Below are 72089 nucleotides of genomic sequence, written 5' to 3'. Positions count from 1 at the left end.
ATTAGAAATCATTCCATAATACTGACGAGGGATAAGCGCAGAGATATCACCTATGGCTGCAAATATTGAGGCAGCTTATTCTAATGTGTAGGCCTACCTAATAATACACTAAATAAAGATTATACAGTAGACTATAATTAGTAAAATAGAAAGCAATTGAATGAACATTAAATGAATTTCAATATATAGGCCTGTGTAGCCTATACTGTTATCATCTTAATTTGAATCCTCTTTATCCTTCGCTTGTTTGTAGCAACTTTGTATATGAAGTCAACTTTGTTCTGAAGTTATCGGCTGTCAGAGAGAAAAACATCTTGATTCTGTGATCTTCTGTGTATAAACTGACACAGAAGGGCAAAAAAAAGCATTTAACAACGCACTTAACTATTCTACGAGTTGTCTGAGGCAGTCGGTAAATAACAAGCGTTTAAGAGCAACTTCAGTAACGATGGTTTTGGGAAACAGCTCAGATTTAACAATGCTCCTTCGAAGGTTCTAATGAACCAAGTCTTAAAATGCTTGTGGAAAACTAGGCCAGTACAATAATTTAGTAGACCCAGTACAATAATTTAGTATTGTTGATGGCTAAGGGCAAAATAATTACTAATGTAATTTGTTAAACAATAAATATATTGGCACTAACTGCCAAACTGGGGTTAAATTGGTATTAATGGAATATTAGAATGGCAAGTGTCTCAATGGCCAAAACTGCCTTCAGATAAGAGGTGCCTTGAGGTAAGAATGATCAAATCAAATTTTATTGGTCACATACACACATGGTTAGCAGATGTTAATGCGAGTGTAGCGAAATGCTTGTGCTTCTAGTTCCGACCATGCAGTAATATCTAACAAGTAATCTAACAATTTCACAACAACTACCTTATACACACACACACACACTTGTGTAAGGAATGAATAAGAATATGTACATATAAATATATGGATGAGCGACGGCCGAACGGCATAGGCAAGATGCAGTAGATGGCAGAGAGTACAGTATATACATATGAGATGAGTAATGTAGGGTATGAAAACATTATATAAAGTGGCATTGTTTAAATTGACTAGTGATACATTTATTACATCCAATTTTATTTATTAAAGTGGCTAGAGATTTAAGTTAGTATGTTGGCAGCCGCCACTCAATGTTAGTGACGGCTGTTTAACAGTCTGATGGCCTTGAGATAAACAGCTTCTATCAGTCTCTCGGTCCCAGCTTTGATGCACCTGTACTGACCTCGCCTTCTATATGATAGCGTAGTGAACAGGCAGTGGCTCGGGTGGTTGTTGTCCTTGATGATCTTTTTGGCCTTCTTGTGACATCGGGTGCTGTAGGTGTCCTGGAGGGCAGGTAGTTTGCCTCCAGTGATGCGTTGTGCAGACCTCACTACCCTCTGGAGAGCCTTGCGGTTGTGGGCGGAGCAGTTGCCGTACCAGGCGGTGATACAGCCCAACAGGATGCTCTCAATTGTGCATCTGTAAAAGTTTGTGAGTGTTTTTGGTGATAAGCCAAATTTCTTCAGCCTCCTGAGGTTGAAGAGGCGCTGTTGCGCCTTCACCACGCTGTCTGTGTGGGTGAACCATTTCAGTTTGTTCGTTATGTGTACGCCGAGGAACTTCAAACTTTCCACCCTCTCCACTACTGTCCCGTCAATGTAGATAGGGGGCTGCTCCCTCTGCTGTTTCCTGAAGTCCACGATCATCTCCTTTGTTATTTTCCTGACACCACACTCCGAGGGCCCTTGCCTCCTCCCTGTAGGCCGTCTCGTCGTTGTTGGTATTCAAGCCTACCACTGTAGTGTCGTTTGCAAACTTGATGATTGAGTTGGAGGCGTGCATGGCCACGCAGTCATGGGTGAACAGGGAGTACAGGAGAGGGCTGAGAACGCACCCTTGTGGGGCCCCAGTGTTGAGGATCAGCAGGGTGGAAATGTTGTTTCCTAAGCTCACCACCTGGGGGCATCCCATCAGAAAGTCCAGGACCCAGTTGCACAGGGTGGGGACGAGACCCAGGGTCTCGAGCTCAATGACGAGTTTGGAGGGTACTACGGTGTTAAATGCTGAGCTGTAATCAATGAACAGCATTCTTACATAGGTATTCCTCTTGTCCAGATGGGTTAGAGCAGTGTGCAGTGTGATTGCATCGTCTGTGGACCTATTGGGGCGGTAAGCAAATTGGAGTTGGTCTAGGGTGTCAGGTAGGGTGGAGGTGATATGATCTTTGACTAGTCTCTCAAAGCACTTCATGATGACGGAAGTGAGTGCTACGGGGCGATAGTCGTTTTGCTCAGTTACCTTAGCTTTCTTGGGAATGGGAACAGGAACAATGGTGGCCCTCATGAAGCATGTGGAAACAGCAGACTGGGATAGGGATTGATTGAATATGTCCGTAAACATACCAGCCAGCTGGTCTGCGCATGCTCTAAGGATGCGGCTAGGGATGCCGCCTGGGCCGGCAGCCTTGCGAGGGTTAACACGTATTTCTTTTTAACTTACGTTGGCTGCGGTGAAGGAGAGTCCGCAGGTTTTGGTAGCGGGCCGTGTCGGTGGCACTGTATTGTCCTCAAAGCGAGCAAAGGAGTCGTTTAGTTTGTCTGGGAGCAAGACGTCAGGGTCTGCGACGGGGCTGGTTTTCTTTTTGTAGTCCGTGATGGACTGTAGACCCTGCCACATTCCTCCCGTGTCTGAGCCGTTGAATTGCGACTCTGCTTTGTCTCTATACTGACGCTTAGCTTGTTTGATTGCCTTGGAGGGAATAGCTACACTGTTTGTATTCGGCCATGTTTCCGGTCACCTTGCCCTGATTAAAAGCAGGGGTTCGCGCTTTCAGTTTTGCGTGAATGCTGCCATCAATCCACGGTTTCTGGTTGGGGAAGGTTTTAATAGTCGCTGCTGGTACAACATCACCGATGCACTAGCTAATATACTAGCTCACCGAATCAGCGTATACATCAATGTTGTTGTTCGACGCTATCCGGAACATATCCCAGTCCACGTGATCGAAGCAATCTTGAAGCGTGGAATCAGATTGGTCGGATCAGCATTGAACAGACCTGAGCACGGGCATTTCCTGTTTTAGTTTCTGTCTATAGGCTGGGAGAAACAAAATGGAGTCGTGGTCAGATTTACCGAAAGGAGGGCGAGGGATGGCTTTGTATGCGTCGCGGAAGTTAGAGTAACAATGATCCAGAATTTTCCCAATCCCACTTTTTTCTCACGCTTTCGATATGTTGATAAAATTTAGGGAGCCTTGTTTTTAGATTAGCCTTGTTAAAATCCCCAGCTACAATAAATGCAGCCTCAGGATGTGGTTTCCAGTTTACATAGAGTCCAATGAAGTTCTTTCAGGGCCGTCGAGGTGTCTGCTTGGGGGGGGGGGGGGGGGGGGGAGTTCCTGTATGTTGTTATGATCACACAACGACTCAATCATAAGGCATACACCCCCGCACTTCTTCTTACCAGAGAGATGTTTTTTTTTCTGTCGGCACGATGCGTGAAGAAACCAGGTGGCTGTACCGACTCTGATAACGTATCCCGAGTGAGCCATGTTTCCGTGAAACAGAGAATGTTACATTCTCTGATGTCTTTCTGGAAGGCAACCCTTGCTCGGATTTCATCTACCTTGTTGTCAAGAGACTGGACGTTGGCTAGTAGTATACTCGGAGCGGTGGGCGATGTGCCCGTCTACGGAGCCTCACCAGAAGACCGCTCCGTCTGCCCCTTCTGCGGAGCGGGTGTTTTGGGTCGCCTGCTGGGATCCAATCCATTGTCCTGGGTGGTGAACCAAACAGAGGATCCGCTTCGGGAAAGTCGTATTCCTGGTCGTAATGTTGGTAAGTTGACGTTGCTCTTATATCCAATAGTTCCTCCCGGCTGTATGTAATGAGACTTAAGATTTCCTGGGGTAACAGTGTAAGAAATAATACAGACAAAATCTAAATACTGCATAGTTTCCTAAGAACGCGAAGCGAGGCGGCCATCTCTGTTGGTTGCCGAAACTTAGATAAGAGATCATCTGCTGATTCACAATGAGAGATTGGTTCAACCCAACTGGCTTTGTTCTGAAGCATAGGAAATACATGGATCAGAGGACATCTGGCCTGGTGAGGGCTTAATGTAGCTTTAGGTGTACAGGGAGACAGGACAGGATGGGTTGACTTATTACAGCATCTGCTTTACTTCACAATCCCTAATGGTTCAGCAATGAATGACTGGGAGTTAGTGTGTGACATTTTTCTTTAAATTATAAAAAGAAATAAAAAAAGTTAATGGTCCACTAGTCTGGTCCTGAGCAACTTTTTGGTGTGTGTCTAGCTCCTGTCCTACTATCACTACTGTAATGTCATCACTACATTTATTTTCTTGACAAATATAGCAGAATCCATCAATCCATTAAATACCAACATAGATGGATAGTCATGTCTTGAGATGAAACAAGGTCAAGTTAACTTTAGTGAAGCAAGTTATACATTCTTGGCCTATGATCAAATTCCTTGAAAAATCTAACTATTGTCGTTGACAACTGAAGTGTGAAGAGCTTTCCAACACTTGTTTCACACATAATGGCCACGTTTCAGGCAATTTCTTAGCAGTCACACTGTGCAGATAAACTGGAGCAGTTCTACTCAGGAATCAAATCAACATTTGACATTCAAGCCGTAGAACTGTGAGTGGCTGAAACTCTGCTATAAACCAAACCAAATAAGCACCCCACTGTGATGAAGATGCTGCTACTCCTCTGGCTTTGTAACTTCTCCCCCAGGACACCACCTCCAAGTACTACAATCAGTTTGGCAAATTCAGGGCCAAATAGTTACTCAGCAAATATCCTCTACTATTTCACTGATTGAAACACTACAGCAGGGGTAACATTGCGCTCTGGAGTGATGAATGTTTGGCAAGGAATATAGGCCTACTCAAAAATTAAAAGGAATTGGACTGCGCAACACTCCCCGTTTGGGTAAACATGTTCTGGTTTATCGAGGGGGAGTTCTATAATTGACAAATCACAATACAAGTCCATAGAGTGAATAACAGGCTTACACGCTGACCAAACCAGATGCGCGCATGTTGATTTTGTACCCCCACACCAGACACGATCAGGACACGCAGGATGAAATATCAAAACAAACAACCAATTATATTAATTTGATTATATTAATTTGGGGACAGTTCAACATTTATGGCAATTTAGCTAGCTAGCCTGCTGTTACTAGCTAATTTGTCCTGGGATATAAACATTGGGTTGTTATTTTACCTGAAATCCAATGGGTTTCATGCATGTTAAAATCAGAAGCCTCCTCCCTAAGTTTATTTTATTCACTGCTTTAGCACACTCCACCAACCCTGATGTCCTAGCCGTGTCTGAATCCTGGCTTAGGAAGGCCACCAAAATAATCTGAAATTTCCATCCCCAACTAAAACATTTTCCGCCAAGATAGAACTGCCAAAGGGGGTGGAGTTGCAATCTACTGCAGAGATAGGCGGCAGAGTTCTGTCATGCTATTCAGGTCTGTGCCCAAACAGTTCGAGCTTCTACTATTAAAAATCCACCATTCCAGAAATAAGTCTCTCACTGTTGCCGCTTGTTATAGACCCCCTCAGCCCCCAGCTGTGCCCTGGACACCATATGTGAATTAATTGCCCCCCCATTTATCTTCAGAGTTTGTACTGTTAGGTGACCTAAACTGGGATATGCTTAACACCCCGGCCTTCCTACAATCTAGGCTAGATGTACTCATTTTCTCACACAAATTATCAAGGAACCTACCAGGTACAACCCTAAATCCGTAAACACGGGCACCCTCATAGATATCATCCTGACCAATCTGCCCTCTAAATACACCTCTGCTGTCTTCAACCAGGATCTCAGCGATCACTGCCTCAATGTCTGTGTCCGTAATGGGTCCGCGGTCAAACGACCACCCATCACTGTCAAACCCTCCCTAAAAACACACTTCAGCAAGCAGGCCTTTCTAATCGACCTGGCCCAGGTATCCTGGAAGGATATTGACCTCATTCCGTCAGTAGCGGATGCCTGGTTATTCTTTAAAAGTGCTTTCGTCACCATCTTAAATAAGCATGCAAACAGATACAGCCATTGGTTCACTACAGACATGACTGCACTTGACCAGCACAAAAACATCCTGTGGTGTACTGCATTAGCATCGAATAGCCCCCATGATATGCAACTTTTCAGGGAAGTCAGGAACCGATATACACAGGCAGTTAGGAAAGCAAAGGCTAGCTTTTTCATACAGAAATTTGCATCCTGTAGCTCCAAAAAGTTCTGGGACTCTAAAGTCCATGGAGAATAAGAGCCTCCTCCCAGCTGCCCACTGCACTGAGGCTAGGAAACACTGTCACCACCGATGAATCTATGCTAATCGAGAATTTCAATAAGCATTTCTCTACGGCTGGCCATGCTCTACTGGCTACCCCTACCCCGGTCAACAGCTCTGCACCCGCCACAGCAACTTGCCCAAGCCTCCCCCCATTTCTCCTTCACCCAAATCCAGATAGCTCATGTTCTTGAAAGAGCTTCAAAATCTGGACCCCTACAAATCAGATGGACTAGATAATCTGGACCCTCTCTAAAATTATCCGCTGCAATTGTTGCAACCCTTATTACTAGCCTGTTCAACCTCTTTCCTATCGTCTGAGATCCCCAAAGACTGGAAAGCTGTCGCGGTCATCCCCCTCTTCAAACGGGGAGACACTCTAGACCCAAACTGTTACAGACCTATATCTATCCTACCATGCCTTTCTAAAGTCTTCGAAAGCCAAGTTAACAAACAGATCAACGACCATTTTGAATCCCACCGTACCTTCTCCGCTATACAATCTGGTTTCCGAGCTGGTCATGGGTGCACCTCAGCCACGCTCAAGGTCCTAAACGATATCATAACCGCCATCGATAAAAGACAGTACTGTGCAGCCGTCTTCATCGACCTGGCCAAGGCTTTCGACTGTCAGTCACCGCATTCTTATCGGCAGACTCAACAGCCGTGGTTTCTCAAATGACTGTCTCGCCTGGTTCACCAACTACTTCTCAGAGTTTAGTGTGTCAAATCGGAGGGCCTTTTGTCCGGACCTCTGGCAGTCCATGGGGGTGCCACAGGGTTCAATTCTCGGGCTGACTTTTTTCTCTGTATACATCAGTGATGTCACTCTTCCTGCTTGTGATTCTCTGATCCACCTCTACACAGACGACACCATTCTGTATACTTCTGGCCCTTCTTTGGACACCGTTAACAAACCTCTAGACGAGCTTCAATGCCATACAACTGCTATTAAATGCAAGTAAAACTAAATGTATGCTCTTCAACCAATCGCTGCCCGCACCCGCCCGCCTAGCATCACTACTCTGGACGGTTCTTACTTCGGTATGTAGTTGTCCACATATTCTAGGTGTCTGGTTAGACTTTAAACTCTCCTTCCAGACTCACATTAAGCATCTCCAATCCAAAATGAAATCTAGAATCGACTTCCTATTTCACAACAAAGCATCCTTCACTCATGTTGCCAAACATACCCTCGTAAAACTGACTATCCTACCGATCCTTGACTTCGGCGATGTCATTTACAAAATAGCCTCCAACACTCTACTCTGCAAATTGGATATAGCCTATCACAGTGCCATCCGTTTTGTCACCAGAGCCCCATATACAACCCACCACTGCAACCTTTATGCTCTCGTTGGCTGGCCCTTGCTTCATATTCGTCGCCAAACCCACTGGCTCCAGGTCATCTATAAGTCTTTGCTAGGTAAAGCCCCACCTTATTTCAGCTCACTGGTCACCATAGCAGCACGCGCTCCAGCAGGTATATTTCACTGGTCATCTCAAAGCCAACTCCACCTTTGGCCGCCTTTCTTTCCAGTTCTCTGCTGCCAATGACTGGAACGAATTGCAAAAATCACTGAAGCCTTATATCTCCCTCACTAACTTTAAGCATCAGCTGTCAGAGCAGCTTACCGATCATTGCACCTGTACACAGCCCATCTGTAAATAGCCCACCCAACTACCTCATCCCCATACTGTTATTTACTTTTTTTGCACCCAAGTATCTCTACTTGCACAGCTATCACTCCAGTGTTAATGCTAAATTGTAATTATTTCACCACTATGGCCTATTTATTGCCTTACTTCCCTAATCTTACTACATTTTCACACACTGTATATAGATTTTTCTATTGTGTTATTGACTGTACGTTTGTTTATCCCATGTGTAACTCTGTTGTTTGTGTCGCACTGCTTTGCTTTATCTTGGACAGGTCGCATTTATAAATGAAACTTGTTCTCAACTGGCCTACCTGGTTAAATAAAATAAAAATGTCCTCTACTCTGACAATTAATCCACAGATGAGAAAGGAATTTGGTTTACCATTTTGTCATCTCTCCTCCTTGGTCAGGCTTCTTTTTTACACCATTGGACTTTATATGGTGGTTGGCAACCAACTTTACGGTGCATTACTACAACTGACTGGAGTGTGGACGTCAGTTCATCCTTCAATCACCCACGTGGGTATATGCTCCTAAACACCAATGAGGAGATGGCACGTGGGTATATGCTCTTAAACCAATGAGGAGATGGGAGAGGCCGGACTTGCAGCTCGTTGAGAGTCACAAATAGAACCTATTTCTATTTTAGCACTGGGTCACGCAGACGCTTGCGAGCAATGATGGAATAACATGCATGTGTACATTTATTTTGTGACGCGAGCGGTGTGGTCAGCATGTTATGTAGGAGTAGAGCTCCCTGCCGCTTTGTCCAATGGAGGACCCTTGTGTACTTATGGTCTGCCTCATCTCTCACTGAATTGCACAAGAGCAAAACAAGAGCAGGCCAGAACCAATGCTAGCCACATACTAGGTCTGGAGTGGTTTTCAAACAAACTGTTGTGTAATTACCTGGAACACCGGTCTTGGCAATGGCTGAAGCGGCGTGGTCCTGGGTGGAGAAGATGTTACAGCTAGACCACTGGACCTATGAGACAAAGAGAGGAGAAATGGACACTGGTTGACAAGGACATTCTCAAAAATCAGTCCCACACTTAGTCCTTTTGTAATTCTCAGGACATTGCTTTCTGACTAAAATAACCAGTCCAGAGCAGTCCAATAAGTTTGCATACTTAGCTTTGATAAATCCAAGATAACCTTGAGGCAGTGAGTGGGGGAGGGGGGAAATTCCATGCGTCTAGGGAAAATACCGGGATGAATGAAAAGTGGACTAGAGGTTGGTCATGGGTCTTAACATTATTCCAATTCATGGAGGTTCTCTCGTTGTGCTTACCTTTACCACAGGCTAGATTTCAGTGTATATTTAGGCCTCGAAATGTTCATGCATGCGAGTCAATGACACTCCAGACAGTTGTATCAATAAAACGGTCTTGAAACCCATGATTATTGAATGTTCATCATCAAGCCCCTAACCACTGGAACCAGAGTGTTATCTAAAATTCACATTTATCGAGGTCAAATGAGCATTTGCTTAGGTGAATGAGTTGGACTTTTGCCTGACCAAATTAATTGAAAGTGTCATGGTGGGTGGCTACCACAGGGGGCAATCATCAATGAAGTGACTGTTACGGCCAACTGAGTGGCACAGCGGTCTAAGGCACTGCATCGCAGTGCTAAAGGCGTCACTACAGACCCGGGTTCGATCCTGGGTTGTCTCGCAGCCGACTGCGACCGGGAGTCCCATGAGGCGGTGCACAATTGTCCCAGAGTCATCCTGGTTAGGGGAGGGTTTGGCCGGCTGGGATGTCCTTGTCCCATCGCACTCTAGCAACTGTGGTGGGCTGGGCGCATGCACGCCGACTTCGGTCGCCAGCTGTACAATGTTTCCGCCGACACATTGGTGCAGCTGGCTTCCGGGTTAAGCAAGCAGTGTGTCAAGAAGCAGTGCGGCTCGGCGGGGTTTTGTTTGAGAACGCATGTCTTGACCTTTGCCTCCCGAGTCCGTACGGGAGTTGCAGCGATCGGACAAGACTAACTAATTAGATATCACGAAATAATGGGGTAAAAAGTAGAGGTCGACCGATTAATCGGAATGGCCGATTAATTAGGGCCGATTTCAAGTTTTCATAACAATCGGAAATCGGTATTTTTGGACACCGATTTGGCCGTTTCTTTTTTACGCCTTTATTTAACTAGGCAAGTCAGTTAAGAACACATTCTTATTTTCAATGACGGCCTAGGAACGGTGGGTTAACTGCCTTTTTCAGGTGCAGAACAACATATTTTTACCTTGTCAGCTCGGGGGATTCAATCTTGCAACCTTACAGTTAACTAGTCCAATGCTCTAACCACCTGATTACAATGCACTCCACGAGGAGCCTGCCTGTTACGCAAATGCAGTAGAAGCCAAGGTAAGTTGCTAGCTAGCATTAAATCTTATAAAAAATAATCAATCAATCATAATCACTAGTTAACTACACATGGTTGATGATATTACTAGTTTATCTAGCGTGTCCTGCGTTGCATATAATCGATGCGGTGCGTATCGTTGCTCCAATGTGTACCTAACCATAAACATCAATGCCATCTTAAAATCAATACACAGAAGTATATCTTTTTAAACCTGCATATTTAGCTAAAATAAATCCAGTTTAGCAGGCAATATTAACCAGGTGAAATTGTGTCACTTCTCATGCGTTCATTGCACGCAGAGTCAGTGTATATGCAACAGTTTGGGCCGCCTAATTTGCCAGAATTTTACGTAATTATGACATAACATTGAAGGTTGTGCAATGTAACAGGAATATTTAGACTTATGGATGCCACCCGTTAGATAAAATACGGAACTGTTCCGTATTTCAATGAAAGAATAAACGTCTTGTTTTCGAGATGATAGTTTACGGATTCGACCATATTAATGACCTAAGGCTCGTATTTCTGTGTGCTATTATGTTATAACTAAGTCTATGATTTGATAGAGCAGTCTGACTGAGCGGTGGTAGGCAGCAGCAGGCTCATAAGCATTCATTCAAACAGCACTTTCCTGCGTTTTGCCAGAAGCTATACTGTTACACTGGCAATAGTAAAGTGCCTATAAGAACATTAAATAGTCAAAGGTTAATGAAATACAAATGGTATAGAGAGAAATAGTCCTATAATTCCTATAATAACTACAACCTAAAACTTCTTACTTGGGAATATTGAAGACTCATGTTAAAAGGAACCACCAGCTTTCATATGTTCTCATGTTCTGAGCAAGGAACTTAAACATTAGCTTTCTTACATGGCACATATTGCACTTTTACTTTCTTCTCCAACACTTTGTTTTTACATTATTTAAACCAAATTGAACATGTTTCATTATTTATTTGAGGCTAAATTGATTCTATTGATGTATTATATTAAGTTAAAATAAGTGTTCATTCAGTATTGTTGTAATTGTCATTATTACAATTACATTATTTTTTAAAATCGGCATCTGCTTTTTTTAGGGTCCTCCAATAATCGGTATCGGTGTTGAAAAATCATAATCGGTCGACCTCTAGTAAAAAGTTAAGAAATTCAAAAAACGCTTATGGACTTCTCCATTCTCATGATGCCTCAGCTTGCTTTTGGTAAGATTTACCTTTGTTTCTTTGCCATAATGTCATTGTCCTTCTTGCAGTGGTTCTCCAATTTAGTTGCATATTGAGGTGACCCGCTTTCCAATTTAATATGACCCACGCTAATAATCTGTTTGACACAGAACTCTCAGAACCCCAGAAGGAACTAGTCATGACCCACCAGAGAGTTCTGACCTGATACAAGATGAGACGTTCCGACACACTGCTTGCTCAAAGCTTCACTTTCATATGAAATAGTATGTCCTTTGTCAGATCATGCAACCAAGGTCAACAGATCAGGATGTTAGCATTTCAAGTACAAAAGTGACACTATATACAACCATTGTCTAGGAACTTCGTCAAACGTTAATGGAGTCCTCCTATAAAAAAGGTTCACCGATTTTGAATGTTACCGTTTTGTGTATGTTCTAGCAAATCCCTTGGTCATTTCATGCGTATCTGAGTTATTGGTATTCAAGCAGGCAAACATGGCCAGTATGACGTAGCGCCGTGATAAAGTGGCTCTCACTACACTGGAAGTTAATAGGAATACGAATTTTAGATCGCGAAAATGTCTATTACACATGTCAGATTTCAATACTGGCTGATGTCATAACTGAGGAGGATGTCTTCTCTCGAATGAGCCATTGATCATATTCTTGTGAATATTCTCCTACCTCGAAATGTGTCTAGCACATTTTTCCTATTTGTCTACCTCTTTAGTCCAGGGTGCATTGTGCCGTTGCCAGAGATATAGACAGGAGATAGGCATCCAATGAATAAATTGAAGGAATGTATAACACCCCACCCAGCAGACTCATCCAAGAGCGTTCAAATTGTCATGATGTGTCACGCAGTTGCTAACCTAATCGTCACTCAATCGCAAAGTGTAGATTGAGAAACGTGCCTATTTCCCTCAAAAGTAAGTAAAGTCACAATTCCAAAGCTATATGGTACTACATATAGCAAACTAATTATCTCAGGAAAATATTTAATGTTGTACTTCTTGTTGACCCAATTCGTGCTAATGTTGGGTTTGAGTTGGCGCCCAATAGACTCCCATTCACTCCTTGAAGGAGAGCGCTTCTTGTCCCAGAATCCACCGCGCGGCCCATTGATGTAGCATGGGCAATGCCCCCCCCCCCCCCAAAAAAAAGTATATCTGCCATTGCTAATGTTAGACGCAACTCTTCAAGGCGTATCGATCCGCATGTTGAACGTGATGAGATTGTAAACCCCTGAATTGATAGCTGTAAAATCGCCTCAACTGCACTACATGCTGATATTGTCTTTGGTATTATTGTGTGTAGCTACATTTTCTAGATAGCTAGCCCATTGAGAGCATTGCATTGTGGATTTTGTAGTCAACTTGCACTGCAACAGATTTCCATGGTTCTACCAACCTTACTACAATGCCAAAATGAAACATTTGTTCAGTGTTATTTAACTGTAAATTAAAGGAGTGAGTGGTTTTGAGTGGATTTTTCCTTTAAGGTGGGAGAGGGTCTCACCTCAGCGCCGAGGACAGTGAGTGTCTCAATGAGCACAGCGGTCTGCAGGGTCATGTGGAGGCACCCTGCAATGCGGGCACCCTTCAGGGGCTTGGACTGCCCGTACATCTCCCTCATCTTCATCAGGCCGGGCATCTCGTTCTCAGCAATGTCGATAGCCTTGCGACCCCACGCCGCCAGGTTGATGTCAGCTAGGGAGAAAACAAAGGACGTTAAAGTATCAGTTTGTCTTATTTGAACATTTTAGACTGTGCATGTCTGCCCGTTTCATTCATATAATACACAAAGTCCATTTCTCATTCATTTTGGGTCCAAGTTACTCCAACTGTCCATGATCATTTCCTTCCCTTCATGATCATTGATTTGATCGATTTTGTCGTCATTTATCCAGAACTTTCATTGTGAGTGGTCATCTAATGATCAATTGGGATTGTGGTTTTGGAGAGGGCGGGCTGGCTGGCAGTGAGACTGTAGTTTGTATTCAAGTTAGACATTGGCTGTGGCCTTGCACTGGCTGAAATCGCCTGAGTGCCAATATCACAGTTGCAGCTTCCACTGACTACTGGCGCATAACATCTGCAAGCCAACGCCGCGCTCTTCAGAGGTCTCATAACTGAACCGTACTCCTTTGCTCCAGTCAGATGTGGTTAGCCAGAATTTGTGCAAACTGCAAACCCAGCCACACTGAACTGAAGCAGTCCTGCAGCCCAGTGGTTCACGGGGTCAAATAAATTGCATTAAGTACCCAAAATGTCCACACGCTGCAAAACTATTAAGACAGAGGCAAAACAGACTGCTCCAAAGAAGCCATAGATGTTATTCCAGGGTGTCAGATCTTAAAACAAAATGTGACATTAACAAATAGTTCACCCAAAATATTGAGTGAATGATACAACACTTCAAGTATCATTTGTTTGGACACCTCTGACCCAGAAAGTTGTGGAACAAAGTTTAAAACTACACTACTGTCAAGCCATTAAGTAACTAGCCCTCTACTATTCCTAAAAACACATGTGCCAGGGTGACAAGAAGACAGCTGGTAGAGTTATGTAACCAAGTAATACATGGGCTGGTAGAAAAGTAATTGTAGGCCTACAAACACACAGGCTACATAGTGTCACTCGAGTCGCTTCATGGAACCCTTTCAAAACAAGTGGTGATTTTTCACTTCATGAATAGGAACTTTCAAACAAGGTCATTTTTACTAGTCACAAGTTTAGTCAATAATTATTATTATAAATCACTTAGAGGTATTTTTATTTATGTCCTCTCTGGACTTCTGTAGATTGTGAATGTGGTGCATTAAATCCGTACTGTGCTTTGATGGTTTAACTTGAGGGAAATGGGCAAGTTGTCAAGATCACACTTATTCGTCGCATGATCATGAGTCGTTTTGCAGAGATCACAAGAAACTCCTAAATAAGACTGTCTGTGACTATCATTAAATGTGAAGACTTACTTTATCAAAACAATTCTCTATGCGTAATTATTATTATCATGTAAACTTTAATTAACTAGGAAGTCAGGGCAACACGGGAAAATGTTTAATCACGTAATCTAATTTGCCAGAATTTTACATAATTATGACATAACATTGCACAACCTTCAATGTAACAGCAATATTTAGACTAAGTCCCTGACTACACAGCTCGCGTCGCGTGTGTGAGCGTTACAAAATACATTTAGAAATATGTCATTCAATTATTGCACCCACACTGCTCACGCGCGCCAACGAGCGTCTGCGTTGCCAAGGGCTAAAATAGAAATCAGTTCCATTTGACGCAGATCGCGCTGCAAGTCCTGCCTCTCCCATATGCTCATTGGTTTATAGAAGCAGGTACCCACGTGCCATCTCCTCATTGGTTATACCCATGTGGGTGACTGAAAGACGAACGAGGTCAGTGGTGGTAATGCACCCAATTTATGAAAGTTGCCAATCGCAATATAAAGTCAAGAGAAGAAAAAGCTTGGAAGGAGGAGAGATGACTAGAAACGGTTGCCCGTTTTATGTGTGGATTAATTGGCAGAGTAGAGGACCTTGTGCATTTCAGGTAAAACAACAACTCAATGTTTAACGATATATCCCAGGACAAATTAGCTAGCAACAGCAAGCTAAATTGCCATACCTGTTTAATGCTTTTTGACCTGTCCCAAAATTAATGTGATTGGTTCAGAGTTTGTTTTGATATTTTAACCTGCGTGTCATGATCGCGTGACACGGGGGACAAAATAAATTTATAAAATAAATACATTTGATAAAATAAATACATTTATGCACGATGGCGCACGCGCACAGCCGGTTTGGGTTCCGTGTTAGGTTGGTGGCCGTTCGATAAAATACGGAACGGTTCCGTATTTCACTGAAAGAACAAACGTTTTGTTTTCTAAATGATAGTTTCCGGATTTTACCATATTAATGACCTTAGGCTCATATTTCTGTGTGTTTAAAATAATTAAGTCTATGATTTGATATTTGATATAGCAGTCTGACTGAGCGGTGGTAGGCAGCAGCATGCTCGTAAGCATTCATTCAATCTTTCCTGCGTTTTCCAGCAGCTCTTAGCAATGCTTGAATCACAGCGCTGTTTATGACTTCAAGCCGATCAACTCCCGAGATTAGGCTGGCAATACTAAAGTGCCTATTAGAACATCCAATGAGCAAGGAACTTAAACGTTAGCTTTTTTTTTTTTACATGGCACATATTGCACTTTTACTTTCTTCTCCAACACTGTATTTTTGCATTATTTAAACCAAATTGAACATGTTTAATTATTTATTTGAGACTAAATTGATTTCTATTGATGTATTAAGTTTACATAAAAGTGTTCATTCAGTATTGTTGTAATTGTCATTACTACAAAAATACACTGCTCAAAAAAATAAAGGGAACACTTAAACAACACAATGTAACTCCAAGTCAATCACACTTCGGTGAAATCAAACTGTCCACTTAGGAAGCAACACTGATTGACAATAAATTGCACATGCTGTTGTGCAAATGGAATAGACAAAAGATGGAAATTATAGGCAATTAGCAAGACACCCCCAATAAAGGAGTGATTCTGCAGGTGGTGAACACAGACCACTTCTCAGTTCCTATGCTTCCTGGCTGATGTTTTGGTCACTTTTGAATGCTGGCGGTGCTCTCACTCTAGTGGTAGCATGAGACGGAGTCTACAACCCACACAAGTGGCTCAGGTAGTGCAGCTCATCCAGGATGGCACATCAATGCGAGCTGTGGCAAGAAGGTTTGCTGTGTCTGTCAGCGTAGTGTCCAGAGCATGGAGGCGCTACCAGGAGACAGGCCAGTACATCAGGAGACGTGGAGGAGGCCATAGGAGGGCAACAACCCAGCAGCAGGACCGCTACCTCCGCCTTTGTGCAAGGAGTAGCACTGCCAGAGCCCTGCAAAATGGTCCCATGTACCATGAGCTGAAATCAAATATCCCAGAAATGTTCCATACGCACAAGAAGCTTATTTCTCATTTTGTGTAGCAATTGTTTACATCCCTGTTAGTGAGGATTTCTCCTTTGCTAACATAATCCATCCACCTGACAGGTGTGGCATGTAAAGAAGCCGATTAAACAGCATGATCATAACACAAGCGTACCTTGGATGTTTTAAGTTTTGAGAGACCATGCAATTGGCATGCTGACTGCAGGAATGTCTACCAGAGCTGTTGCCGGATAACAATGTTAATTTTTGTACAATAAGCCGCCTCCGTCGTTTTAGAGAATTTGGCAGTACGTCTAACCGGCCTCACAACTGCAGACCACGTGTAACGCCGCCAGCCCAGGACCTCCACATCAGACTTCTTCACCTGCTGGATCGTCTGAAACCAGACACACGAACAGCTGATGAAACTGTGGGTTTGTGCAGAAATTCTTCAGTTGTGCAAACTGTCATAAACAGTCTCAGGGAAGCTCGTCTTCCTCACTAAGGTCTTGGCCTGACTGCAGTTTGGCGTCGTAACCAACTTCTGTGGGCAAATGCTCACCTTCAATGGCCACTGGAGAAGTGTGCTCTTCACAGATGAGCCCCGGTCTCAACTGTACTGGGCAGATGTCAGAGTGCCCTATGGTGGCGGTGGGGTTATGGTATGGGCATCCACAAGCTAAAGACATCGAACACAATTGCATTTTATCGATGGCGATTTGAATGCACAGAGACACCGTGACGAGATCCTGAGACCCATTGTTGTGCCATTCATCCGCCGCCATCACCACTAGTTTCAGCATGAAGCATAAATCCCCTACCTTTAAGAATCAGTGACCAATAGATGCATATCTGTATTCCTAGTAGAGGTCGACCGATTAATTGGAATGGCCGATTTCAAGTTTTCATAACAATCTGTAATCTGCATTTTTGGACACCGATTATGGCCGATTACATTGTACTCCACGAGGAGACTGCGGGGCAGGCTGACTACCTGTTATGCGAGTGCAGCAAGGAGCAAAGGTAAGCTAGTATTAAACTTATCTTATAAAACACATTGTTGATGATATTACTAGTTTATCTAGCTTGTCCTGCGTTGCATATAATCGATGTGGTGCCTGTTAATTTATCATTGAATCACAGCCTACTTCGCCACACGGGTGATTTAACAAGCGCATTCGCGAAAAAAGCACTGTCGTTGCACCAATGTGTACCTAACCATAAACATCAATACACAAGTATATATATTTTAAACCTGCATATTTAGTTAATATTGCCTGCTAACATGAATTTCTTTTAACTAGGGAAATTGTGTCACTTCTCTTACGTTCTGTGCAAGTAGAGCCAGGGTATATGCAGCAGTTTGGGCTGCCTGGCTCGTTGCAAACTGTGTGAAGACCATTTCCTAACAAAGACCGTAATTAATTTGCCAGAATTGTACATAATTATGACATAACATTGAAGGCTGTGCAATGTAACAGCAATATTTAGACTTAGGGATGCCACCCGTTAGATAAAATACGGAACGGTTCCGTATTTCACTGAAAGAATAAACGTTTTGTTTTCGAAATTATAGTTTCCGGATTTGACCATATTAATGACCCACGGCTCGTATTTCTGTGTTTTATTATATTATAATTAAGTCTTAGGACGAAACTGAAAAAATAACTTGTGTTGAAAGTAAGCGATCGATGACAGAGTATGCTGCCCAACCATATGTTAAAGGAAAGAGGAGATTATCCTGATTAAAATGGTGTCCAACTAGATTTTTTTAAATATATTTTTTATTTTTTTAATATACACATTGCGAGATATTTGGCAAAATATACCAGCATGCCTCTCCATAGGAAAGCAATGGGGGGAGCTCAGCGTTCCAATGGCAAAAGGTATGTAGGGGCTAGCATTTGATGACAACGGAGTACGCTGCCCAGCCTTACATAATTAGAAAGAGGAGATTCTCAGGTTTAAAATGGTGTCCAATTTGAACAAAAAAAATCTAAATATACACATTGCAAGATAATGGCAAAATAGACAGACATACCTATATTTCCCTATCGGAAACAATGGGACGACCTCAGAGTTCCATGAGTCATTTTTCTGTTGTTTACATTTTAACTACCAGCAACGTGGGTAGGTCTAATTTCCAACAATAGCAAAGCAGACATTGTGACATAGAACAATAAACTGGGAATAGAACTTCGGAAGGCGAGTTGGTGGCACGGTGCTCAATAGGAGTTGGCATGGTGAAAATGCCCTAAAATAAGGCCTGTTTTTTCATGATTACTTCAAAGCTAAGGCAAGCAGCTGGGACATATGGTAATATTATGAAACGGGGCTCCACGACAAATGCAATTAACTCGTTTTTAATCAGTAAAAAACTTTATTAAAAATGTCATGTGTCCAGCACCGAGGTAAAGACAGTTTCAGGTTGGATATTCAACGGATATTCCACCAACAGCAGTTAGGGACCGTCAACAGTGACAAATAAAACATTTCAAATTTCAATAGCTATTTAACCATTACTCCTAAAACTTTCAAAACTGGTTCTAGCTAACCCGATGGCATAGACACACATTGCACACATTTATTTTTTGTTGATTTACATCTCGCACTATTTTAAATTATTTAATTTACATTTTCGAATTTCAATAGCTCATTGGTCATATGACCTACTGAACTCAACCTACTGAACCCTTCTATATTGCACACCTTTTAGTTTGTCCATTTTCATCTCACATGCTCTTACATTCATTTTTCAAAATGTCAATAGCTCCTTGGTCATGTGACCTACTGACCTCAAACAAGGTTCAGAATGTCCACTGACTATACCTTCATTTCGCACACTGATGTTTGTCTACTTTCATATCCTTCTATTAGACTTAAATCTGTAAGCTTAACAGGCCTTCATTTCACATGGGTGTTAAACATTTTCCAGCCTCGCAATAACTATCTTTCACATGGACACTGAAAAGATCCGCAAATGGCTGTATGTGGTGTGGATCAAGGACAGGAGAGGTGTTCAAACAGAGGTGCTTAAAGGAAGGCGCACAGGTAGGCCTCGTGAAAAACCATGTTTCATATGCTCTTTTTAATCACAGTAATAGGCAGGGGTTTGTCAGTCAGAGTGAGCTTGATAATGTGAAAGAATCCTCTTCATAGCATCACTTTCATATACTGTACATTAAGACAAATCCATCTACGTTGAGTGTTAGAACGTAGTTTCCATAACCTGATAATGACTTGATATTTGAGTGCATTCACAACAAGCCACCTGCAGACAACTTACAAAATGCAATATTGCATTTGAGGGTTCGTTTTTCTGATGAAAATAGTTATTTGATGCATGGTCTACTATTTCTAACTGGAAAAATAAAAATCCTTTTTCCAAAATTGATTTAGGTACATTTTTGTGAAGAGGTATGAGGGTTGTGATATGGATCATTTAATAGTAAAATCATTTAAGGGATCAATACATTTCTATATTGCTTCCCCAGTATCTGCATGAACCATCAGGCTAAGTGTTTTTGGTTGACCCTGCTGGACAGAAAGAGAAGGAGGAATCGGAACATGCTGCATTCATATTCAGGTCTTAGTTATTCCATTGTACTAGATCTAATACATATTATCATTTTACCTACATTCATAAGTGTAATAATTTATGACATACTGTGAAAAACTCTTGGCTGCTGGCTCTGTCACTTTCAGACACGCGCAGAGCAGGCTGAAAGGGGAAGGGTAGCTCTTGACTTGAACCACAGGGGTTCTCTGTAAAGAGAGAGTAATCCAAAAGGCAGACACACCCCTTGACTTTCAATTGGCAACGTTGACCTGTATGTATTCTCTCCTGATTGGCTCTGTGGTGCACAGTCTGGCAGTCTGACTAAAGTGCCAGAGGTATGAGGAGACATCCCCCTTTGTATTTATGGGAATAAATATTTCCTAACACTTTGGATCCTATTCTTAGACAGTTAGAAGACAATGCATCAATGCAAACAAATACTAATTACTAATTACTGTCCATTAGTAACCTCAACCTTGTGGGTGTTTGGGCCAATAAAGTGCCAACTCAATTCTACCAGTGACGAGTCTCTCATGCCCCTATGAACGGGGACACAGGGCAATAGTTTTTAATCTAAACCAGCCAGTTTTTACTGGAGTACACTAACCTCTAATTGGGGCTCTTTTCTTGACACATAGTAGCAGTTTACCAGATAAGAAGTCAAGAAGATCAAAAAGTAGATTGTTGTAAGGGTGTATTACGTCCTGTGCTGGCCACATTGTCATATCCATTCTGGATTCTGAGTGGTAAAATCATAGCTGAAAAATGCCTCTATGTATGTGTCTACATTTCCCCCCAAGACAGAACAGCCAAAGGGGGTGGAGTTGCAATCTACTACAGAGTTCTGTCATGTTATCCAGGTCTGTGCCCAAACAGTTCGAGCTTCTACTTTTAAAACTCCACCTTTCCAGAAATAAGTCTCTCACTATTGCCGCTTGTAACAGACCCCCCTCAGCCCCCAGCTGCACCTTGGACACCATATGTGAATTAATTGCCCCCCATTTATCTTCAGAGTTTGTACTGCACCCTCATAGATATCATCCTGACCAACCTGTCCTCTAAATACACCTCTGCTGTCTTCAACCAGGATCTCAGCGATCACTGCCTCATTGCCTGCGTCCGTAATGGGTCCGCAAACGACCACCCCTCATCACAGTCAAACGCTCCCTAAAACACTTCAGCGAGTAGGCCTTTCTAATCGACCTGACCCGGGTATCCTGGAAAGATATTGACCTCATTCCGTCAGTAGAGGATGCCTGGTTATTCTTTGAAAGTGCTTTCCTCACCATCTTAAATAAGCATTCCCCATTCAAAAAATGTAGAACTATTAGCATCGAATAGCCCCCGCGATATGCAACTTTTCAGGGAAGTTAGGAACTTATCGGCAGACTCAACAGCCTTGGTTTCTCAAATGACTGCCTCGCCTGGTTCACCAACTATTTCTCAGATAGAGTTCAGTGTGTCAAATCAGAGGGCCTGTTGTCCAGACCTCTGGCAGTCTCTATGGGGGTGCCACAGGGTTCAATTCTCGGGTCGACTCTTCTCTGTATACATCAATAATGTCACTCTTGTGGCTGGTGATTCTCTGATCCACCTCTACGCAGACGACACCATTCTATATACTTCTGGCCCTTCTTTGGACACTGTGTTAACTAACCATACAACTCTCCTTCCGTGGCCTCCAACTGCTCTTAAATGCAAGTAAAACTGAATGCATGCTCTTCAACCGATCGCTGCCCGCACCTGCCCGCCCGCCTAGCATCACTACACTGGACAGTTCTGACTTAGAATATGTGGACAACTACAAATACCTAGCTGTCTGGTTAAACTGTAAACTCTCCTTCCAGACTCATATTAAGCATCTCCAATCCAAAATTAAATATATAATCGGCTTCCTATTTCGCAACAAAGCATCCTTCAATCATGCTGCCAAACATACCCTCGTAAAACTGACTATCCTACCGATCCTTGACTTCGGCGATGTCATTTACAAAATAGCCTCCAACACTCTACTCAGCAAATTGGATGCAGTCTATCACAGTGTCTCGTCACCAAAGCCCCATATACTACCCACCACTGTGACCTGTATGCTCTCGTTGGCTGGCCCTCGCTTCATATTCGTCGCCAAACCCACTGGCTCAAGGGTCATCTATAAGTCCTTGCTAGGTAAAGCCCTGCCTTCTCAGCTCACTGGTCACCATAGCAGCACCCACCCATAGCACGCGCTCCAGCAGGTATATTTCACTGGTCACCCCCAAAGCCAAATGCTCCTTTGGCCACCTTTCCTTCCAGTTATCTGCTGCCAATGACTGGAACGAATTGCAAAAATCACTGAAGCTGGAGACTCATATCTCCCTCACTATCTTTAAGCATCAGCTATCAGAGCAGCTTACAGATCATTGCACCTGTACATAGCCCATCTGTAAATAGCCCATCCAACTACCTCATCCCCATATTGTTATTTTATATTGAAAAAAATTGCACCCCAGTATCTCTACTTGCACATTCATCTTCTGCACATCTATCACTCCAGTGTTTATTTGCAAAATTGTGATTATTTCGCCACTACGGCCTATTTATTGCCTTACCTCCCTAATCTTACTTCACACACTGTATATAGACTTTTCTATTGTGTTATTGACTGTACGTTTGTTTATTCCATATGTAACTCTGTGTTGTTGTTTGTGTCACACTGCTTTGCTTTATCTTGGCCAGGTCGCAGTTGTAAATGAGAACTTGTTCTCAACTGGCTTACCTGGTTGAATAAAGGTGAAATAAAAAATAAAATAAAATTTAAAAATACTGTATGTGGGAATGTCTTATGTCCGTTCTACATGTAGTGTTGGTACATGGAATATTCCTCAACTGCATATTGTAACGATTCTCTAGCTCTTCCTCCTCCTCGGACGAGGAAAGGAGAGACGGATCAGATGACCAATATGCAGCGTGGTAGTTTGACATGATTTATTTAAACAAGACAAAAAACGAACTATACTTGATACTAAACAAAATAACAAAACGAATGTAGACTGACCTGAACGTAAGAACTTACATGTAACGAAGAACGCACGAACAGGAAAAACAGACTACACAAAACGAACGAACGAACAAACAAACCGAAACAGTCCCGTGTGGCGCAACATACACAGACACAGGAGACAACCACCCACAACAAACAATGTGAAAACACCTACCTTAATATGGCTCTCAATCAGAGGAAATGAAAACCACCTGCCTCTAATTGAGAACCATATCAGGTCACCCTTTAACAAACATAGAAACACATAACATAGACTACCCACCCAAACTCACGCCCTGACCGTCAAACACATACAAAATAACAGAAAACCGGTCAGGAACGTGACATAACCCCCCCCTCAAGGTGCGTACTCCGAACGCACCACCAAAAGTCTAGGGGAGGGTCTGGGTGGGCGTCTGACCACGGTGGTGGCTCAGGCTCTGGGCGAGGTCCCCACCCCACCATAGTCAATCCCAGCTTACGTCTCCCCCTTAGAATGACCACCCTCATATTACACCCACTTAATTTAAATGGTAACCTTAAGATAAGGGGCAGCACCGGGACAAGGGGCAGCACCGGGATAAGGTAGCTCAGGACAGAGAGATAGCTCAGGACAGAGAGATAGCTCAGGACAGAGAGGTAGGTCAGGATAGAGAGGTAGCTCAGGATAGAGAGGTAGCTCAGGATAGAGGGGCAACTCAGGATAGAGGGGCAGCTCCGGACTGAAGGGCAGCTCCGGACAGAGAGACAGCTCTGGACTGAGGGGCAGTTCTGGATAAATGGCAGCTCTGGGCTGAGGGGCAGCTCATGACTGGCTGACGGCTCTGGACGCTCATGGCTGGCTGACGGCTCTGGACGCTCATGGCTGGCTGACGGCTCTGGACGCTCATGGCTGGCTGACGGCTCTGGACGCTCATGGCTGGCTGACGGCTCTGGACGCTCATGGCTCGCTGACGGCTCTGGCAGATCCTGTCTGGTTGGCGGCTCTGGCAGATCCTGTCTGGTTGGCGGCTCTGGCAGATCCTGTCTGGTTGGCGGCTCTGGCAGATCCTGTCTGGTTGGCGGCTCTGGCAGATCCTGTCTGGTTGGCGGCTCTGGCAGATCCTGACTGACGAATGGCTCTAGCGGCTCCTGACTGACTAACGGCTCTGACGGCTCGGGACAGACGGGCGGCTCTAATGGCTCGGGACAGACGGATGGCTCAGACGGCGCTGGGGAGACGGATGGCTCAGATGGCGCTGGGGAGACGGATGGCTCAGATGGCGCTGGGGAGACGGATGGCTCAGATGGCGCTGGGGAGACGGATGGCTCAGATGGCGCTGGGGAGACGGATGGCTCAGATGGCGCTGGGGAGACGGATGGCTCAGATGGCGCTGGGGAGACGGATGGCTCAGATGGCGCTGGGGAGACGGATGGCTCAGATGGCGCTGGGGAGACGGATGGCTCAGATGGCGCTGGGGAGACGGATGGCTCAGATGGCGCTGGGGAGACGGATGGCTCAGATGGCATTGGGCAGACGGATGGCTCAGATGGCATTGGGCAGACGGATGGCTCAGATGGCATTGGGCAGACGGATGGCTCAGATGGCATTGGGCAGACGGATGGCTCTGGCCGGATGAGGCGCACTGTAGGCCTGGTGCGTGGTGCCGGAACTGGAGGCACCGGGCTAAGGACACGCACCTTCAGGCTAGTGCGGGGAGCAGGGACAGGGCACACTGGACTCTCAAAACGCACTATGGACCTGGTGCGTGGTACCGGCACTGGTGGCACCGGGCTGAGGGCACACACATCAGGACGAGTACGGGGAGAAGGAACAGTGTGTACAGGGCTCTGGAGACGCACAGGTGGCTTAGTGCGTGGTGCCGGAACTGGAGGCACTGGGCTGGAGACACGCACCATAGGGAGAGTGCGTGGAGGAGGAACAGGGCTCTGGAAACGCACTGGAAGCCTGGTGCGTGGAGTAGGCACTGGTGGTACTGGGCTGGGGCGGGGAGGTGGCGCCGGAAATACCGGACCGTGCAGACGTACTGGCTGCCTTGAGCATTGAGCCTGCCCAACCTTACCTGGCTGAATGCTCCCCGTCGCCCGACCAGTGCGGGGAGGTGGAATAACCCGCACCGGGCTATGTAGGCGAACCGGGGACACCATGCGTAAGGCTGGTGCCATGTAAGCCGGCCCGAGGAGACGTACTGGTGGCCAGATATGTAGGGCCGGCTTCATGACATCCGGCTCAACGCTCAATCTAGCCCTACCAGTGCGGGGAGGTGGAATAACCCGCACCGGGCTATGAACACGTACAGGAGACACCGTGCGCTCTACTGCGTAACACAGTGTCTGCCCGTACTCCCGCTCTCCACGGTTAGCCTGAGAAGTGGGCGCAGGTCTCCTACCTGCCCTCGGCCCACTACCTCTTAGCCCGCCCCCAAGAAATTTTTGGGGTTTCTTCACGGGCTTCCGTGCTAGCCGCGTACCTTCATATCTTCGGTTCCTCTCTCCGGTCTCGTCTGCTCTCCTCACTGCCTCCAGCTGTTCCCATGGGAAGCGATCCCTTCCAGCCAGGATCTCCTCCCATGTGTAGCAACCCTTGCCGTTTAACACGTCCTCCCATGTCCATTCCTGTTTAGTATTCCACTGCTCGAACTCACGCTGCTTGGTCCTGGTTCGGTGGGTGGTTCTGTAACGATTCTCTAGCTCTTCCTCCTCCTCGGACGAGGAGAGGAGACGGATCAGATGACCAATATGCAGCGTGGTAGTTTGACATGATTTATTTAAACAAGACAAAAAAACGAACTATACTTGATACTAAACAAAATAACAAAACGAATGTAGACTGACCTGAACGTAAGAACTTACATGTAACGAAGAACGCACGAACAGGAAAAACAGACTACACAAAACGAACGAACGAACGAACGAACAAACAAACCGAAACAGTCCCGTGTGGCGCAACATACACAGACACAGGAGACAACCACCCACAACAAACAATGTGAAAACACCTACCTTAATATGGCTCTCAATCAGAGGAAATGAAAACCACCTGCCTCTAATTGAGAACCATATCAGGTCACCCTTTAACAAACATAGAAACACATAACATAGACTACCCACCCAAACTCACGCCCTGACCGTCAAACACATACAAAATAACAGAAAACCGGTCAGGAACGTGACACATATATCATAAATTGCTATTGAAAATAGAAGTATTATGTTCAACAACTGACGTTTTCAGATATTATTTTGACAAACACACTTTGGTGCTTACAATTCATTCTCTATTGTCATAGATTTGGTGGGCACTGTCATCTGTGATCTTTGTGATATGACTTTCTTTAAGCATGTACTGATGAAACTGTCACTTAATATTTTTTTCTTAAAGTCTACAAACTCTTGACATTTATTCACTCTGTGATAGGGCTGGATCCTATATGCTACTTTTATTATTGTCCTGTAAATGGTTCAGTGCCTATAATTTAGGCTGTGTGTAGAATGGGGCATAAAGTAAATTACCTCTACTACTAAATTACTACTTTGGCTTGTGTATTCATTTGCCTATAACTAATCAGAATTCCATTATGTTTACATAAAAAAGAGAATACTTCAAAATGAGAAGATCCTGCCATGGAAAAGATGACTGGGTGAACATAAAGTAGAAAGGAGGGGAAATAACTCACACCATGCAGCAGGTCACCTTCAGCTGCAGAGTCTTTGTAATGCAGGTTTGATAGTTATATTTTCAATAATGAATGGTTAGCTGTTATGTGACAATTAGGTCAAAAACTCTATTTTACTTTTTTGGTGAAGATGGCCAAGGAAGTTGCACAGAACTTCCCCAACATTCCCTCCCAAATTGATATGGAACCTTCAATAACACATGGAGCAACTGCAAAAAGAAATGGCTGAGGATATACTATAAATGTCTGGTATGTAATGACATTTAATTCAAAGTAAATGTAAATTCTTTATTTTTATGTAGTTGTGTCAGACAGCCATATGTTCAGTTCATGCCTTTGAATTCAGAGTTCAACAAAGCCAACAACTGCTTAATGTGTGCCACTGATAAAGAATCTGAATGTGGCCAAAAGACTGACTGGGTTAGTAACTTAATTTAACATGTTTATAATCTTCTGACAACAGTGACGGCATGTAAGACAATTTATGATATAACACAATGGATGGCTAATTCGTCATTCTGCATTGATATTTGATATTATTTATAACGTGTTACGCTTTGTTATGTTTTAGATTGAATGTTTTGCATACCAACGGTGAATCCATGTGCTGTAACTAGGAATGAAGACAAAATAGTTCAACAGAGTAAAGAACACAAACTGGAAGTGCAGTCTTTGTTGTTGAAAATGTATGCTATACCCCATCCACACTGAAGAGGCTCTGAAATGTACATCAACCAGGGATAAAGAGAAAGTTAACACTCAAATGTTTCATACTTATTTGAAGTTAAGTGTCTGTTGACATGTTGGAAAAGATTAAAGGTCTATAATTTCTGTTTAATTTGTCAATATTACATTTTTATTGATTGATTTACTGGCCACCATTACTGTGGTTACATGTATAATGGTCAATACAGTATATGTATATCAACATGGTCAATACAGTATATGTATTGACCAGCAAACCCACTGCAGCCTACCTCACTAGTTCTCTCTCCATCCCTGCTTTGGACAATTAATAGCATGACTCTCGTACTTTGCCCTTTTCCTTTATGGTTGATATTAACGACGAAAGGATATCTGTCTCTCTCCTATTGTGTACCGCTGTTAAATACTGTGGGGGGAACAGGGAAAATAAGTACTTAGAACTACATATTATTATAGCTAAATATTAAAGAAAAGGGCAAACACAACACTGGACTGAACCTCCTAATTGTCAAACTAATATTAATGTACAACAATATAGAAGAAACATAACTAGAGGTTATGCAATATGGGTGTATATCCACTGCACGCTTCTTAGGTGTGTAATTGACATGACCAAGGAGCTATTGAAATTTAAAACTATGAAAAATGTACGTTACACTGCGTGATTTTACAGTACACAAACAAGAGTGTGCAATATAGAAGGGTACATTCTGCACCATGTTTGAAGTCAGAAGGTCACATGATCAAGGAGCCATTGAAATGTTACATTTTGAGAAATTCATGTAAAACCTGTGCAATGTTGTGGGAAAATTCTCCAACATAATAACACTTATTTGGAGTCTGTGGCTCAAGTGGTTTGAAAGCGCGAATAGCCATTGAATATACAACTTCAAACTGTCTTTACCTCGGTGTGTCCAGCCTACCTTTGACAGCCTGCACATGCGCAGTTCGGCGCGAGACGAGCGTTATACTCGCTGACGTGTTTATGCGCATGAGTTTAGCTAGCCTACGTCGCCTACAAGCGTTATCCAGTGAAGAAGCACCTTCTACCCATCTTCATACTGTACTGTCTTTGGAAGATAGCACACTAATATTTCCCTTCATTGCCTGTGCCAGACTCCAGGGTGACATACTGCCCGTCAATCAAGGAAAACTGGCGGCGTCGCACACTGCAAAGACTTGCACATCATCATCTGCACATCTATCACTCCAGTGTTAATGCTAAATTGTAAATATTTCGCCACTATGGCCTATTTATTGCCTTACCTCCCAAATCTACTACATTTGCACACACTGTATATAGATTTTTCTATTGTGTTATTGACTGTACGTTTGTTTATCCCATGTGTAACTTGTTTTTGTCGCACTGCATCGCTTTATCTTGGCCAGGTCGCAGTTGTAAATGAGAACTTATTCACTACTGGCCTACCTGTTTAAATAAGGTGAAATGAAAAATAAAATAAATAAAACAACTTAGGTAATGCAGTTTTAATACAGAGCTCAGAAAACAAACGAAAGCACCATGCTCGACTAAATGGACTACAACTAGCTTTACCGAGAACATAGTTAAATCTTCTGAAATAAACCATGCTTGACTGAGGACAAGTGTTGTGTGCATGTCGACTCGATTTATTCTGTAATGTAACAAAACTCTTACCTTCTACCACTTATATGTGAATTGCATGCCAAAACTGCTGTTACTGGTTATGCATGGGTAAGGCTTTGTAAAATTAACAAAAGCCTGCAGGTAAATGGACCGTGTTCCGTCCGAAATGGATTATACAAGTTTATAAATGCCAGTGCACATGTGCAGATGTTTGGTTAGCCGAATGTCCAATGATAACCAATTAGCTAGCCATCACTTGATATAAATCAGCTAAAATAGCGCCAAGCTAGCTAAATGTGCAGTCTAAAATCTGTTACTCGACATTAGCCTAGCTGGTTAGCCACCCGTTAATCCACAATCAATGAAGGGCTTGAAGCTCGCCTGTATGATAAAGAATATAAATAATGTACATTCAATGTACATTCATATACTGACCGACTTTGAAGGGAAGTTTCTCAGACATGATGGTTTCTTTTTGATGTCACCGTCTTGATATGTGTTGTTGTTACCTGGCTTTGGACAGAGAGGGTATAATATTTGTGAACTTGAATTTAAGTATCAGTCAATTTGCTTGCTTCTAATATTCATGAGGTCTCCGTGCCAATCTTCAACATTACGTTTTCCAATTGGCTGAGAATGTTCCTGCCCCGTACGAAAGAAAGCGATTTCGCTTTGCATGGGCCGGTGCCACGGGAGAGTGATTGCAAATAAAGACAATTCCCATTGGTCGTTAAGTAAAATCTCGACCCGGGGCAACGGGCCATGCAAAACGAACTAGCTCTTAGCCACGGAGAGTGGCAGCCAAAAACAGTGTCATACCACAACCTCTTTTATTGAATAGTTAATAATTGGGTGGCCTAGTTGCAAGAGTGTTGTGCCAGTAACTGAAAGGTTGCTGGTTCGAATACCTGAGCTGACAAGGTGAAAAATCTGTCTGTGCCCTTGAGCAAGGCACATAACCCTAATTCGTTCCAGGGGTGCCTTACTACGGTTGACCCAGTAAAACAACACATTTCACTACACCTATCTGGTGGTGTATGTGTCAATAAACATGTATTTTATAGCACTACTATTACATAGTAATAACCAAAAAACAAATCACGATATGCCTACCTTCAGTTCCACAATCCCCTTATACATCACTTAATGTAGTAGGCCTATGATAAGTGTTCTATTTAATTATATCCCATTTTAGTTATTCTGTGTTTAATAAATGGGTTTATAATTCATGAGGAAATCACATTTGAACTGCAACACCCCATTCATGATATAATCACAAACTGGCTGTGTGTCATGATGAAACATTGTTTGATTGAACATAGATTTCCATACCAGTCATGAAACTCCCTTTAAAAACAACCTAAGGGGAGGGTGTAAAAATCAACATTGCCTCTATGTGGATGTGTACATATTTATGGACAGACATGTTTTCTATGCACTTAAGGCATTTTACATCAAGAAAGAAAAGTTTGGCAAAGACGATGAAAAAGTAAACCACTGTTTGCAGTGTGGAGGTTGAACAGCAATGCTGACCTAGCTATAATGGGACACCAACCCCCCCCCCCCCAATTACTTCTCAACTGCACATTGCATGACTAAACTCAGATGCAGCAGCATATTACAAGTGGAAGAGTCAACCAAACTCGTTCAATCAAGTATGGACATGATTTTGAATAAGCCTGTTGCATAACCACTGCATATTTTCAACCAAGTTACAAAAGGGCTGTCCATAAGATGAATTATTAAATTGAGGTAACACAAGAGTGAGTTGTTGTGTTATGCTTTATGTATGCAACCTTCAAAGGAAGTGTTATCCAAAATGATACCTTGGAGTATATTAGATTTAAATGGAGATTGTACGAGCTGAGGCAGCCTAAATACACAGCTTTTAATATAAGCATTAAGGTTTTATACAAACAAAGAAATGCATTGACAGGGTTGTGCACACACTCATTGGAAGACTGACCTAAAACTTGTGTCCCATCTCTAGCCCTTCCCTATAATCTTCCTCTGTAGCCTCTCTGTTGTCTTCACAATTCAAAAGGATCAAATTACGCTGAACAAAAATCTAAAACGCAATATGTAAAGTGTTGGTCCCATGTTTCATGAGGTGAAATAAAAGATACCAGAAATTATCCATATACTCAAAAAGCTTATTTTTCTCAAATGTTGAGCAGAAAATGTGTTTATATCCGTGTTAAGTGAGCATTTAGCCAATGCCAAAATAATCCATACACCTGACAGGTGTGGCATGTAAAGAAGCTGATTAAACAGCATGATCATTACACAGGTGCACCTTGTGCTGGGGCCAATAAAAGGCCACTCTAAAATGTGCAGTTTTGTCACACAACACAATGCCACGGATGTCTCAAGTTCAGGGAGTGTGCAATTGTCATGCTGACTGCAGGAACGTCCACCAGAGCTGTGGCCAGATACAGTTGAAGTCGGAAGTTTACATACACCTTAGCCAAATACATTTAAACTATTTTTTTTCTTCTTTTTTTAATTACAATTCCTGACATTTAATCCTAGTAAAAATTCCCTGTTTTAGATCAGTTAGGATCACTACCTTATTTTAAGAATATGAAATGTCAGAATAATAGTAGATAGAATGATTTTTTCAGCTTGTATTTCTTTCATCACATTCCCAGTGGGTCAGAAGTTTACATACACTCAATTAGTATTTGGTAGCATTGCCTTTAAATTGTTTAACTTGGGTCAGACGTTTCAGGTAGCCTTCCACAAGCTTCCCACAATAAGTTGGGTGAATTTTGGCCCATTCCTCCTGACAGAGTTGGTGTAACTGAGTCAGGTTTGTAGGCCTCCTTGCTCACACACGCTTTTTCAGTTCTGACCACAAATTTTCTATGGGATTGAGGTCAGGGCTTTGTGATGGCCACTCCAATACCTTGACTTTGTTGTCCTTAAGCCATTTTGCCACAACTTTGGAAGTATGCTTGGTGTCATTGTCCATTTGGAAGACCCATTTGCGGCCAAGCTTTAACTTCCTGACTGATGTCTTGATATGTTGCTTCAATATACCCACATAATTTTCCTCCCTCGTGATGCCATCTATTTTGTGAAGTGCACCAGTCTCTCCTGCAGCAAAGCACCCCCACAACATGATGCTGCCACCTCCGTGCTTCACGGTTGTGATGGTGTTCTTCGGCTTGCAAGCCTCCCCCTTTTTCCTCCAAATATAACAATGGTCATTATGGCCAAACAGTTCTATTTTTCTTTCATCAGACCAGAGAACATTTCTCTAAAAAGTACGATCTTTGTCCCCATGTGCAGTTGCAAACCGTAGTCTGGCTTTTTTATGGCGGTTTTTGAGCAGTGGCTTCTTCCTTGCTGAGCAGCCTTTCAGGTGATGTTCATATAGGACTTGTTTTACTGTGGATATAGATACTTTTGTACCTGTTTCCTCCAGCATCTTCACAATGTCCTTTGCTGTTGTTCTGGGATTGATTTGCAATTTTCGCACCAAAGTACGTTCATCTCTAGGAGACAGAACGCGTCTCCTTCCTGAGTGGTATGACGGCTGCGTGGTCCCATGGTGTTAATACTTGCGTACTATTGTTTGTACAGATGAACGTGGTACCTTCAGGCATTTGGAAATTGCTCCCAAGGATGAATCAGACTTGTGGACATCTACAATTTTTTTCTGAGGTCTTGGCTGATTTCTTTTGATTTTCTCATGATGTCAAGTAAAGAGGCACTGAGTTTGAAGGTCGGCCTTGAAATACATCCACAGGTACACCTCCAATTGACTCAAATGATGTCAATTAGCCTATCAGAAACTTCTAAAGCCATGACATCATTTTCTGGACTTTTCCAAGCTGTTTAAAGGCACAGTCAACTTAGTGTATGTAAACTTCTGACCCACTGGAATTGTGATACAGGGAATTATAAGTGAAATAATCTGTCTGTAAACAATTGTTGGAAAAATGACCTGTGTCATGCAAAAAGTAGATGTCCTAACCGACTTAACGATAGTTTGTTAACAAGAAATTTGTGGAGTGGTTGAAAAACGAGTTTTAATGACTTCAATTGTAAATGAACATTAAATGATCTACCATAAGCCTCCTCCAACGTCATTTTAGAGAATATGGCAGTACGTCCAACCGGCCTCACAACCGCAGACCACGTGTAACCACGCCAGCCCAGGACCTCCACATCCGGTTTCTTCACCTGTGGGATCGTCTGAGACCAGCCACCTGGACAGCTGATGAAACTGAGGAGTGTTTTTGTCTGTAATAAATCCCCTTTGTGGGGGAAAAACTAAAGTGTTATTGGCTCCTTAGTGGGTGGGTTTTATGTCCTCCCAGGCCCACCCATGGCTGCGCCCCTGCCCAGTGATGTGAAATCCATAGATTAGGGCCTAATTAATTCATGTCAATTGACTGATTTCCTGTACTGTAACTCAGTAAAATCATTGAAATTGGTGCATGTTGCATTTACATTTTTGTTCAGTATACAATAATATAATTTATTCAAATGAGAACTTTTTAACTTGGGCCTTGTCAACAGAATTATTTATATTTGACAAAAATAAGGTAATTAAAACAGTACCACTGTAGTTCCCTTCCATTCCAAACAATAATACTTTTAGTATTTCGGTTAAAACATGGTACATGATCTCAGACTTTTTCAGCAGATGACTGTGGCCAAAGAATAGCCCTTGCCCAACCATAACCCTTGACCCAACACTTACTATTACATGAACCTTGGCCCTCTCAATAGCATTGATCTCATCACAAGCGCTTGCCATAACTCTGACCAACAGTTCTTGATAAAGGAATTCACAGATTTTCTTAGCTTAAAAAAAGGAAACAAACAGCGCACAACTTGGCAAAAGGTTTAATTTAGGTGTTCCATTAAAACAAGGGAAAGTTGTGATAGGCAGGGTAGGAAGACGGACCAAAGAAAAACAGGAACCGGATCACAAGGGACAGCCCTGTGTACAAACACACACGACCTATGGTATATCGGAGCATGTCAAACATAACATAATGCTGTCATACATTAGTTAATTTCCCCTTCTGAAGGTGGAATTTAGACAGAAAATAGACATTTGAAACATAGAAAATAAGAAATCTGAAGCAGCATGTCAAATCAGAAAGTAGTGGGGTAAGTTGACAAACTCAGGAAAGCCATAATGTTACATAAACCTCACTGCCTGTAATTTGGAGTCTGAATACAATCAATTTATTCTCGCTTCACACACACATCAAATGCCATTACTCTGAGAAGCCCAAACACCCCAATATATATTTTTTTAACCTCCTATAGTGTTAATGTTTCTTAAAGATGAAAATGAACAAACACTCACAGAGGTAGACATAATCTCACTCAGTCACTTCAGTTTGAACAGATACAGTATAGACATATTTGACGAGAAATGTCATTGTGTTTTCAAAATGTAACTAGTTGGTTAGGTTGTCACATCAAAGAAAGATAACCGTGTGAACCATCACCCAGGGAAGCATTTCAAGGATACCTTGTGGAGTTGCACTCATAGATATGTGCACGTTTGAAAGCCAGAGTATCTGGAAGTATATTCATGATATAGTTCAATAAATCCTGCCAAAATAAAATTTAAGACCAACACCAATAGCCCTAAAGATGGGAATCAAATTCTCCCCGCTGGACATAGCTATTAATAAATATCATGTACAATAGGTATATTTTAAGTGCATATTTTGATAAATGTATTAAATAACAGCGGATTGCCATGTGAACACATGACGCCAAAGGGATATTGTGCATCAACAACAAAAATGTATAAAGGGTATTGTAATATCTTCCAACGTATTGTCGCACTACACATGAAACGGTATGAGGTATTAGAATTTCTACATTGAAGCTTATTGTCAGTGTTGAGCAGTCATTTTTACACTTTCTTTTCAAAATATATTCTGTGCACTAAGATAAGGGGGGTGGAAGGAGTGAAGCAATGCTTTACAGAAGAGAACGAGTTGAGGGATTTAAAGAAAAACACTGTTTGGTCGCTCCAGAGATTTGGGGTTTTCAGTGGTCGAAGGTACAACATGCCATTGTCCCTCTTTAGGAGGCTGAGCTTGACAGTAAGCGAAAAGGTTGTCAAGTTTTTTTTAAAGTCTCCGTTTATTCAGACTTTTCCTATTCCTTCCTGAAACACATACCATAGAGTTCTTCTTTTCCACCTGTAGAAGGTATGGAGTAACAGCAGCGACTAGTTGGCGGCCCATGCCTCCAGGTCCTTCATGTCGTCCTCATCTTCCTCCTTGGCTGTAAGAATGAACCACATTCATTTGATAAAATTAGTTTACATTTTTTTTTTTTTATAATATATCTATTTTTTTTTTTTTTAAATCGGCCTATAAAGATTGACAAAAAAACTTTCAGGTTTGAATAGAAGTCAGGTAGCGTTACACTGATTGGCGAAATAGTGGTTGGAAACGGTAAAAACCTTCTACTACTGGGAAGACTACCGTTTACAGGTAGATGTTTTCAGAATAAGAAATGTGTGTGTGTGTAGACAGTATTTTATAATTTCAAATCAATTCCTGTCAGTGTACTTCAGAGACATGAGCTAGCATTAAAGCTGGCTAAGCTTTAGTGGCTAAGCCAATATATCCATTACCTGCTGGTCTTACAGGTAAGAATGTGGAGGGCACATTTGGCAGCGGTACATTCTCTGTGCCAGTGATTTCCAGGAGGTTTTTGTCTAGTTCCTCTTGTTCCAGTTCTTCCAATTCTGCTAAGAGATCATCCTACACAAAGAAAGAAAAATAATTAAGGGTTAGACAGGTTTATATGTCCAAATAAGATAAGGATACATTTCAAAACAACAACGACGAACGCCTTTAGTCTGATTCGGTATGGCAGTGGTTCCCAAAATTGGGGTGTCAGAAATGTCCAGTTGTTCAACTAGCCCATGTCAGCTAACGTTTTTTAACCCATTATGTTTGGGTCACACAGATATCACATGAACACACATAAGACATGGTAAAATGTGTAGAATTGCAGGAGCTTTAAAGCTGCAACATTTTCTCTCTGGCAACAAGAGCAGTGTGCAGTTTCTGTCATGGACAGAGCTTGTACCCATAGAAATAAACGTGGCGCAGGTTGCTGAGGTCGCATGGGATGCGAGGTGGGGGTTTGGGACTAAGCCAATAAATGACAATATCCATCCAGACCTTTGCCACCTAAGAAATGTGTGGTGTGACCAGACCTTCTCAAATGGGGAGGTTGAACAAGTTTGGGAAGCACTACGGTAAAGGAAACATCCTAGCTCAGCTTACCTCATCAAATTCCTCTCCGAACCCTACAGGTTTAGAAATAGCGTCAGAGATTTCTTGAGCCAGCTCCTGCTGCTCTGTGATGTCCTGCATTAAGTCGTCCACTTTGTCTATGTCCCTATGGGCAAAAACACAAAAGACCATTTAATAATTCATAGCAAATTCAGGAAAGAATAATAGTGTCATTTTGAACATTTTCTGGCAAAAGCCATTTTATGATATTACTACACCATAAGCTGAAATTATGCGAATCCCAAACATTTACATTGAAAAGATGTAGGATAGAGATATGGAAAATTAAAAATCAACCTCACTGCAGATATTTCTGGAAGTCACTTTGCATTCTGAATAATGAAGCGTGTATAATAAAGTGTGAAAATGCGTAACAGAGTGAACAAAACATTAGGAACACCTTCCTAATATTGAGTGGCACTCCTTTTTGCCCTCAGAACAGCCTAAATTTTTTCGGGGCATGGACTCTTCAAGGTGTCGAAAGCGTTCCACAGGGATGCTAGCCCATGTTGACTCCAATGCTTGGCTGGATGTCCATTGGGTGGTGGACTATTCTTGATACACACGGGAAACTGTTGAGTGCGAAAACCCCAGCCACGTTAGGGTTCTTGACACACTCAAAAGGCACTTAAATCCTTTGTTTTGCCCATTCACACCCCGAATGGCACACATACACAATCCATGTCAAGGCAAAAAAAATCCTTCTTTATGTCTCTACTGACTAAGCCCTGTCTAAGCCAGGGGAGGGGGTTCTACTAAGCTATATGGAATTGTTTTAAGAAGGTCATACCATTTAGCTATTTGATTTAGAATTTAAAAATATATATAAAACAATTATTTGATCAATTACATTAGGCCTTACTATTAGCCCCTACAAACACAATGAGTAACAGATTCACTACATAGAACAACAGTCCCCCAAAATAATAACAAAGACGTTTGTTCTCAAGTGTGTCCTATAGCTATTAGCCCCTACAAACACAATGAGTAACAGATTCACTACATAGAACAACAGTCCCCCAAAATAATAACAAAGACGTTTGTTCTCAAGTGTGTCCTATAGCTGAGGAACATACATTTTTCTTTTTACATGTATTTAACCCCTTATTCTTTGCACTAAACTTTTTCCATATTAATCCATTCTTCTTTTTTTTTTTACTGGTACCGGGGAAACTTCAGACGAGTCTTGTGAGGCGTCCTACAGCAAAACAACAGGCATGTTTGTGAGAGTCGCACCTTTCATATTAGTGTGTAGCCCAAACTGTTTGGACGATACAGACAGAAGTTGGCAGATCGGCTGTATCGACTTCAGAAGAGGCCCAAGATGCTTGCGAGGGTTGTAGAGCAAAAGGAACACCATAGTGTTTGTGAGAGTCTCATCTTTCCATAGAGGGGTCATAATAGTTTATAGGCCAAACCAGTCGGACACTACATACGATTTTGTGAGAAGACCAATTTTCGGGATGTCTCATGGTCTGACAAACACCACTCCAGCTCTGGCACGTTTCACCGCAGATGCGGAAGTGCGACATCGGCGGATGTGGGGTGGATTGAGACGCAGCCAATGCAAAAAAACGAATATCTTTAGCTTTAACTGACATAATTGTTTCATTTTGATTATGCTAATTAGATTTCCGTGGCAGAAATCGACTCTAGGGGTTTAACCTGTCTCCTCCCCTTCATCTACACTGATTGAAGTGGATTTAACAGGTGCCATCAATAAGGGATCATAGCATTCACCTGGTCAGTCTATGTCATGGAAAGAGCAGTTGCTCCTAATGTTTTGTACACTCAGTATGTACCATTGACTTGCATTGGAATTGTGAAGCAAATTATAAAAAGTTTGCATTTGAAACAATGGCCAGGTAAACAAAACCAAAGCATTGGTTACTTTCATACCTGGTCCATAGACTGCTCACAGGGTAATTAAGTCAATATGTAATTTTGTAATTTGGGTGAAGTATCCCTTTAAAAATTGGCAGTTCTTTAAAACAGAATCGCCTAATAGCAGGAACAGCACCATCTTGTGGTAATAACAGGATGTAGGATGGGACATAAACCCAACAACTTCAATGACTCATTTCTCTGAATAGGGGAAAAAAATGTAGCGCCACAAAATTCACTGAAAATACATGACATAGGATGAAGAAACAATACTCCGAGCCGCAGCTCCATACTACTTGTCAAACAGAGAACTGATACTATATACTCGTTGTTAGGGTGGGATTGGTTTGGGGGGGGGGGGGTCCGTCGATGGCTTTTTACCACTTCTTTGGACTCCTTGTCTCACTCATTAGCTAGGTTTCTGCATTAAAAAAATATGAAAATGTTCCCACTAGTGATGTGTTTCCATCAAATTGACTTGTTGCAGATAAAAGGCTGTGCATGAGGACGTAGCGCACTTAAAAATTACTTTTACGATTAAAGTTAAATGGGTTTCATTGCATATTCAAGGTTTAGTCACACACACAAAAAATCCTAGACAAACGTGAAGTAGAACATTAATGTTGGCCTAGGTCAGAGGCACCTCAGAGGTGTGTGTGTGTGCGCCAAGGTTATTATAGTTATGTTTAAATTAGTTTTTATTTCTATTCAAAATTCTGTTAAGTTTCAGTAAGTTTTCAAGCCTGATTTAATAGTTTGTATTTAGTTTGAGTTTTAATTACATTTCTATTTTATTCTTATACTATTTAGTTTTTAGTTTTAGAGTTAGAGTTAGGGAAAGAAATTAGCAGATTTCTTCCCTGTTAGCTAGTGATAGCTGGTGATAGTGATGCAGAAGCTAAGCCTATCTCCTGGCAGCATTTACCTGCCAGATTCAGAAGCTTGCAAACCCCATTAGAAAACAAAATTGCTTGAAAACCACATTCGATTTTTGCCAAAAGTTTAGAGGAAAAAAATCTACAGCTGAACATAATCCATGATGGTTTAAATTTAATTTAGTTTGAGTCAAAATTAAGTTTCAGTATAGTTTTAGTTTTTCAAAACAGGTTTGTAAATTATTTTCTTTCAGTTTTACGAAATAGTTTTTTTCAGTTTATTATAATAATAATAATAATAATAATAATGTGACGGTGGCCCTTACATGTTTTCATGGGCTGCCTTCATGGCCTTGGCGGCAAAGCCCATGTTCTTCAGCACTTCGGTGTTGGTGTTGGCGTTCTCTAGCGCCTCCCTCTGGAACTCAATGGTGGACAGCGTGCCGTCGATCTGGCCCAACTGTTGCTCGTACCGCTTTTTCCGTTTCAAGGCCTGCAGAGCAGCTGGATGCAAGAGGAGAGGAAGGAGAAGCGACTGTGAGAGGTTGTGGGATGGGAATACTAATGGAGCAGAAAAGCCCTAAAGCACTGCAAGAGGAAATAGAAAATCTAACGTTGTTGTTCAACTGACTCGTTTCTTTGGTTGGTTTTGGCTAAGTCAGTATTCACTGGGTGACCATGTATAAGCTTACAATAAGAAGGCTTACACAAGCTTATAATATGTACTTAATTGAGGTGAGACAGGCTGAAGTATATTAGACGTGATAAGATGGTGTTACTTTGTAGCTTGTAGATTTCTGCATCACATCTTATTTGATTGAGCACATCTGTCACTCCAGACAGTTTAAATAAAAATGCTGAAAGTACTTTTTGAACACACCATTTTCCTGCTACATTTTTGACCAAAAATGATACAAAATGTGTATTATGTCTTACTGTCCTGTGGCTTCAGCTTGCTTCTGTTTTTTGGGTTAAGCTAAGCTACTCCATAAACATAGGCTAGATAGCATACTGACATGTCAGGGACATCACCTGATGTGCAAATATTTCCTACCACCAGCTTCACTACCACCCCATATAGTCCACTCAAGCATGTGGTTACCTATCATTTAGCCTCAGTTCCGTGCTTCCTGCATGCATGTTAATTCGGACGAGACTTAGGAGAATGGTAACGCGAGACTACCAATCATTAAGCACCGAAAGAATCAACTCTATTGATTATCTGAACAGTCCCATAGTTTGAAGGACTGCGTGAGCTAGACTGTATAACAGCTCCATCAAAAGTTCCCTTAGAGAGAGAGAAGCAGAACCATGGAAATCGACCATCCAAGATCGGTTACAGCTTAATCGCATTTCTAGAACAAAACTGAGGCGTGTGTGTGTGTGTGTCTATTTCTATTGCTTTAATGTTGTTTTACTATCTGACAGAGCGTAGGCCTCTCTTTTACTGCACACAACCTAATCTTGTTATGTGTCAAGTCTAATAACCACGCCAATCATAGCTGCTCTACTATTACTCCTCAACAATGTTTGGCCTGTTGAGGGGAAAGGGTCCAAAGTTGCAATTGTGCCCCTTGAGTTACACGCAGTGGCGGGCAGGGTGGCCCATTGATTTTCAATTAATCCTAGGCAGGGGGGCTCTGCGGTGCTCGTGCCTGTGGAAGCCACTCAGCTGAGGGCGGAGAAAATAGTACGGGCTTTGAGCGCGACAAAATACGCCTACCTTGTGTAGAGACCAGCGATCCCGTTTGTTGTCAGCTCGAATGTTGGTCATTAAAACATTGTTTGATTGGTTGTCAAGATGAACTCCGCTCATTAATCAACCATGCGCTGCAGCCGCTTAAGACTCCGCTAATTAAATCTTTAGGCGCTGTGCCAGAGGCGCAGCTTACCGGAGATGGCACCACGAACCGCGCCGCTTGCAAAACTGCTTGCGTTTAGCCGCCCTACTCCCATTGAAGTTTATGAGACCTTCGCCGTTTACCGCGGCCCATCTGTAAGCCCCTATCTGGTTTATTCTCTATTATTGAAGCGGCGCCGTCTTTGACCAAATCACAGTAGAAAATGTAGCCTGTGTGGTGATACCTCAGCACATACATCCAACTTGCCCACGCTAGCTAGCTGGCTAACTATCAGTTTACAGAGTCACATTTAACAATACAAATCATTGTTTTGTAATCTAATTTTAGATTCATAATTTATCTTGCATGTAAATTGGTTTTTATGCATGCTTATGGTGTTATAGCGATTCACTTTTTGCATGCCGATAATGTTCATTTTGTCGCCGTGGTCACTGGCGGTTGCCGCTCGTGCGTTAAACAATGATGTACATATAAACCCTGGATTTCTGATGCTATGTATGGCCAATGATAGGCTTTGAAACCACCGGTCATTCATATTGGCACTCCCGGGAAGGAGCAGTCCTCTATCAGAATTCTAGAATAATTATATGTTAAGGACAAAATTACATATTTAAAAAAATGTATTGTGGGGACAGTAACATTAGTACATGATACTTTAAGGAAAATGTTTTATTTTTATGTTAAACTCAAATAATATAATTTTAAAGTATGCATTAATTAAGGTGTATGTAATAGAATAAATGTGGCAATAACAAATGTAGACATTAATGAATGCATTTCTATAGCTTCCACGACGGTGGGGGAGTGTCAAGGTGGAGGCGCTGTGGCTTCAAAACAGCGCCTCCTTTTTATCATCTAGTGTAATATACACTACCTTTCAAAAGTTTGGGGTCACTTAGAAATGTCCTTGTTTTTGAAAGAAAAGCAATTTTTTGTCCATTAAAATAACATCAAATTTATCAGAAATACAGTGTAGACAATGTTAATGTTGTAAATTATTATAATAGCTGGAAACAGCAGATTTTTTATGGATCTACATAGGCGTACAGAGGCCCATTATCAGCAACCATCACTCCTGTGTTCCAATGGCACGTTGTGTTAGCTAATCCAAGTTTATCATTTTAAAAGGCTAATTGATCATTAGAAAACCCTTTTGCAATTATGTTAGCACAGCTGAAAACTGTTGTTCTGATTAAAGAAGCAATAAAACTGGCCTTGTTTAGACTAGTTGACCAGTCTCAACGTCAACAGTGAAGAGGCGACTCCGGGATGCTGGCCTTCTAGGCAGAGTTCCTCTGTCCAGTGTCTGTGTTCTTTTGCCCATCTTAATCTTTTATTTTTATTGGCCAGTCTGAGATATGGCTTTTTCTTTGCAACTCTGCCTAGAAGGCCAGCAACCCGGAGTCGCCTCTTCACTGTTGACGTTGAGACTGGTGTTTTAAGGGTACTATTTAATGAAGCTGCCAGTTAAGGACTTGTGAGGCGTATGTTTCTCAAACTAGACACGCTAATGTCCTTGTCCTCTTGCTCAGTTGTGCACCGGGGCCTCCCACTCCTCTTTCTATTCTGGTTAGAGCCAGTTTGCGCTGTTCTGTGAAGGGAGTAGGGCAAGTGGAGTAAGGAAAATGGCGTCCCTTGAGAAGTCAAGAACAAGATGTCAGGAGAAGTGCAGTATTATCATAAGGAGACGTACAGTGTATTCAGACCCCTTGACTTTTTCCAATTTGTTACGTTACAGCCTTATTTAAAAAAAATCAACACACAATATTTTTTTTATGTTTGCAAAATGTATTTAAAAAAACGGAAATATCACATTTACATAAGTTGTCATACCCTTTACTCAGTACTTTGTTGAAGCACCATTGGCAGCGATTACAGAGTCATCTGGTATGGGTATGACACTACAAGCTTGGCACACCTGTATTTGGGGAGTTTCTCCCATTCTTCTAACATTTGATTGGATTTGAGATCCTCTCAAGCTCTGCCAGGTTGAATGGGGAACATCGCTGTACAACTATTTTCAGGTCTCTCCAGAGATGTTCGGTCAAGTTCAAGTCCAGGCTCTGGCTGGGCCACAAGGACATTCAGAGACTTGTCTCCAAGCCACTCCTGTGTTGTTTTGGCTATGTGCTTAGGGTCGTTGTCCTGTTGGAAAAAATAAAAACTTCGCCCCAGTTTTCATCAAGGATCTCTCTGTACTTTGCGCCGTTAATCTTTCTCTCGGTCATGACTAGTCTACCAGTCCCTGCCCCTGAAAAACATCCCCACAGCATGATGCTGCTATCACCATGCTTCAAAGTAGGGATGGTGCCAGGTTTCCTCCAGACGTGCCGCTTGGCATTCAGGCCAAAGAGTTCAATCTTGGTTTCATCAGACCAGAGAATCTTGTTTCTCATGGTTTGAGAGTCTTTAGGTGCCTTTGCCTTTTACTAAGGAGTGGCTTCCGGCTGGCCCCCTACCATAAAGGCCTGACTGGTGGAGTGCTGCAGAGATGGTTGTCCTTCTGGAAGGTTCTCTCATCTCCACAGAGAAACTCTGGAGCTCTGTCAGAGTGACCATCGTGTTCTTGGTCACCTCCCTGACCAAAGGCCCTTCTCCCTCGATTGCTCAGTTTGTCCGGGTGGTCGGCTCTAGAAAGAGTCTTGGTGGTTCCAAATGTTTTCAATTTAAAAATGGAGGCCACGGTGTTCTTTGAGACCATCAATGCTGCAGACATTTTGTTGGACCCTTCTCGGAGCTCTACGGACAATTCCTTCAACCTCATGGCTTGGTTTTTGCTCTGACATGCACTGTCCACTGTGGGACCTTTATGTAGACAGGTATATTTCTTTCCAAATCATGTCCAATCAATTGAATTTACCACAGGTGGACTCCAATCAAGTTGTAGAATCACCTCAAGGATGATCAATGGAAACAGGATGCAGGGTCTGAAAACGTATGTAAATTATATATATTTTTTAAATTTCATACATTTGCAAAGATTTTTAAAAACCTGTTTTTGCTTTGTCATTATGAGGTATTGCATGTAGATTAGGGGAAAAAATGTATTGAATCACTTTTGGAATAAGGCTGTAACATACTCTTGGAATACGGAGGAGGAATGGAGGGGGAAAAAGAGAGGCAGAGGAGGTTGAAGAGAGGGAGGAAGAGGGTGTACTTCAAGTCAGTTAAAATGGTGAAAAAAAGGGAGATGGTTTGTTAAAAGAAGAATAGTAGAAAGTGTAAGTAGAGTGAGCTGTACGCCGGATCGAAGACGGGGGGAGAAATGGAAGTGAGTGAGGGCAGAAGGTTTGGTGGGTGAGAAGTTCTCGAAACCCGAGTCCTGCACCGAGGGTCTGGATAAAGACGAGCCTGTAACGGTCAGTGTAAAAAAATTTTTTTTAAGTGTACCCTTGCCTTTTGGCTGATCCATTGCGGTTTCAGGGTGGGCAAAACAGGGTTGTTGTTGTGGAATCGGTGAAGGTAACCAATAGTGGCCTGGTGATAATTGTTTGTGTTTCTGCTGGTCAGAGGGAGCAGGCACATCGCGTTAAACGAATGCGGATAAGATATGTGAATTGTTTTGCTCTCAAGAAAAGGGCGCCATTGAAAATAGATTACTGGGAGTAGCGGTAAATGTGAAAGTTGACCAACTGAAGGGGAAGATTTCCGGTGTTTGTGATGCTCGTCATTTGGTGCGATGCAGACGGGGTGGCATGAGTGGTGAAACAGAAGAGTTGTTGTCTGTTCTTTTGAGTTTTGATGTTCTATAAGTTATCCTGTATGAGCTTTTGTGCCGAATACATTACGTTGTTACAGGTATCAAGCTTATGGGCATGTGGCAGCAGTGTGTAGGAGAGAGGTTCCTAGATGTGAGAAGTGTGCAGAAGGGCATGAGACAAAGGAATGTGTAGCATTGGGGAAAGTAGTGGTAAGTGTTAATTTTAGGGGTGGAAAACGCTGCACACTGCTGCTCATGCTCCCAGGTGATATTTATTTATAACAATGTTTCGACCCTTAGGTCTTCATCAGGCATCCATATCCCACGTGGGGGTGGAAGGTCCTATATATAGGGGCAGTACACAGTGACATCACTTCCTGAAACAGGAGGTACAAAATGTATAACACAGGTTCACAATATTAATTGTTTGAATTAAACATTCAATGCATCAAAACATATGATCATAAACAAGAAGCGTGATCAATATTTACAGTAATATACATCCACATACAATATTCAATTGGTATGGTATTTGTTGAATTTTAAAAAACAATCTCTATTGTGACATACAGCAGGTCAGCCACCAGAGGGAGACTCGTTGAGGCCTGGTTACAGACGGAGTATACATCACGAGGCGATGGCTCCCTCTGCTGGACGTGCCAGGTCTAGACGGGCTCTCCGGCCAGGACTAATTGGGGCTGATTGTGGTTGGTGAGTAATCAAGGGCTGATTGCAGCACACGGGAGAAGGGACTGGGGGAAGAAAGGTTACTCCCGTATAGTTGGGGACGGTTCCAGAGGTAAAAGGAGGGAGTTCAGGTTTTGTTCCCCACAGGATACAGCAAGACCCAGAAGACGGTATCCCGGAGAGGGTTTCATGGGGGAGACCTATTCTTTTCTTTTGGTTTATTATTAAAATAAACACTCTTGAAACCGAGCTAATCCTACTCTGTCCATGTCTGATCTGTGTAAACGTTTTGACCAAACCCCCTGGTCTGCCACACTATACAGCAAATAAATTAATTAAAAATCCTACAATGTGATTTTCTGGATTTTTTTTCTCATTTTGTCTGTCATAGTTGAAGTGTACCTATGATGAAAATTACAGGCCTCTCTCATCTTTTTAAGTGGGAGAACTTGCACAATTGGTGGCTGACTAAATACTTTTTTGCCCCACTGTATATACACACACTACCGGTCAAAGGTTTTAGAACACCTACTCATTCAAGGGTTTTTCTTTATTTTAACAATTTTCTACATTGTAGAATAATAGTGAAGACATCAAAACAATAAAATAACATATGAAATCATGTAGTAACCACAGAGAAGGAAAAGCAGCCAACAAGTGCTCAGCATATGTGGGAACTCCTTCAAGACTGTTGGAAAAGCATTCCAGGTGACGCTGGTTGAGAGAATGTCAAGAGTGAGCAAAGCGGTCATCAAGGCAAAGGGTGGCTATTTGAAGAATCTCAAATATAAAATATATTTTGATTTGTTTAACACTTTTTTGGTTACTACATGATTCCATGTGTTATTTCATAGTTTTGATGTCTTCACTATTATTCTACAGTGTAGAAAATTGTAAAAAGAAAATAAAAACCCTTGAATGAGTAGGTGTTCTAACATTTTTGATCGGTAGTGTATATTTAATTATTATTTTCAAGCAAAGTATAAGGGAGTTATACTCCAGTCTAGTAAGTGGTGGTAATGCAACATTTATTGGATGCCAACTGCCATTAAACCTCAATGAAGAAAAGTTCGACATCATTGTGAAGGCGGCAAATAGATTTCTGGATCTCCAGGATTTAACAGACAAAATGTTGCAGGGAGTACTGAATGAAAAGGTATTTATTTAACTCTAATTTTACCAGGTAAGTTGACTGAGAACACATTCTCATTTACAGCAACGACCTGGGGAATAGTTACAGGGGAGAGGAGGGGGGATGAATGAGCCAATTGTAAGCTGGGGATGATTAGGTGACCGTGATGGTATGAGAGCTAGATTAGGAATTTAGCCAGAACACTGGGGTTAACATCCCTACTCTTACGATAAGTGCCATGGGATCTTTAGTGACCACAGAGTCAGGACACCCGTTTAACGTACCATCTGAAAGACGGCATGCTACACAGGGCAATGTCCCAAATCACTGCCCTAGGGCATTAGGATATATTTTTAGACCAGAGGAAAGGGTGCATCCTACTGGTCCTCCAACACCACTTCCAGCAGCATCTGGTCTCCCATCCAGGGACCTACCAGGTTCCCCCCTCCCAGGTTCCTGAGCCTGTGTAGTAGAGGTCGACTGGCATGGCCGATTAATTAGGGCCGATTTCAAGTTTTCATAACAAATCGCTAATCGGCATTTTTGGACGCCGATTATGGCCGATTACATTGCACTCCACGAGGAGACTGCATGGCAGGCTGACCACCTGTTACGCGAGTGCAGCAAGGAGCCAAGGTAAGTTGCTAGCTAGCATTGGCATTCTGTGCAAGTAGAGTCAGGGTATATGCAGCAGTTTGGGCCGCCTGGCTCGTTGCGAACTGTGTGAAGACCATTTCTTCCCAACAAAGACTAATTCATTTGCCAGAATTTTACATAATTATGACCTAACATTGAAGGTTGTGCAATGTAACAGCACTATTTAGACTTATGGATGCCACCCGTTTGATAAAACACGTAACGGTTCCGTATTTCACTGAAAGAACAAACGTTTTGTTTCTAAATGATCGTTTCTGGATTTGACCATATTAATGACCTAAGGCTCGTATTTCTGTGTTCATTATATTATAATTAAGTCTATGATTTGATGTTTGATAGAGCAGTCTGACTGAGCGGTGGTAGGCAGCAGCAGGCTCGTAAGCATTCATTCAAACAGCACTTTCCAATGCTTGAAGCACAGCGCTGTTTATGACTTCAAGCCGATCAACTCCCGAGATTAGGCTGGCAATACTAAAGTTCCTATTAGAACATCCAATAGTCAAAGGTATATGAAATACGAATTGTATAGAGAGAAATAGTCCTATAAAAACAACAACCTAAAATGTCTTAACTGGGAATATTGAAGACTCATGTTAAAAGGAACCACAGACTTTCATAGATTCTCATGTTCTGAGCAAGGAACTTAAAACGCTAGCTTTTTTTACATGGCACATATTGCACTTTTACTTTCTTCTCCAACACTGTGTTTTTGCATTATTTAAACCAAATTGAACATGTTCAATTATTTATTTGAGACTAAATAGATTTTTATTAAGTTAAAATAAAAGTGTTCATTCAGTATTGTTGTAATTGTCATTATTACACACACACAAATATTGGCCGATTAATCGGTGTTGAAAAATCATAGAAATCGGTCGACCTCTACTGTGTAGGGACCTGAATATACATTTAAATCCAACTGAAGGAGTAGTTTTTTGTTTGAAATTCAGGGTAGTAGCATGAATTTGGTTAGTGTTTTGGTAATCAGTATGAGTTTTATTCATCCAAAATATATTTTACTACCCTGTACAGTAGGTGGCGGCAATACACCTTATAAGTTTAGTCTGCCAAATCAAATTTATTGGGCACATACACAGGACCATGTCATCCATGACATGATGTACAACATCAGGGGCCATGAAATGGCTTCAGAGTAGGCTGGACAATAGAACGAGTCAAAATTCACCCAAGGCTGAAAAAATGGCAAAATAACATTGGCTAAGCTGGAACACTAGCGCGAGCCCATAGCAAATTAATGGAATCGAATGTTCGCAGAGCCTGTTTTGCCTAAATGGCACCAAAAAAAATGTAGCCCTTTTTATTTAACCACTACAATCTGTTCCTAGGACGAAACTGAAAAAAATAAAAACTTGTGTTGAAGGTAAACATCCGCACCTCAATGGCGCCAAGTGTGACTATTTCTGGTCTAGCGACCGATGACAGCAGAGTACGCTGCCCAATCTTATCTAATTAGAAAGAGGAGATTATCCTGATAAAAATAGTGTCCGACTTGAAAAAAAATCTAAATATACACATTGTGAGATATTTGGCTAAATATACCAGCATGCCTCTCCATAGGAAAACAATGGGGGGAGCTCAGTGTTCCAATGGCAAAAGGTATTTTGGGGCTAGCGTTTGATACATACGCTGCCCAGCCTTACATAATTAGAAAGAGGAGATTCTCATGATTAAAATGGTGTTCAGTTTGAACAAAAAAAATCTAAATATACACATTGCGAGATATTTGGCAAAATAGACAAGCATACCTATTTTCCCTATAGGAAACAATGGGATGACCTCAGCATTCCATGAGTCATTTTTTGTTGTTGTTTACATTTTAACTACCAGCAACGTGGGCAGGTCTCATTGCCAACATTAGTAAAGCAAGCATTGTGACGTGACACAATAGGCTGGGAATAGAACCTAAGGAAGGCAAGTTAGTGCCACTGTACTCAATATAACTAATAGGAGCTGGCAGGGTGAAACATGCCCTAAAATAAGGCCTGTTTTTTCGTGATTACTTCAAAAATACGGCTAGCAGCTGGGACATAAGGTAATATTATGAAACTGGGCTCCACCTCGGATGCAATTAAGTCGTTTTTTTTTGTCAGAAAACGGCATTGTGTCCAGCCTATTTAGAGAAGTAACGCTAGTACAGTAGGCTACATAGCTATATAACGTAGGCTAGCTAGCTACTAACCTATAAATAAAACAGCAATATTTTTACGTTATCAAATCAGTAAGATATTTAACCACCTGGCATATTGCTCAATAATTGGCAACCTACCATACTCGGCTAGATAGCTAGCTACAGGCTCACACACAGGCTTGAAGTTAGCAGTTAGCGTTAGCTAAAACTAACTCGCTAACTATCAACTTCCTTCTTCCTGTCAAGTTGTTGGCTAACAAGCGAGCCAGACAGCTAATACATTAAGAGCGCATCTCTGATAGGTCTCACCTCTTTTATTTTTTGTGCCATTCTTTTTCGCAGTGAGGAGTTCCTGGTCAATCTTTTTCTCCAAAAATTCCTGTTTCTTCGTCAACATTTCCTCTGTGTCTCGAAGTCGCTGAATCGCCTCCTGAGGGCTAGTCATTTTATCCCCTTTACCTCCAGTGCCAAATAACTTCCCGAACAAAGACATATTTGCGCTAAATAACAACAATGATTTATACTACACGTGCTATACCGTAGCAATTAACAGAATTCAACAAATGTTAGAAACTAGTCTCGTATCTTTTCACTCGCACAGCTGAACTGATGTTGTTGATATTTCTTCTTGGTCTTTCTGACCAGGCCAGAGATACTGTATTAGAGAGAATTCCTATCTAGAAGCACGGTTTCGACTGCTCCTACAGTCTTGCTTTGGTACTGCAGTTTAACTGACGCCCGGCTCAGAAAGACAAATAGAAAGACAGACGGCCACATAGAGAAGTGGAGGGCAGTGTTCTGTCTTTTTTTGTGTTTTTTCTTAGAGAAAAATCAGTATACATATAAGAAGTATACAAACAGACAATGATAACATACGCTAGGGGGTACAACAAATGACAGATTCTACAAAGACCTTAAAAGATGCACACATTGATTTGTTTTAACAGCTTTCTTATTAGAATAATGTATAATGGTCTTAATGTGCTGCTCGAATTCCTTATAGAAAACACAGGGCAGTGTTCTGTCATTATGCACTAGTGATGTGCGGGTTGACTCATAACTAGGCTGGACACATGACATTTTTAACAACGCTTTTTCTGAATATTAATTATTCATTGAATCTGCCATGAAGCCCAGTTTCATAATACTATCATATGTCCCAACTGCTTGCTGTTTGAAGTAGTTGCAAAAAAAACAGGCCTTATTTTAGGGTAATATGCCAGCTCCTATTAGTTCAAAAGAGCACATTATTACTTAAAGCATTTTAGCAACATGAAATCTTATTCAAATCTGATCATATACAACCCCCAGGAAGAATGACGTTTTTAAAAACAGTTTCTGACAAGTGAGCACTTAGATAATGTCATTTTCACAGATTCTTAGAATGTTTGGGAATTACTTATACTGAGGCGTTTGTGAAAATTCTATAGCAATTCAGAGTGGTAAAGCGGACGTGCGTTTGGACAATTAAATGCAGTAAATAAAACGGAATAAAAACATCTGTCTCGTCCAGGACCAGAGTCTACGCAGACAGGTGCGCCATAGCCAATCAGAGCTACAGTAGGACTTTATTTTCCACACAGGCCTGCCATCATTCACTTTGAACTGGACTGTGTGTTTACAGGCAGTTGCAACAGCGCGACTTTAGATCATTAGAACACATTCGCCAAAAAATACACCAGAATGGATTTCTGCAAATATGTCAATACCACTTGAGAGTCCTCTTACATTTGGGAACTTTACAGTCCTATTGATCAAACAACCATGAAAAGGTAGTCTCTCTCAGTTATGCACATCAACAACAAAAAGATCAACAACTAATGCTAGCCAGAGAAAGATGAGCTAAAATCTAACGAAGGAACATTAGATAAACCCTCTCAAACTTTTTTCAGTTAGTTGGCCGTCAAAATTGCACTGATAAACGATGAGGAATTGTAGCCTGCTCGTCCTTCTGCAGCTTGCCTGCTAACAATGCATGCTTGTACCAACCAAGCACCTAAAGCTAACTGGCTGAAGTTGGCTAGCTTGCTAGCTAGATATTTCCAGACAAATGATCGAACGTCTCACTCTGACCATTTTACTCACCCTAGCAGAGCTGGTTAGGCTATCTACAAGTTATCGTTTGTAACTAACTATTAATTTCGCTCTGGTATCAGTCGTTGATAAGCAAACAATCAAACTTTACTCGGTGTGGTGGCGGTTGCGTCACAGATGTTAGGTGATAGTGATGGAGAAGAAAGTGAAGCAAGTATAGGGCATAGCAATACAAATAAAGGGGGGAGTAGGTAAGAGACAAATAAAGCGGGAGAGAGAGGGATTAGGGGTTTGAAGGGGAGCGAGAGGTTTATGGAGGTGGTGATGAAGAAGAAGAAAAGGACGTTTGAGGAAAGCAACATAGTTTCCAATGCCAGCGTCAGTTCGGAGGTAGAGAGTGCCAAGGAAGGGCAAGACAAGTCTTGAGGGGAGAATGGAGGAGAGGAGGAGCATAAGATGATTCTGAAGTTTAGGGAGGAAGGGGGAGATGGAGCGATGAGTCCAATAAGGTTGACGGCTGTGATAAAAGAGTTGATCGGGGAAGTTGTCAATGATAAAGTGTTAAGAGACGGGAGCTTGTTGGTGCTGTGATGTGATTAGGGTAGATATCCAGGCTATTCAGTTACACATCAAGGACAGGGTACTGCCAACTAAAGTTATTATTGACATACGAGTTATTATGTGAGAGCTTATGTACCAAAGCCTTTCGGTGGGGGTGGGGGGGGGGGGCTCATGGTGTGGCATATGGTGGGTGTGATGCAAGGAAACAGGCAGTGGAGGTGCAATAAGTGAGAGTGGAGAGAAGCGTGTCATATGCTGAGGCAGTGAGGATGGTCCAGGTACAGGGAGATACAGGTTCAAGGGAGAGATGGGTAGGAGCATCTAGAACTAGGATTACGGGGCAGGTGGGCGGCGATATGGTATACATAGATAAGAGAAAGCTGGTGACATTCATAGCAGGAGCTATCAATATCACTGCTAAAGTAGAGTCTAAAACAGAGAAGATTCAGCTAATAGTGAAAGCGGCTGGGAGACATCTGTGTATGACAAGGTTGATATGGGGAGAGGTTCGAGATAACCTCAATCAGCCGAGGCTGGAGTTATGTATTACTGGATCTTAGTTATGGTGGTAATACTACAATGGAATGCTCGAAGCCTGTTGGCGAATGGGCATGAGTTCAAGCAGTTCATTGTGGATATGCCAGCTAAGCCTGATGTGATTTGTATGCAGGAAACATGGCTCAAACCTACTTTGGAGTTTATCATACAGGGATATGTAGTGGTTTGTAGGGACAGAGATCTAGGGGGAGGGGGATGTGCCACCTTCATAGAGCAAGGACTTCCTTACAAGATGCTAGGCAAAGGTATTGAACAGGAATATGTGGTGGTGGTGTGGTTGAGAGGAGGGGTGCTAGTGGTAGTGAACTACTATAATCCTTGTCAGACATTGGACCTGGTTGTGCTGGAGAGAGTGGAGGGCCAGGATATAAAATCTGATAGAAATGAAAGTTCTGGTGTGCCTGAATGATGGCCGAGGGACCAGGATTGATGTAGCCACAGGGAAAGAGTCTGCCTTGGACCTCACTCTGCTATCTAATGTGATGTCAGGAATCTGTGAGTGGGAGATATGGGAGGAGTCAACATCATTACCCCATAGTATGCACAGTAGGCCGGAGGGAGGAGGCAGGTTGGTGTTTGGAAGGGCAAAGTGGGACCAATTTCAAGAACTGAGTGAGCAGGTGATGGCTCAGGTGGAAATGAGAGGGGGTGTGGATAGTATGAATAACTGTGAGAGAACAGCTTTAGTGGGTGCAGCTACTGTGGCTATACCTAAGAGTTCAGGGAGGAGGAAAGCAGTCCCATGGTGGACGGACATTTAAAGTACAGGGCATTTAAAGTACTGAAAATTATGCATAACTTCCAACATCTGATTCAGTATAAACAGGTCCAGGATCTGATGAGAACTATCTGTCATGCAAAGAGGTAATGTTTGCGTCTGTTCTGTGACGCCATTGGAAGGGCGACACCTGTGGGAGAAGTGTGGGGGATGATTAACCTCTACGGGATCAGTGTCCCCCCTGCAGCACGGTTGAGCTAACGTAGGCTAATGTGATTAGCATGAGGTTGTAAGTAACAAAAACATTTCCCAGGACATAGACATCTGATATGGGCAGAAAGCTTAAATTCTTGTTAATCTAACTGCACTGTCCAATTTACAGTAGCTATTACAGTGAAATAATACCATGCTATTGTTTGAGGAGAGTGCACAATTATGAACTTGAAAATGTATTAATAAACCAATTAAGCACATTTGGGCAGTCTTGATACAACATTTTGAACAGATGTACAATGGTTCATTGGATCAGTCTAAAACTTTGCACATACACTGCTGCTATCTAGTGGCCAAAATCTAAATTGTGCCTGGGCTGGAATAATACATTATGGCCTTTCTCTTCCATTTAAGATGATGGTACAAAAAATACAAAAAATTCATGTTTTTTTCTTTGTATTATCTTTTACCAGCTCGAATGTGTTATATTCTCCTGCATTAATTTCACATTTCCACAAACTTCAAAGTGTTTCCTTTTAAATGGTATCAATAATATGCATATCCTTGCTTCAGGTCCTGAGCTACAGGCAGTTAGATTTGGGTATGTCATTTTAGGCGAAAATTGGGGAAAAAAAGGGTCCGATCATTAATTAAAAAGGATGGCCTAAGTATATAACATGATTGACACGACCGTAATAATCATTATGAAACAGCCTTGAAGTGCCATAAGTGTAAGCCAACATAATTCATTATTTTACATTAGCCTGTTTAATTGCATTGATATGGCTTAATTGATCATAGTCCAGGCTCGTTATAGTTGCAAATACCATGCAGTTGCAGAAGGGGAATTTAAAACAAACAGATTTTTGTTCGTAAAATGTATCCCCATTCCCCATCCAAATACCTTCATCAATACAACAACAATCAATACAACAACAATTCTCCAATCCGACAACCCTCATAAAATGCGACATAGCACTAGTATCCCAAAGTATTAAGTGAAAACAAACAAGTGAAAAATTACCACTTAGATGGCCCACCTAACAATTTTCTATACAGAAAAAACACCTCTAATTAGCGCCAATGACTGTAAGTTCCTCCATATTAAAGGAATAGTTTGAGATTTTGGCAATGAAGCCATTTATGTACTTCCGCAGAGACGGATGAACAGGAACAGCAAGCATTCTAACTGTTCCTGTAGACTTCCAATCCTTGTGCTAATGCTAGTTAGCATTGGCTCATGAAACTACCTCTAACTGCCTTCATTCTGGATGCAGAGACATAAAAATGGTATTCGCGGTGGTATTCGCGGTGGTATTCTTTTGCAGTTAGCAATATTCATAAAACAACATAATAATAATGATGATGATGAGAATAATAATAATACATTTGTGGACACCCTGCAGTACCTCGGAACCCAGTTTGAAAACCCCTGTCTTAGAGCGTGGTAAGAGCATGGTGGTCCTATGGTTATTTTGAATACACAACTTTCTGGGAATGGTGCCGGATATTTGCTATGGAACATTCTCAGCACATTTAAGGAACTTGACCCCCAAAAAACTATTTTCTTGGTATTTCATTACTTTAACAGAACGTTTCCTAAAAGTTCAAACATGGTTACATTTAGTTTCAATTTTGGTAATGTTCTAGGAATGTTCTCCAACTGGTCTGACATTGGGAATGTTCTCAAATAGTTCAGAGAATGTTAAGAAACAAAGTTCTTCTGTGAGAATTTCAGTATTTCAGCAACACGTTTCCTAGAGGTTTCCTATTGGTTCTTTTTAAAGTCATGTTCTCAAATTGTTCCGAGAACGTTAACAAATAATGTTCTTTTGTGGGAATTTCAGTCCTTCAGCATAACGTTTCCTACAGGTTTGCTCATGGTCAGAGTTGTAGTGCTGCCGGAGTGCAGGAGAGCGGCGCTCCCTCACCTTTTTCAATTTGAGAATACATGGAGCTGGTAAAACTATTTCTGGAAACATTTATTTAAATAAATTCTAGTTAATTATTACAAAAATTCCATGAAAAACGATAGAATGTCAAACCAAATAAATATGTATAGCAGCGTAGATGTCACGATCGTCAAAGGGAGAGAGAGAGGACCAAGGCGCAGCGCGTGAAAAATACATCTTCTCTTTATTATCAGAAGGAAAACGAAACAAAACAACAAACAGACGACCGTGAAGCTATAAATCTAGATAGTGCTGACACAAACACTACACATAGACACAGACAATTACCCACAAAAACCTAGTGCCTATGGCTGCCTTAAATATGGCTCCCAATCAGAGACAATTAATGACATCTGTCTCTGATTGAGAACCCTTCAGGCAACCATAGACACAGCTAGACTTCTATACTAAACATAAACCCAACTACTCTAATAAACCCCCTAACCTTACAACCACCCTAGACACTACAAAAACACATACATTCACCATGTCACACCCTGACCTAACTAAAATAATAAATGAAAACAAAGATAACTAAGGCCAGGGTGTGACATAACCCCCCCCTTAAGGTGCGAACTCCGGGCGCACCAGCATAAAGTCTAGGGGAGGGTCTGGGTGGGCGTCTGTCCACGGTGGCGGCTCTGGTACTGGTCGTGGTCCCCACCCCACCATAGTCACTACACGCTTTCGTAGCCTCCTCCAACTGACCACCCGCCAACTTAACCCCACTGGATTAAGGGGCAGCACCGGACTAAGGGGCAGCACCGGACTAAGGGGCAGCACCGGACTAAGGGGCAGCACCGGACTAAGGGGCAGCACCAGGATAAGGGGCAGCACCAGGATAAGGGGCAGCACCAGGATAAGGGGCAGCACCAGGATAAGGGGCAGCACCAGGATAAGGGGCAGCACCAGGATAAGGGGCAGCACCAGGATAAGGGGCAGCTCCGGACTGAGGGACGGCAGCTCCGGACTGAGGAACGGATCCTGGCTGGATGACGGCTCTGGCGGATCCTGGCTGGACGGCTCTGGCGGATCCTGGCTGTACGGCTCATGGCTGGCTGACGGATCTGGCTGCTCATGGCTGGCTGACGGATCTGGCTGCTCATGGCTGGCTGACGGATCTGGCTGCTCATGGCTGGCTGACGGATCTGGCTGTTCATGGCTGGCTGACGGCTCTGGCTGCTCATGGCTGGCTGACGGCTCTGGCTGCTCATGGCTGGCTGACGGCTCTGGCAGATCCTGTCTGGTTGGCGGCTCTGGCAGATCCTGTCTGGTTGGCGGCTCTGGCAGATCCTGTCTGGTTGGCGGCTCTGGCAGATCCTGTCTGGTTGGCGGCTCTGGCAGATCCTGTCTGGTTGGCGGCTCTGGCAGATCCTGTCTGGTTGGCGGCTCTGGCAGATCCTGACTGATGAATGGCTCTAGCGGCTCCTGACTGACTAACGGCTCTGACGGCTCGGGACAGACGGGCGGCTCTAATGGCTCGGGGCAGACGGATGGCTCAGACGGCGCTGGGGAGACGGATGGCTCAGATGGCGCTGGGGAGACGGATGGCTCAGATGGCGCTGGGGAGACGGATGGCTCAGATGGCGCTGGGGAGACGGATGGCTCAGATGGCGCTGGGGAGACGGATGGCTCAGATGGCACTGGGCAGACGGATGGCTCAGATGGCACTGGGCAGACGGATGGCTCTGGCCGGATGAGGCGCACTGTAGGCCTGGTGCGTGGTGCCGGAACTGGAGGCACCGGGCTAAGGACACGCACCTTCAGGCTAGTGCGGGGAGAAGGAACAGGGCATACTGGACCCTGGGGACGCACATTAGGCCTAGTGCGTGGTGCCGGAACTGGTGGTACCGGGCTGGGGACACGCATCTCAGGGCTAGTGCGGGGAGCAGCAACAGGATGCACAGGACTCTGGAGACGCACAGGAGGCTTAGTGCGTGGTGCCGGAATTGGTGGTACCGGGCTGGAGACACGCACCATAGGACGAGTGCGTGGAGGAGGAACAGGGCTCTGGAGACACACTGGAAGCCTGTTACGTGGTGTAGGCACTGGTGGAACTGGACTGGGGCGGGGAGGTGGCGCCGGAAATACCGGACCGTGCAGGCGTACTGGTTCCCTTGAACACCGAGCCTGCCCAACCTTACCTGGTTGAATGCTCCCCGTCGCCCGACCAGTGCGGGGAGGTGGAATAACCCGCACCGGGCTATGTAGGCGAACCGGGGACACCATGCGTAAGGCTGGTGCCATGTATGCCGGCCCGAGGAGACGCACTGGAGACCAGACGCGTTGAGCCGGCATCATGGCACCTGGCTCAATGCCCAATCTAGCCCTACCAGTGCGGGGAGGTGGAATAACCCGCACCGGGCTATGAACACGTACAGGAGACACCGTGCGCTCTACTGCGTAACACGGTGTTCGCCCGTACTCCCGCTCTCCACGGTTAGCCTGTGAAGTGGGCGCAGGTCTCCTACCTGCCCTCGGCCCACTACCTCTAAGCCCCCCCCAAGAAATTTTTTGGGCTGACTCACAGGCTTCCTACCTCGTCGTCGTGCTGCCTCCATTCGCCGGTATCCCTCCTCGCACTGCGCCAGAGAATCCCAGGCGGGCTCCGGCACTCGCCCTGGGTCGATCGCCCACCTGTCGATCTCCTCCCACGTTGTGTAGTCCAGATTACGCTCCCATTGCCATTCCTCCTTGCGCTGCTCCTGTTGCCGCTTATCACGCTGCTTGATCCTGGATTGGTGGGTAATTCTGTCACGATCGTCAAAGGGAGAGAGAGAGGACCAAGGCGCAGCGCGTGAAAAATACATCTTCTCTTTATTATCAGAAGGAAAACGAAACAAAACAACAAACAGACGACCGTGAAGCTATAAATCTAGATAGTGCTGACACAAACACTACACATAGACACAGACAATTACCCACAAAAACCTAGTGCCTATGGCTGCCTTAAATATGGCTCCCAATCAGAGACAATTAATGACATCTGTCTCTGATTGAGAACCCTTCAGGCAACCATAGACACAGCTAGACTTCTATACTAAACATAAACCCAACTACTCTAATAAACCCCCTAACCTTACAACCACCCTAGACACTACAAAAACACATACATTCACCATGTCACACCCTGACCTAACTAAAATAATAAATGAAAACAAAGATAACTAAGGCCAGGGTGTGACAGTAGAGGTAGGTAAATGGTGGTTTCTTCCCAGTCTTCTCTCTGGCGGTGGTGAGAATGATAAGAACTGTAGGCTATGTGTGTGCACTGCAAACGCTCGTCGGAGGTTTGACCACTTTGGCCAATCAGAACATTGAAAAAAAATCTTAATTCACCGTGTGTCTGCCTTGATGTTCATAAAACTCCATGGAACCCCTCTTGCGCAGTGGAACCCAGAACGATACTGTATATATTGTAGTGTCCCACACAGACAGCTGTGTGTTATGTGTTATGCTGTTAGTTGGTTGTGTTGTACTTACCAGTACCCAGTGTTCGCAGGGTCCGACATGCCATTGCAAGTTTAAGACCATGTTTAGCCATTGTTCACTCTCTTACGTCTGGTCTTCACAAGAGAATGTCATGGTTGTTTTATACGGGTATCTTTCATTTATTTGGCGTGGGCTACGGCCAAACAGTAGCCTGTGTGGAGTTGGGTTAATAAACCGTGAATTCGTAAAGTCAATCCTCTGTCTGGACAATTGTTCCTTTATGATCTAGCCAGGTCATTACAATATGATGGGATGTATGGACAGTATATGGATAGAATATGTGGTATATCTGAAGAATACGTAGGATAGAATACTATATGTACAGCAATAGTTAAATAGAATAGGCCTTGACTAGTATACATTATATACTACATATGAAGTGGGTAAAACATTATTAAAGTGACCAGTGGGGCATGCTCCCTCTGCTGTCTCCTGAAGTCCACGATCTGCTCCTTCGTTTTGTTGACGTTGAAGGAGAGGTTATTTTTCTGGCACCACACTGCCAGGTCTCTGACCTCCTCCCTATAGGCTGTCTCGTCAGCGGTCAGGCCAACCACCGTTGTCTCGTCTGAAAACGTAATGATGGTGTTGGAGTCGTGCACGGCCACGCAGTCGTGGAAGAAACCAAGCACACACCCCTGTGAGGCCCCGTGTTAAGGGTCAGTGTTTGAACCATTTCATTTGTCCGAAAAGACAAACTCTGCCTACCCGGTAGACAGGGAGATCTGTGGCTAAATCAAGTGTGCCTACTGCGCTGGCCAATCAGATAGCTCATATAACCGTGCCTACCTACAGCTTCCACGATCCATGCCACAGAAAAGTTTGATACTAGCCTACCTGAGATTTCATAACTTTTAAAAACATGACCAGAGAGAGACTGTCAAAGAATACAGCAAAGAGCTGATGTTTTTATGAGTGAGTTCATGTCTAAGTTTAATTTAACACTGTCAAACACAGTTTTTTATTCAACACTTTTACAAAACATAAAATGCGCTTCTCTTTACTTCCACTTGCGCTGCAGCTGCAATGAATGAGTAGCCAAGTGTATCAATAGAACAGCGTTTCTATTATTATTAGCAGCTCATGGTGTCTACTTTAATATCGAGAAGTATTGCACTTTCTATGGTTATCGGAACAACATCATTTTGTGCCTGAATGGAAGGTGGAAGAATGTGTCCCCTCTCTCTGGTCTCACCGGAAGAAAGGAAGGAAAGAGCAGACCCTCTGCTGCTCTCTCTCTCCCTCCACTGAGACTTTAATGCCGTGTTAAAAACAACTCGGAACTCAGAACAGAAATCTTGGACTTCCGACTTCAGTGCATTCAAGACAACTGGGAACTGAAAAAAACGAGATCCGACTGGGAAAATCGTTTTGAATGGTCGTCCAACTCAGAAACTGGCACCTTTCTAGAGCTCCGACTTTCTGACCTGAACGTCACTGAGTTCCGAGTTGTCTTGACAGCACCATGACCATCAGATGCAGGTACCATTAGTCCAGTAAAATAAAAAAACAAATTATTTCAATTTATCCTCCGTTGTGACTCGCAAGTGCTACGCCAACTGATCTGTTATCAATGCTTGAGTTTTGAAATGTATGCTCTGAGAAGAACAATATTGGCAGGCCAGTCATTTAACCAATATGCTGTGATAATGTATTAGACCTACTGCACAAAACTCATTCCTACAGAACTGTTTTTATTAGTTTCATGTTACATTTTTTAAGTATTTTTTTTATCTTAGTGGTAGATCTTGGCTTGCTTTTTGACTGCCAAAGTGACCTTGACTCAGAAAAGGTTGGTGACCACTGATGTAGATGAAATGGGGTAGACAGGTTTAAGAAGTATTTTTAAGCCTTGAGACAATTGAGACATGGATTGTGTAAAAAGATTACGTGCCTTTGAACAGCGTATGGTAGTCGGTGCTTTGCACACAGGTTTGTGTCAAGAGCTGCAACGCTGCTGGGTTTTTCACGCTCAACAGTTTCCCGTGTGTATCAAGAATGGTCCACCACCCATACAGCCAACTTGACACAACTGTGGGAAGTATTGGAGTCAACATGGGTCAGCATCCCTGTGGAACGCTTTTGACACCTTGTAGAGTCCATGCCCTGACGAATTGAGGCTGTTCTGGGGGCAAAAGGGGAGGGCTGCAAATGTATATTTTGCATTTGTGAAATTATTTTGATGTGATATGAAAGTAAAGGGCTTTATGTTTCTAGAACCATACCGCAATTGGGAATCAATTCACGGTTAGATGGAGTATTTGGCTGTTTTGGCTGCCAGATACATTCTACCTCTGAAAATAACATATAAGGTCCTTGGACCTTTAGGAGTAACAGGCTCCGTAAATGTACATCTTGGATGTTTTCCCAAATTCTGTTTTATACTTTCCCAAATTAAGTTTTCTGTTTTATTTTCAAAATTAAAAATTGTTCATAGAGAAATAATGAAATTGGATGTTATGAATCCATGTCAATGGTTAAATCACATCAGAAGACCATTTTTTGATGTTGTTTAATTGTTTATCTTTCCTTTTAATTGCGCATCTAGTGAATGAGGAATCTGCCATCTAATGTGCTGGTCTAGCGATGCTTCTGTACTGGTTCTGCTCATTTCATGGCAAAGTTTTCAAATAACAAATAATAGATACAAATGATATATTTACTTCCTCATGACATACTTCTGCCAGGTAAGCCTACTTTGCAGTTAACATTTAATTGCGAAGGTTTTGAAGAAAGTATTTCTGTGTCACGACTTCTGCCGAAGTCGGTTCCTCTCCTTGTTCGGGCGGTGTTCAGCGGTCGACATCACCGGTCTTCTAGCCATCGCCGATCCATTTTTCATTTTCCATTTGTTTTGTCTTGTTTTCCCACACACCTGGTTTTCATTCCCTCATTACGTGTTGTGTATTTAACCCTCTGTTCCCCCCATGTCTTTGTGTGGTATTGTTTGTTTGTAAGTGCTTGTGCACATGTTGACTGGTGCGCATCGGGTTTTATACCCAAGTTGTTATTTTCTTGATGCCGTTGGTTTTGGAATGAAACTGCTCCGGCTATTACCTAGTTCTGCTCTCCTGCGTCTGACTTCCCTGCCACCAGTTACGCACCCCTTACATTCTGTCAACCCACAAGACGGTTATCACATCAACTGACTACACACGGAGTGATAGACAAACCTGCGCACCACATAGACAGACGCGCAATATTGCTGAAAAATATTTGGTAGATATTTTGTTAGTGGCTAACCAGAGGTTTGAAAAATGTCAATGTTGCGTTGATTAGATAGTAGCTGGGAGCTTGCGGTGTCGGATAGTTGTGAGATTTGTTTATGACAGTTTGCGATGGAACACGTGAAAAATTGCATTTATTTTTGGAATTGTTTGGCGAGCTACTCATAGGTGGGCTGCGAGCTACTGGTATGTCATGGAAAGAGCAGTACTCCTAATGTTTTGTACACTCAGTATACATTTCTTGTGTTTCCAAAACCGTATCATAAGCAATGTGTGTTAACATTTAGTGCAAACGTCGTGGCTCTTAACAAAAGTCCCCCGGGAACAAGATACCCTCACCAATAGGCACTAAATGTAGTTAGCGTCTATGAATGGGCTATATTATACATGTATTTAGCTAGTTCGGCTATCTTAGCTCAGTGACAAGTGCTAGCTTGGTGTGATCATAGCTAACCTTGCTAGCTAGCTAGCTCAATGACTCATTACCCTTTCTGTATATAAGCATACAACAGAGCCTTAGCTATTCAGTCTATTCCTCGTTTATGCTGTATGCAATGACTAATCTAGCTATCTAACATTTTATTTTTAGCACTTCACTGATGGAAAGCCAAGCGAAATATGTCCTAACCCTGTAGATGCAGGGAGCACATGGCTGGAACAACATCCTTCAGATGACCTCCAAACAAAAGGTTGCCAGCTATTTTAACAAAGTAGCTATCAGCCTAGCGTAACTGTGACTGTTGGTGAAGATGTAAATAATGACAGACCACATTTTGTTTATGATAATTTCATATATTGTTTGTCAGAGCGCTGTTTTAACATATTATGCTAACAGTACATAGGCTAACATAAGCAATGAACTTATATTTAATAATTGCAATTTTAACATGAGTATTTTTGTATATGCAACGGTGCGATCCATCCCAAGATTATTTTTTTAAACATTTTATTTAACTAGGCAAGTCAGTTAAGAACAAATGTATTTTTTACGATGATGGCCTATCCCGACCAAACCCAGATGACGCTGGGCCAATTGTGCGCCACCCTATGGGACTCCCAATCACGGCTGGATGTGATACAGTCTGGATACACTATATGTGGACACCCCTTCAAATTAGTAGATTTGGCTATTTCAGCTACAACCATTGCTGACAAGTGTATAAAATCGAGTACACAGCCATGAAATCTTAACGCTACAGCATTCAAAGACATTCTAGACGATTCTATGTTCTAATTTTGTGGCAACAATTTGGGTAAGGCCCTTTACTGTTTCAGCATGACAATGCACCCATCCACAAAGCCAGGTCCTTACAGATATGGTTTGTCGAGATTGGTTTGGAAGATCTTGACTGGCCAGCACAGAGCCCCGACCTCAACCCATTCGAAAATCGTTGGGATTAATGGGAACACTGACCGCGAGCCAGATATTTATCCCCTCACCCTCTTTGATCACGTGGAAATCCTTGATTGAGGACACATGATCCTCCACAGTCATGTCCCTCGCACTAAAGGGACACTTCACCTCCAGCACTCCACTCATGACATTGCCACAGGTAACTGCATCAGGCGAAGCTCCTAGAAAAGGTAGGCTGGGCCACAAGAGTAGACTGCAGCTGAGCAGGTGCCTATCTGGGAATTTCTTAAGGTACATTGATAGCCTTTTTAGATAGCTTATCGGCTCGGAAGATACTTGTTTTGGACTGCACAAATGCCTCTGTCACTTTTGTTATTTTTGTGACTTCGCTAAATTTAGATGCTGTGATTCTCCCTTCTCTCTCCTGGTGCCACTGCTCAGAGCTGCCTTGTTCCCATGTTTGGTGCCGTCTTTCCCTGTGTATATCTGACAACATTTGAAGACCCATAGTATGGTGTTGATGGAGGTGGTGCTAGATGATGATTGATCGAGGGGAAGCTGCAAAAGTTTATCATACTTTTCATAAGTTACAAAAATGACAAAAGAATATCTTCTTTGGGTTTTAAGATTTCACAGAGGAGCATCGCCATACAGAGGGAGACCGAGATAAACAAGAGTAGCAATACAAGGATATAACATCTATAGAAGATACAGGAATGCTTATGGGGGATGTGTTGCTGTATATATTACGAGCTATATCCCTGTAATGCTTAGAGAAGATCTCATAGCAAGTGTTATTGAAGTGTTGTGGTTGCAGGTAGGGCTGTTGCGGTGATCGTATTGAAGGCAGTCAAATTCCACGCAACTGTTTAGTCACGGTAATTAGGCTTCTACAAGCTCTGATGCTGTTGATGGTCATTAGTAGCCAACCAAACTTGCCAACTGCCTGGTACTCAGCACTCTATTGTACCTCTAATCACTCTGACATCAATAAATCCAATCAAACACTTCATGAGAGCCCATGAGCTCATGTTGCGCAACATTTCTAGTCTATGCAATTGTATGAGAAACAGAATGATGGCCTCAATTAAAAAGAGGAGGAGCTCATCAGCTTTTTATAGGCTAGGGCTACTATATTTATTTCTCAACTTTCTTTATATTAAGCACATTGCTTACATGAGTATAGCTAATCTGGCTGGCATGAAAATGAACCACAGGACAAATGTCCTCCATTCGCTATTTGAGTGAACAGATTACATGTATTTTTCCCCCTCCCCCTGTTTTGAGACAGGTGCATGATAATGGTCCATTCTAAATCAAAACAAATTTCACACATACAGTATCAGTCAAAAGCGTGGACACACCTACCCATTCAAGGGTTTTTCTTTATAGCCACCCTTTGCCTTGATGACAGCTTTGCAAACTCTTGGCATTCTCTCAACCAGCTTAATGATGTAGTCACCTGGAATGCATTTCAATTAACAGGTGTGCCTTGTTCAAAGTTAATTTGTGGAATTTCTTTCCTTCTTAATATGTTTGAGGGTCCAGTTTGGTGAAGAATTGGGCCTATGGGCCATCTCCAAGGCGGCGGACATCAGGCGTAGGGGTTAACGATTCTTAATCGTAATCCTGTTCAGCCCTCTGCAATCAATGCAGGGACACAGATCTCCATCCTTCTTTCCCATGAAGAAGAAGCCTACACCAGCTGGGGATGTAGAGGAGCGAATGAAACCTGCCTCCAGCGACTCCCAGATGTAATTGTCCATGACTGCTGCTTCAGGGGTTGAGAGGGAGTACAGACGGTTCCTGGGAGGGGTGGAGCCGGGTAGGCATTCTATGGCGCAGTCGTATAAATGATGAGGAGGGAGCGAGAGTGGTGGATTGCCTCTTACTGAAGGCCTCCCGGAGGTCGAAGTACTCGGGAGGGAGAGCGGAAAAGTCTTGGTCTTCAATGGATGCCAGGGAACACGGCAGGGCAGTCCGCCAATCAATTGTGTTGTGACAAGGTAGGGGTGGTATACAGAAGATAGCCCTATTTGGTAAAAGACCATGTCCATATTATGGCAAGAACAGCTAAAATAAGCAGAGAGAAATGACAGTCCGTCATTACTTTAAGACATGAAGGTCAGTCAAAGCGGAACATTTCAAGAACTTTGAACGTTTCTTCAAGTGCAGTCGCAAAAACCATCAAGTGCTATGATGAAACTGGCTCTCATGAGGACCGCCACAGGAAAGGAAGACCCAGAGTTACCTCTGCTGCAGAGGATAAGTTCATTAGCGTTAACTGCACCTCAGATTGATAGTTCAAGTAACAGACACATCTCAATATCAACTGTTCATAGGAGACTGCGTGAATCAGGCCTTTGTGGTCGAAATGCTGCAAAGAAACCACCTCTAAAGGACACCAATAAGAAAAAAAGACTTGCTTGGGCCGAGAAACACGAGCAATGGACATTAGACTGGTGGAAATGAGTCCAAATTTGAGAGACGCAGAGTAGGTGAACGGATGATCTCTGCATGTGTGGTTCCCACCGTGAAGCATGGAGGAGGAGGTGTGATGGCGAGGGGGTGCTTTTCTGGTGATACTGTCAGTGAGTTATTTAGAATTCAAGGCACACTTAACCAGCATGGCTACCACAGCATTCTGCAGTGATACGCCATCCCATTTGGTTTGCGCATAGTGGGACTATAATTTGTTTGTAAACAGGACAATGACCCAACACACCTCCAGGCTGTGTAAGAGTTATTTGATGAAGAAGGAGAGTGATGGAGTGGTGCATTAGATCACCTGGCCTCCACAATCACCCGACCTCAACCCAATTGAGATGGTGTTCTGATATCCAGAAGTTATTTTCTGTCATAAGAGACAGTAGCATCAACATTATGTTAAAAATAAGTTACAAACAATGCGTAATAGCACAATTGGTTAGGAGCCCGTAAAACGGCAGCCATCCCCTCTGGCGGCATTTTCCTGATGTGTTTTAAGCGTTCTTGTGGACTTACATCTTTTTTATTCTATTAAAAAAGGGTGATTTTGATAGCAAAAACCTGAAAAAATTGGGGGAAATTTTTACCTGGAAACAGAGAAAACAAAATTTGGGAAAATACAAAACGGAATCAGGCAAAAAAATGTAACGTGATTTTTTAGGGCCCTATGTATGCTATGCTCAGCTAACCTGTGTATCCTCCTTGGGGGCAGAGATGCTTAGAGGTGTTAGGTTCTAAATATCAGAGTAAGAACTCAACGGACACTATGAAAGCTTAAACCAAGTTTATTCATCCCAAAGGATCGAACAGCTGAACAGACAAAGACATATTCACACAAACACTGATATTTAACCTTTTCTCCTATGCTGAATCTTCTCCTACACAACTGAACAGCCAATGCATCTCTGTTGCTCGACAGAACCTTAGTGATATCTGTCTTCCTCACTTCATCTGACCTGACCTGTGCCTCAAAGTGCTCACTCCACCCCAACTCACGGCTGTCATGGTGACTGGTACCAGATTGTGTCTCTTCTCCTCCCAGAGGATCCCTCTAACAATAACATATCCTGACATAATGTAAACGTTATACATTACCCTTTCTTCCTCAGTGACATGATAAGTATATTTCATATTCTTAGAACCCAACAGGGGGCAGAGGCTCCCCCTTTCCGGCCACTAATCCAGCTCCAGCCCAAAGGCATTCACATTGTCCAAATCCATTGTAAAAAATAGTTTGGTATTTATTTAAAACTTAAACTATGCCTCATTGTCTTCTGTGCTCTATTTTTACACATACTGCATATACTATGGTATTCTAGTAGGAGAGTGTATAAAAGTGTAGTAGTCCGAGTGTTTATTTCTGATGAAATGTGTGATCTAACTGACGTACAATCCAAAGTAATAAAGTTGATATAGTAGTACATCAAAGTAATCAGACCAATTGTTTTACTACATTTAACTTTGACTCTATTTAGTTGCTTTGTTTAAGTAAACAATTTTAAACAGATGAAGCAAGCCCCACAATTTTACTTTATGTAAAGTTACCATCTCGTTTAATTTGCTATTCAATTCATGAGAGGGCACAGTCATGTATTACACATAGCATATCTTTATGTATTTCTTTGATGCTACAAAGTGAAGGATTTTGTGCATCATATTTTATCATGTGTTTCAGTCTGAAGGGTGGATTTAATATTGTGGAACAACACAAACACTTATGTGAAGGTGTGGGTACATAGGCAAAATAATCTGCTTGGAATTACAAAACCTTTTGAAAAATGTAAAATATTAAATTCCTTTTTCAATAAAAAATGTAAGTTATGCCTTTGAAAACAATCATATGGTCCTGTGGCTTCGACCCCTAGAGCCTGTCTTTGTTGTTGCGTGAGTGACTGAGGTCTGTGGCTTTTTACGTCGAGGTCGCGGGAGAGCTGGTGTATGGCTGTGTAGAAAGGTCAGTGCAGGGACAGGCCCACTAGTGTGTCTGTCTGCCACTTTAGTCTAGCAGACTGGGGGGAACGTCTGAGAGGAAGAGTCACCCGGCTAAGGTTAAGAGCAGGGCATTGTCTGTGTGCCAAACTGCCAATCCATCATAGCATGTGGCTCTGTACCAATATCCATCATACCACCTTGAATAAAGCAATGTATTGGGCATGTATGAGTATTTTCTGCTAGTATGGATATTGGAATGTACCCAATGGTTAAATGTCAACCAGAACAAACATGTTTTCAGTTGTCCTCAATTCATAGAACATCCACAGAATAGTAACAGTTTCCTAGTAGCATTTCAGAAGTGTAAAACATTTTTATCCAACATAATTTTCATTATTATGAAATCAGCATATCCCCCTCTACTGTTAGACAGCAGTTTGGCTTGTATTCCAGGCAGCTTCATAATAGTAGATCTGGAATGTGTGTAATGCGTTGCGCCCTTAGGTAGAATTAGTAAATTGCAACAGCAAAAAAATTATGTCAGTGCAGCTGTAGCCTTGCATTAAGCTCAGTATGACAGTGTTGCACTGATGGGCAAGACATGTGCCAAAATGAATGTGCTCAACAAGTATGGATTTCACATTATTGGGAAATCTGTGACCAAAATACACGACACGTATCCTTCGCATAGAGTTGAGCAGGCTGTTGATTGTGGCCTGTGGAATGTTGTCCCACTCCTCTGCAATAGATGTGCGAAGTTGCTGGATATTGGCGGGAACTGGAACACACTGTCGTACATGTTGATCCAGAGCATCCCAACCCCACCGCCATCATGGGGCACTCTGTTCACAACGTTGACATCAGCAAACCGCTCGTCCACACGATGCCAAATACGTGGTCTGCAGTTGTGAGGCCAGTTGGACGTACTGCCAAATTCTCTAAAACAATGTTTGAGATGGCTTATGATAGAGAAATGAACATTTAATCTTCTGGCAACAGCTATGGTGGACATTCCTGCAGTCAGCTTGCCAATTGAATGCTCACTCAACTTGAGACATCTGTGGCATTGTGTTGTGTGACAAAACTGCACTTTTTAGAGTGGCCTTTTATTGTCCCCAGCACCTGTGTAATGATCACGCTGTTTAATCAGCTTCTTGATATACCACACCTATCAGGTGGATGGATTATTTTAGCAAAGGACAAATGCTGTCTAACATGGATGTAAACAAATTTGTGCACGACTTTTGAGATAAATATGCTTATTGTGCATCTGAAAAATGTCTGGGAACTTTTATTTCAGCTCATGAAACATGGGACCAACATTTTACGTGTTGCGTTTATATTTTTGTTCAGTGTAGTAGGAAATACTTTCTGGTACTTGGCTAATAATTCAACATAGCTGGTAAATGGTTTCTAGTGATGCTTGATGTAATGAATCCACATCTTAGTAAATATTAAAGTCTACTTTAATTTGTTATAAAAATCTTAATTTGTTATAACAATCTTATGAAACCGAACAGAATATATGCTAAAATGCAAGATAAGATATTGATACATGGTCAACCATACTGCCATTGAAAAAATAATACCAAGTATATCAAATGTGAACAAACATTGTTTAAAATTCCCTCCTCAAAATGAAAATGTTGGACCTTAACTAATACATTACATTTGTGGGAATACAGCACCATTGACTACAGGATAATGAAAGGAGAGAACATAATATCCTATAAATAATCAAATGATTGTCATTGGATCAAAATAACCAAGCACCCATTGTGGTAATTTTGTTGGATATAGTATGCAATATTTGTGTTGAAATTAAATGTGAGAGACAGAAGTAAATAAGAGAAGATTAATAGTATTTTGTATTGATTAGTGAGAATTTATCAATATTTAGTAATATATATAAAAAAATGCTGATAGTGCTAATTTCATAGGATTTAAGAGTATGTGAGTACAAAAAGGAGGAAGCGAGGAGGACAAAGACAAACAAGAGCAGGGGATAAGGGAAAGTCATATATTGAGTAGTCATCAATATTGAGTCTGTGCACGGCATCGCCAAGGCCTAGGAGGTAGGTGTCATGGCAGAAGAGGGTTTTTTTCAGCTGCAGGCGTCGAAGGCCCAGCCCAGCTCCTTCAGGAAGCTCTTCTTCCCACACTGGACATTTCCGTAGCGCTCCAACTGCAACTCGGGCACGGCCGAGCGCCAGCCAATCTGAGCCTGGGTGGTCTGGGGAACTGGGGGAGAGGGTCCCACCTGCAACCGACCTCAGTGTCACACATAGCACAGCATTACTGTCTGCAAATGGCACCCTATTCCCAACATAATGCACGACTTTCGACCAGAGCCCTATCATTGTCTTCCAACAGGTGGGGTCACTGCTACGCGACGTCATCACGCTAACTGACGTAAGACAATTGGATCCCTATAGGTCATGGTCAAAAGTAGTGCACTATATACATTTTTGTTATGTAGTGGTGCAACGGATTACATGTAATGTAAGGGATTACAAAAACCAGCAAAAAATACCAGCAAAAATATTGTAAACAGATTAGATACTTTTGAAAAACTAGATGATTACTTAGAGGATTACTTTGAAATTCAGAAAGGATGTTTGCGGAAAAAAATCTTTGACACTTCTGTTTTCTCAATGACATTCAAATCATCATTGAAAAAAGGCACACGTTTAAGTCTGTTCCACCTGAGCGAGTCTGACCACAAGTCAGAGACCACTATGATGACACACCAAATGTGTTTCATGGATCGCGGGAAAAGAAAAGAGCAGGAATAGGCTTTTGTAGGCTACAGTCCAAGCTATGTCTTCCAATGGTGTGACTGCTGTTGGCATCCAACGATTATCCAACGTGAATAAACGCTTGGAGGTAAGGATAACAGCAGTAGTTTAGTCTACGGCAGTAGTCCAGGACTCCTTCAAACATTCAATCTCCAGCTGCGTACCCCCTCTAGCACCAGGGTCAGCGCACTCTCAAATGTTGTTTTTTGCCATCATTGTCAGCCTGCCACACACACACTATAAGATACATTTTATAAACATAAGAATAAGTGTGAGTTTTTGTCACAACCCGGCTCGTGGGAAGTGACAAAAAGCTCTTATAGGACCAGGGCACAAATAATAATATAATAATAATCAATAATTTTGCTATTTATTTAACCATCTTACATATAAAACGTGTGCTTGAAAGGATGCACATAACGCTGCAATGTTGGGTTGTATTGGAGAGAGTCTCAGTCTTAAATAATTTCCCACACAGTCTGTGCCTGTATTTAGTTTTCATGCCAATGAGGGTCGAGAATTCACTCTCACATAGGTACATGGTTGCAAAGGGCATCAGTGTCTTAGCAGCACGATTTGCTAAGGAAGGATACTCTGAGCGCAGCCCAATCCAGAAATCTGGCAGTGGCTTCTGATTAAATTAAATTTTCACAGAACCGCTTGTTGCAATTTCGATGAGGCTATCTTGTTTAGATATCGGTAAGTGCACTTGGAGGCAGGGCATGAAAGGGATAACGAATCCAGTTGTTTGTGTCATCCGTTTCGGGAAAGTACCTGCGTAATTGCGCACCCTACACACTCAGGTGCTTCGCTATATCACATTTGACATTGTTCGTAAGCTTGAGTTCATTTGCACACAAGAAATCATACAATGATGGAAAGACCTGTGTGTTGTCCTTGTTAATGCAGACAGAGAAGAGCGCCAACTTCTTAATCATAGCCTCAATTTTGTCCCGCACATTAAATATAGTTGCAATCCTAGATTCAGATCTTTCAGGCGAGAAAAAACATCACCCAGATAGGCCAGTCTTGTGAAAAACCCGTCATCATGCAAGCGGTGAGACAAGTGAAAATGATGGTCAGTAAAGAAAACTTTAAGCTTGTCTTTCAATTTAAAAAAATTTGTCAATACTTTGCCTCTTGATAACCAGCGCACTTCTATATGTTGTAAAAGCGTTACATGGTCGCTGCCCATATCATTGCATAGTGCAATAAATACACGAGAGTTCAGGGGCCTTGCTTTAACAAAGTTAACCATTTTCACTGTAGTGTCCAAAAAGTCTTTCAAGCTGTCAGGCATTCCCTTGGCAGCTATAGCCTCTCGGTGGATGCTGCAGTGTATCCAAGTGGCGTTGGGAGCAACTGCTTGCACATGTGTTTACCACTCCACTATGTCTCCCTGTCATGGCTTTTGCGCCATCAGTACAGATACCAACATGAGCAGC

At 42.6% G+C, this 72089-nt stretch overlaps 2 protein-coding genes across 2 annotated transcripts in view; both read right to left on the bottom strand.

Annotated features, from left to right (window-relative positions):
- The window catches only part of ahcy (adenosylhomocysteinase), a 17839-nt gene extending 4554 nt beyond the window's left edge, over positions 1-13285 (bottom strand). Inside the window, 2 exon segments of the mRNA XM_038971417.1 lie at positions 8913-8988; positions 13075-13285. Coding sequence (XP_038827345.1) covers positions 8913-8988; positions 13075-13209 — 211 coding nt within the window. The 5' untranslated portion in view covers positions 13210-13285.
- Positions 13286-33922: 20637 nt separating this feature from the next.
- Positions 33923-49983, bottom strand: LOC120064507 (charged multivesicular body protein 4b-like). The gene is made up of 5 exons (XM_039015127.1): positions 49628-49983; positions 39458-39635; positions 36364-36478; positions 35703-35832; positions 33923-35347 (listed from the first exon to the last, which is right to left on the bottom strand). The coding sequence occupies exons 1-5, from the start codon at positions 49809-49811 to the stop codon at positions 35292-35294; spliced, it is 663 nt and encodes a 220-aa protein (XP_038871055.1). The 5' UTR covers positions 49812-49983; the 3' UTR covers positions 33923-35291.
- Positions 49984-72089: the final 22106 nt, after the last annotated feature.

Source organism: Salvelinus namaycush, chromosome 2 (assembly GCF_016432855.1).
Source record: "Salvelinus namaycush isolate Seneca chromosome 2, SaNama_1.0, whole genome shotgun sequence".
In the NCBI taxonomy this organism is placed as follows: Eukaryota; Metazoa; Chordata; class Actinopteri; order Salmoniformes; family Salmonidae; genus Salvelinus; species Salvelinus namaycush.
Note: the sequence above shows the minus strand (reverse complement) of the source record. Positions and strands in the feature narration are given on the sequence as shown.

Coding starts and splice junctions, on each gene's coding strand:
- LOC120064507 (XM_039015127.1), bottom strand. CDS start 49,811: ATGTCTTTGTTCGGGAAGTTATTTGGCACTGGAGGTAAAGGGGATAAA. Junction 36,479..39,457: donor AAGGCAGCCCATGAAAACAT/GTAAGGGCCACC, acceptor TTTTGCCCATAG/GGACATAGACAAAGTGGACG. Junction 35,833..36,363: donor TCGGAGAGGAATTTGATGAG/GTAAGCTGAGCT, acceptor TTCTTTGTGTAG/GATGATCTCTTAGCAGAATT.